Source organism: Zingiber officinale, chromosome 5B (assembly GCF_018446385.1).
Source record: "Zingiber officinale cultivar Zhangliang chromosome 5B, Zo_v1.1, whole genome shotgun sequence".
NCBI lineage: Eukaryota > Viridiplantae > Streptophyta > Magnoliopsida > Zingiberales > Zingiberaceae > Zingiber > Zingiber officinale.
Genome location: NC_055995.1, coordinates 87,619,102 through 87,691,190, shown reverse-complemented (window position 1 = coordinate 87,691,190; position 72,089 = coordinate 87,619,102). Strand labels below are relative to the sequence as shown.

The window sequence follows — 72,089 nt, the reverse complement described above, 5'->3', positions numbered from 1 at the left end:
GATTGACCGGACACTTGGTAGGGAGTCTTAGCAGGTCAAGAGAGTGACCAGATGCTAAGCATGAGATACCAATAGGTCAAGGTTGACCGGATATTGGTTTGGAAGACTTGGAACTTGGTTTGGGCAAAACTCAAGCTCCGGATCGATCAGTGGATCGATCCAGATTCTGTATTTGATCGGTCCGGTGACCGATCGATAACGATCGCTGGCTTCGAGGTTCTTGATCGGCCCGCACCGTAAAGCAATGTAAGGTAAAGAGAAAGGAGGGATCGGTGCGTGGACCGATCCATACCCCGATCGGTCCACGCACCGATCAGAGACGATCGAGAACTTGGGCGAGTTCTCGTGAAGAGTGCTGATCGATGCGGGACCGATCAGCACAGTCCCGATCGGTCCCCAAGCGATCGAGAGATCTGGACCGATCGGGCTTGACGATCGGTCCGCCATGCGTAGCAACGGCTAGTTCTCTGCTCTTCTTCGCAGATAAAAGAGGGCTACAGGACTTGAGACTCTCTCTCAAGCTACTTCTTCTTCCCTCGGAAGTTCTCTCTCTGCTTCTTCTTCCTCCTGAGCTTTGTTGAGCTCTTGGGTGCTAAAGCTTCTGTGAGCTTCTTCCTGTTGTTGGTTTTCTAGCTAGGCTTGGATCCGAGAAGTTGCTGCTTCACTGCTGACTTCAAGAAGGCAAGCAAGTGTTGTTTACATTTGTTCTTGTTTTCTTGTTCCTATTTGTACTCCTATTGCTGTTGCAAAGATTGTGGTGAGGTTTCTCCACCCACAAGGAGTATCTATTAGCCGGGTTTCCGGGGACTCATCCACCGACGGATTGGTAGGCTTCGTCCACCTTACGGACACGCCGAGGAGTAGGAGTTCATCTCCGAACCTCGTTATATGGTTTGTCTTTCTTCTCCTGTTTTCTTTCTACGTTGTATTTCCGCTGCACTAACCTAATCGTAGGAAGAAACGAGAAAGATTGGGGTCGGCTATTCACACCTCCCTCTCTAGCCGTACAAAGGATCCTAACACTTGGATACCTTGTACGCATCTACCATTGATGCCCACAAAGTATTCCTAGGGAAGGCGTTGAGTGCATACCTTATTACATCTCTGTTCTCCACTTTCTGTCCTATTGCGTGGAGTCCATTCAGCAGATCTTGAATTCTAGCATGAAGCTGGCTTGCTATCTCTCCTTCCTGCATTTTGATGTTATATAATTTATTGAAAAGCAGATCTCGCTTACTTACCTTAGTTTCTGATGTGCCCTCATGTAATTCGATTAGCTTTTCCCATAGCTCCTTTGCACTTGAGAATGGTCCTACTCTGTTGAGTTCCTCCTTTGTCAGACCACACCGGAGTATGCATGTTGTCTTTGCGTTCGCCTCTACTTTCTTTATTAAGGATGCGTCATAGTTCTGGTATGATACTAATTTGCCTGAGCCATCAAGTGGGAGTTCGAGACCTGTCTTGGTGATCATCCAGACTTTGAACTGGGTTTGCAGGTATGCCTCCATCCGACCCTTCCAGTACTTGAAATCGTCTCCGGTGAAGAGCGGTGGTCGAGCGGTGCTATAACCTTCTTGAAGTGTCATTTTAGGACCTACACAAAAAAAAATCTTTTCCAAGACTGGGTCTTGAATTAGTAGTGCGGGATGTATAAAAAACGAACTTAAGTGGTGTTGCACCAACTTCAAGCAGAAATCGATTCGAGTGAGAAATAGATCAGAATATAGTAATTATACTGATTCCGGTCGACTCCGAAAAAATTAAAAATACCATGAAAAATTTCTTAATTGGTGGTTGCACCAAATCGAAGCTACCCCACTCTGATACCAATTGCTGGATCGAGAAGCGATAAAGAGAGGGGTGGGAGGGGTGAATAGCGCTCGTGACTATTTCGTTCGATAAAAGAAATGTTTTAAGAGTAAGGCAGCTGAAATAAGTAAAGCAACCACACAGAGGACACCAGGGGTTTACTTGGTTTGGAGCCTGTGAGCCTGTGGCGACTCCTACTCCAAGGCTCGCGATCGAAGATCGCTTTCGGTGGGCAATCACTATCAATCCAAAAAACTTTTACAATTGAGGATTACAGAAGAATTGAAGAAACGGGATCGTCAGTTGTCGGAGTAGCAGTGCGTGGTGGAAGCGTTCAGAGAGCGTTCAAAAGCACCAGTAGTTTTGTTCGAGATCGATGTAAGGCTACTTCCCGAGGCTCCCTTTTATATGCTATGCAAGACTAATCCAAATCCCTAAGTCTCGGGATTAGGTTTGACCCGAGGCAGATCGGTCGACCGATCCCTGCGTTCGATCAACCGATCAGGCGATCTCCTCCTCATCCGATCCGCCCGATCCGCTCGCTCCGCTTCGATCCGGTCAAGTCTTATCCCGCCCTTCGGTCGACTGATCCTGCCGTTCGGTCGATCGATCTGCTTCTCTGACCCGATCAACCTGGCCTGATCCAATCGTTGCTGATCCTTGGTTCGGTAGACCGATCCCAAGGTTCGGTAGACCGATCCCAAGGTTCGGTAGACCGATCCCAAGGTTCCGTCGACCGATCCCAAGGTTCGGTCAACCGATCCCGGTCAGTTCTAGCCCTGCACAAAACTATTAGTTTCCTGCACAACAGAGTTAGACCAAAACAGAATATATATGAAGCTTAAGTTCGATAGTCTTCGGACTGTCTGGTTCTGACTTCGGATTTTTGACCGAAAACCCTAGGTCGAACCGACACCTACAGTTCCCTCTTCCGAGGAACGCGTCCTCACCTACTCCCCTCAGGAGAGATTACTTGATGTCAATCCGGTCCTCCAAACTGACTAGACTTTCTGCTTAGGTTTACCACCCCCTAGGACCTAGGGTTACCGCCCCCTAGGGTTTTTCTCCACCTAGGATTACCACCCCCTAGGACCTAAGGTTACCCCCCCTTAGGATTTCTCCTCCACCTAGGGTTACCACCCCCTAGAACCTAAGGTTACCGCCCCTTAGGATTTTTCACCACCTAGGGTTATCACCCCTAGGGTTTTCAACCTGCCTAACCGCAGTTAGGACTTTTCTGAAAACTTATTCACACACATTAGATCACAAACTAACTTAACTTGAACCCTTTGACATAATCAAAACACTGGTTCGATCGTCGGATGCCTCCCGCACCAACATGGATCCCCTTTTATATAGCGCCATGGCTAGCGACGTGCATGCTCCTCGAGGCGTGGGCAGGTTCTCCAATTTGGCCTATGAAAGGACTTGTCAAGAAAGTGACTCTGACATCATACCTTAATAGGGCATGCATTGTTGGTTGCCACCCAGAATATCGTACTAGTTCCCCTGTACAAAAATTTTGTACAAGTCCTAAACCTTTCCTAACAACCTATTGTGTTCTTTAGAAATTAAATTTGGAATCACAAACAGAACTTAACATTATTGATTCCAAATTTAACTTATTTGTTCTTAGAGGTTTAGACTTGGATCGCAAACGATGCTTAACATTATTAATCCAAATCCACCTATGTTACAAATTTGATTAAATATTTATTTCAGAGATCGGCTTCCAGGTTAAACATGGCGAGGTACTAGGCATTCTTGGGTATGGGATCATCCACCACTTCCTAGACAAAGCCTTTCAATGAAATTCAATATTTAATCTTCTTATAGTAACCCTAGGTTTAACCATTAAGAACAATCGAATCATAAGATCAAAAAACAAAAGAAACACAAAATCGAAACATAAATTCGATAGCCTAGAATCGTTAGCCTCTTGTGTTTGGTATTTCAAGATCTAAACAAAAGAATAAACTAGTTATGATGCAGAAACTAATAACTAGTTATACCTTTTGTAACTTATAGACCTCACGATCTTCTATCGTATTCCTCTTCTTATCTCGGACGTCGTGTGGTCGACGATCTACTGAGACGAGAATCCACCCAAGCCTCCTTCTTCTCCTTGCAAGTTTCGGCCACCAACAATCTCCTTGAGATGAAGAACTTCGGCCACCAACCAAGCTCCAAGGGATGCTAAGAAACAAAGCCTCCTTTCTCTACTTCTTCTCCAAGCTAAATTCGGCCACCAAAATCTCCCCAAGAATTGATGTCGCCAGCCACTAAAGAAGAAGAAAAGGAGGAGAGGAAGGATGAGGGCTAGCCACCACCAAGGAAGAGAGGAGAGGAATAATAGATGTGTTGTTGTAAGGTGAGGCACCTCTACCCTCTCTTTTATATTCCTTGGTCTTGGCAAATAAGGAAAGTTTTAAATATAATTAAAACTTCCTTATTTTCCTTGCCAATAGCTAATAAGGAAAATTTAATTAAAATTTCCTCTTAATCCATCTTGTGGTTGACCCTACAAGTCCTCCAAACAAGGAAAGTTTTAAACACAAAATTAAAACTTCCTAATTTGTATTCAGAATTTTTAAAATAAAAATTTCTCTTTTAAAATTCCCTTCATGGTTGGTTATAAAAGGAAACTATTATAAATTAAAATCTCTCTATTAAAACATGTGGATGATTACAAAAAAGAAAGTTTTCTTCAAAATTAAAATCTTCCTTTTAACTACAAATAAGGAAAGATATCAAACCTTTCTTTTAATCCTTTGTAGAAACTATAAAAGGGAAAATTTAATTTTAAAACTCTCTTTTAAATCATGGCTTCCACATAAGGAAAGATTTTAAAATTAAAATCTCTTTTATTTTTATTGTGGTCGGCCACCTACTTGGGCTCCAAGTTAGGGCCGACCACCACTTGAACCCATCTCTCCTTGGTTTGGCCGACCCTAGCTTGGGCTCCAAGCTAGGCTTGGCCGGCCACCTTAAGGTGGGTAAGAAGTTGGGTTTAGGTGGGTATAAGACTTTATAAATAAGAGACTACGACAGAGACCGAGAGGAGGAATTGGCTTTGGTCTCCCGATGAACTTGAGCTTTCCGTGTTTGCCCCGAACACCCAACTTGAGTTCATCAATAATAACTCATACCACTAAAGAGTTATTATTGAACTACCGCACCGATCCCATATTACTATATGGGCTCCTTCTTATCATGAGTGTGTTATTCTCCCTGTATTTAAGATATCGAATGTCCACTAATTAAATGAGTTACTGACAACTCACTTAATTAATATCTAACTTCAAGAGTAGTACCACTCAACCTTATTGTCATGTCGGACTAAGTCCACATGCAGGGTTTACATGACAATCCTTATGAACTCCTCTTTGGGGCATCATCAACCTAGATTGTAGGACACAGTTTCCTTCTATAATCAACAATACACACTATAAATAATATTATTTCCCAACTTATCGGACCTATTGATTTATCGAACTAAATCTCACCCACTGATAAATTAAAGAAATAAATACTAAATATATTCACTTATTATTATATCAGGATTAAGAGCGCACACTTCCATAATAACAAAGGTATTGTTCTTTTATGCAGTCGGTATAAAAAAAACTACCTTAAATGGTCATGCTCAATACACTCAGAGTGTACTAGTGTAATTTTATAGTCAAGATAAACTAATACCAAATTACACTACGACTATTCCAATAATTTGTTCCTATCCATCTTAGTCGTGAGCTACTATTTATAATTTATAAGAAACTGATAACATGATCTTCTGTGTGTGACACCACACACCATGTTGTCTGTAATATAAATTAATTGAACAACTACACTTAGCATATAAATGTAAACATTTGACCAATGTGATTCTTTATTTCAAAGTAAATGTTTACAAAAAGCTGGGCTTTTAGTATACACTATAATATGCATAGCCCTGACAAGACAGTAGAAGCTTCTGTTGTATGGTTTGTCTGTTGATCATGTCTTGTGTCAGCGACACTATCTCCCAGAAGGATATTAAGAGATACATCAATGATCGCTCTGCTCAGTCGAGCAGGGTAGCCGCTCGACTGGGAACTCCTCCACTCGGTTAGACTCGACTGCTCTTCCTTGCGATGACTCAACTCGATAGCTTGTTTTCGCCCGACCGGACTAATGCTTTGGTCGTCCCAACATTCCTCTGCTCCGTGATGAGCGCCTGATGATCTTGGCTGTACGAACATTATATTTGGACCAGTCCTTTGTCGGTCAAGTGATTCATGTCTCTACGATTGTCTATGACGGCAAACTGTTGGCTCCGGTGTGGTCATAGTTGCTTTACGACTGTTGGAGCTGTCGTGGATTGCTGTTGGAAAGGATGCAAACTGAAATCGTTGAGGTTAGTGTTTAACACTATCTCCGTAAAATGATATTGCTCTGTTACAGGTGCTAATAGATAGTAACAATTCGTTTCCAAGATACAACGATGTTGTCTCGGAGTAGCAGCACTACAAAATTCGAGACAGTGAACCTTCTCATAGGCTTTTTGGATTCTGAATGCAGAAGGAATGAAGCTACTCTTAGATGCTTGGATGGGTTGATTGAATGAGTGAGTTTTTCCAACATTTGGGGGGTTCTTCTTATACCAAGTGAAGAGGTGAGGTACCCTTTGGTGAGGACTCATCTGGACCATTTAATCCAGAGGAGTGCATCCATTCAAATTGCACTTGATCTGGGCCTTTAGATTTGAAAAAGGTTGTAACCCTTTCATATAGCCTATGATCTTAGCCGTTAGATCCAAGAGTTGTATCTTTCCAAATCCCTTCTAATCTTAGCCTCCAGATTAATCCTTTCAATCTAACGCTTCAGATTAGATCTCGTCACCAGTAGCTCGCAGGTGCGAGCACCTGCTCGCCCATGGGAAGAGAGCACCTTGTGCTTTTTGTGTTAACTCCAACAACACATCAACATATATAAGGAAACAATCTCTCCTTGTTCTTTTAGATGTGGGAATATTCCCCATCTACTAATTTTGGGCTTCACTTTAAACAATTAATTTCTCATTCATCTGTAATCAGTTTTGAGCAAATCAATAGTCTAGATTTATCTACACGAAACGTAGATTTCGAATTTGAAGTTAATTCTAACTTTCATCGAATGATGGCAGCTCATTTTTCTATTCGAAAAATTGTATTCCAACAATTCCCCATATGAATGGAAATTTATGTATGTATGCATGCTGACACCTTTTCAATAGTCCAATCGATAAGTCAATGCATCGGGAGAGGTAGCTTGTGGCTTTGAATCTTCTGTAGTGGAATGTCATTGAGCATACTAGGCTGCGCAGTGAACGTGATGTCTTGAATTACTCAGCTATTTGTGTATACTAAGATAATAACAGCCACACAGAGACTTATCTCACCTACTTTTTGGTTCTCATGGTTGGTTCCATTTTGGCCATGGACACTATCTTGGATTCATGAGTGTTTCATTGAAGCGACCTGTCTTCACACTCACATAGGTGACACTTCTATCAAGAGCATCCTACCATAATCTACCTTATAAAGGTATAGAAGTCATTAAAATCATAAGCTTAACTTCACTGCATGTGGTAGGACAGCACAAGTTCATCCTAGGATTGGGATAGAGATAATATATCTCGTGTGCTGTAACACAACTTCTGTAACTTTATTGTCCCATTGAACTAAGATCTTGGGATCTCCAGTCAACAAGGTTGGGTTACCGTTACAGTCATTTTAGTTGTAGATTTTTAATCTCATTCCTCTCGATGAGCAGTATACTTGATCTCGACTTAGCCCCTTCGTAAGAGAATCTGCCAAAGTATCTTTGGACTTGACATAGTTGATTGCAATCACTCCGTTCGAGATTAATTTTCTAATGGTATTATTGTTGGAACCCCAAGGTGTTTTGATGTGATCAACCAAGTTAAGTTAGGTCCTGTTTTGTCTAACCCTTGTGTCTAAGTGTGCAGGAGCTTAGGAACACAGGAAGTCGAGCGGAAGGCGCGGCTAACGAGAAGGACGGCACGGGGAGAGAGCCGACGGGCTCGGTGCATCCGAGGGATGAGGTGACCCCGAAAGAGTACACCGGTGGACGAGAAGAACGTACGTGACGTTCGAGGGATGAGAAACTGGGAAGGAAGGTTGTTCGAGGAGAAGGCCGGAACTTGGGTTCGGGTGAGCCCTATTCCGAATGGCCGAGATCACCCAAGTTAGCGGAGCCGGAGTTGAAGACCCGGACCGAGACGAGCTGAACCGAAGCAGAGATACTGGACAGAAAAAGTCAACTAGAGTTGACTTTTGGGTCCGGGGCGCCGGACCCCTCCTGGGCGCCCGGAACGTACTGGGGCGCCCGAACCGAAGACTTTGACCAGATTGAGTTTTGACTCGATTTAAACGTTGGGGGATAAAATTTTATCCCCCCAAGGGCGCCCGGACCCTTTAGGGCGCCCCGAACAGTGCTATAAATATGGCACTGATCTGCACAGTCTTTTCAATGAACTTGTAATCCATTTTCTCTGTGCTCTTCTATTCTTTTGTGCTGTCAACGCTGTAAAGAGGCTACTCCGCCTAGATGAGATCGTCAGATATTGATCTATCCTTTCCTTGGATTAGCAATCCCCTGATTGCAAACCAAGTAAACCCTCTGCGTCTGTTTTAGATTCTATTTAGTTAGTCTCTTCTATTTTAATTACAAGTTTTATTATCTAGTTAAAAATCTGAGAAAGGGTGTTTTATTTTTCAGGGCAATTCACCCCTCCCCTCTTGTCGGCCTCCAAAGGGACCAACAAGTGGTATCAGAGCAAGGCGCTTTAGGAGGACTAACCGTCGATCGAAGCAACGAGATGGCCTGACCAAGCATTGTTCCACCAAAATTCGAGGGAGACTTCGCACACTGGAAGCGTCGTATGGAGATATTCCTGAAAACTAATTTCAAAATTCGGTTAATAATAAAGTATGGTTTTATAGCTCCGACGAATCAGAATGGAGAAGAAAAAGAAGAGAGCCAGTGGACAAAGAAGGAGCAGAGTGATTCCGTAGCGAACAACCGTGCGGGATATCACCTGCTGAGCGTGTTGCCTCCTCAAGAAGCAACCGCATCGGATGCTATTCGTCGGCCAAAGAACTCTGGGAGAAGTTCCTGGAACTCCACGAAGGAACATCCGAAGCCAAGTTAGCAAGAAGAGATACCCTTCGGAACAGACTAACGAACATCCGTCTGGAAAAAGGTGAGAAGGTAGCTGTAACGACCACCCTTCTTTACTGACCTCTAAGGATGGATGCTACTTAACTATAACTTTACTTAAGTAATGTTGCTTATGCTAATAAAAACAAAGCTTTTTAAAAAGAACATTTCGGACTGCCATGCAAAACTAATCCACTGTTCTTACTGTAAACCCCCTTCATGTCATGCAATTTAAACATTTCTATATGTGATTACATGCTGAGGAACGGAAAGAACTCCTTATAAAAAAAACTAAACTCAAACAGTAAACTAACATACCTAGAAATTGTCATAGACAGGGTTATAGAGAAACTAATCCTCAGTATGCTACATTTTTCTTCCAGGTACACAAATCACCTTCTTAGCATACAATTTAAGACACCATAACAACAATTCTGATAGGAGTATTTCCAACAACACGGCATAAACAAGTCTAACATGCACTTTACTCATTTCAAAGCTTGAAAGCAATTGCAACACATTTATGAACAAATGCAGGTTATGGATGTATCATGCAATTCTATTTGGTACAGCAACTGAGCATGCAAACCTTTCTGAATTTAAATAGCAGTGTATCCCAACACAAATAATGCTACGACATTGATAAAAAGATACATACATGGCAGTTCAAATGAAAGAAATTTCAGAAATAACTAAACTCCAATAGTGCAAGGAGTAACAATACTGCACCTAATTTTTAACATGCAACCAAAACAATCAAGTGGCATACCACAGTTTAGCTATACAGGCATATTATTTACTGCAATTGAATCTATCACTACAGCAGGAAAAATTAAGATGATCATGCGGCAGATTTTCATTGAAGCAAAAATCACTTCACAAAACTTGAAAACTAAGCCAGAATAAGGAAAAAGGAACATGTTCTCAGCTTAACAGTTATTCCAACTAAATGATAGGAAGATAACGAAATTAGTAATACAAGGAAACTACTCTACAGCAACTTCCAATTATTTGTTCTAACACTTAAAAGAAGCAATCTAAAACAATCCTTAGCAATGTAAAATAAATTCTACTCTAACAGTAACATAAACACCAGCAAATATGATTTCTAAACTCTTCTAGTAAGGTCCCAAGCTTCCATATCAGCCACCACACACACACCATCGACGTCTCCTTGTCGCCTTCCTCTATAACACTTTAGCTTTTCCTTTACTTTTATCTATATCTGCAGTAGGAGGAAAGTAGTATCTATAAGCTAAAAGCTTAGTAAGTGCTATCTACTCACAAAAACTCGATAAGAAATGCATGTGCATAAAGGAAAGCAGGAAATACATGCTCCACATGAAAATAACAACTAAAACTAAATCATGCATCTCTAAAAGGAACAACAGATTTAACTTGCTAAAATTTGCAACTTAGATAAAAGAACTTGTTCCATTTGTTCCCCAACTTATACTCTTATACTTTAAAATAATATTCAACTTTTCTTGGGACCGGCATTGTACCACTTTGCGCGCATTCTTAGTAAGAATCGAGGTAGCAAATCCCGAAACTACTAAGATACTTCTAGGCCTTGTGCCTAGGGGCATCTTGGAGCCCATCCCTTGGACCTTGTGTCCGGTACATGCCCTTTAAAAGTAAAATACTTTTTTTTTCCTATCTTTAAATACTTCTTATAATAAAATGCCTTGGCATTTATTTAAGCACTCAGTGTGCTTTGATTCTAAATCCTGGAATTCAGGATCAAATCGTGACTTTATTCTTGCTTTACTTATACTTCTCTCATATATACATTATATAAGAGATTCTAAAACCATTTGCCACTGATATAAACCAGTACATATGCAAAACCAAACTCCACAGTAATTAAAAAAAAAACTATACCACTGGTATGTATCGGTATATGCTCAAAACAGAACTCAACAGCCAATAAAAACTACATGGTCATAGGGAATAAATTTAGTCAGGCTCACGGCAGCAGAAATTTCCAAATAACAAGCTTGTAAAACTAATTTATTGTTGAATCTTAACAATCTTTTAGGCATGTTGTAACTTGAAGGAAATATACTACTTAGACATGCATCAAATGTAGGGTAAATACATCTAAGTAGGCATGCTGTAACAATCAAGGGAGACCATCAAAATTCTGTCCGTGCACTAAAAAACAACAAAGGATTGGAACCAAAGCTTAAACTAAATTGCTAGAGCAAAGGTCAAAATCCAAAACCATATGCTAGAATGAAAGCTGCTATTGTTCAACAAAATGCAAAACAAAACCCCGAGAGCTACTCCTACCGCAGGTGAGAAGCACTTACATCGGGTTCTTGGACTTACAACCGAAGGGAAATGCTCTAGGGTTTCGGTGGAGCTTCGATTCTACCGGTTCCTTGTATTTCCCGAGTTCTCCTTGTCGGAATGGTCACCCACGGGTGAAAACCGGCCGGAAAAACCCTTCGCCGACGCCGGAGGAAGGAAACCCTAGCCTTGGCTGCGGCGCCGTCGCACGCAAGGAGAAGAGGAAGAGAAATTTCGAGAGAAAATTTTAGGTTTTCCTCTCTTAACTTAACCTCTTTTTATAACCTAGGGTTATTTTATTAAATACTATACCTTAAATATAATCCGTTCTTTCCTTAATTAACAGCAGCCGCTGGCACAGTTGGTTGGCTGCGTTTTGCTTAAGGCGCAGCTCACGGGTTCGAGTCTCGGCTGTAACCATTTTTCTTCCTATTTATTCCCTAATCATTAACTACTGCTTAACTAGAATATTTCCTCTTCTTTAATAAGGAACGCCCGCTAGCACAGTTGGTTGGGCCGGTTTTGCTTGGTCACTCCGACCCGAGGTCGTGGGTTCGAATCTCACCTTCAACATTTTTTTAAAACTTCTTTCTTTTTGTAACCCTACTAAACGACCTCCAAAAATTACGTAAAAATACTCTAAAAATTCTTAAAAATCTCTAGAATATTTTAAAAGTATTTCCAAATATTTTTATGGACTTTTAGAACTTGAAATAGAGAAAATTGGGTTGTTACAATTCCTCATACCTTATAAAAAGTTCGTCCTCGAACTTAGAATAGTTCTGGATATTTCTGTCTCATACTGTCCTCCCGCTCCCAAGTGACTTCCTCGTGCTTCTGGTTCTTCCAGACGACCTTCACTAGTGGTACTTCTTTGACTGCTCTGTCCACTATCTGTGTAGGTCTACTCTCATAACTAAGATCCTCTTGGATCTGCACTGACTGAGGCTCAATCACTTGGCTAGGGTCTTGGAGGCACTTCTTTAACATGGAGACATGAAACACATTGTGTATTGCTGACATGTCTTGTGGTAAATTCAGCTTGTAAGCTACTTTCCCAATCCTTTCTGTGATCAGGTAAGGTCCTACATAACGAGGACTTAATTTGCCTTTCTTACCAAATCTCATCACTCCCTTCATAGGAGCGACCTTGAGAAAGACTGAATCCCCTACTTGAAATTCAAGTGGCCTACGGCGTGTGTCAGCATAACACTTCTGTCTACTCTGGGTAGTCTCAATTCTCTGTCTGATCTTCTGGATAGCCTGAGTAGTCTCATCTATCAGCTCTGTCTGAATGCCCAGCTCTACTTCCATTTCTTTTCTTTCACCTGTTTCTTGCCAGCAAATGGGTGATCTGCACTTTCTGCCATACAACGCCTCATATGGTGCCATCTTGATGGTAGCCTGATAGCTATTGTTGTAGGCAAACTCAGCTAAGCACAGATACTTGCACCAACTGCCTTTAAAATCTAGTGCACAAGCCCTGAGCATATCTTCTAGGATCTGATTTACTCGCTATGTCTGTCCATCGGTCTGAGGATGGAAGGCTGTGCTAAACTTGAGTTTGGTGCCTAGTACAGTCTGAACACACTCCCAAAAGTGAGAGGTGAAGCGCCCATCTCTATCATACACAATAGATTTGGGAACTCCATGAAGTCTGATCACTTCCTTAACATATAACTATGTCAACTACTCTATAGAGTGGGACACCTTGATGGCTAGAAAATGGGTAGACTTGGTCAATCTATCCACTATTACCCATATTGCATCATATCCATTCGTAGTTCTTGGGAGACTTGTTATGAAGTCCATGGATATGTCTTCCCACTTCCACTCTGGTATAGGAAGAGGCTGTAGAACTCCTCCTGGTCTCTGGTGTTCTGCTTTGAACCTCTGACATGTCGGACAGGTACTGACATATTTAGCTACATCTCTTTTGAGTCCAGACTACCAGAACCTCTGTTGCACGTCTTGGTACATCTTGGTAGAACCAGGATGCATGGAGTACGGTGTATTATGGGCTTCTTCTAGAATCTTCTTTCTCAGCTCTTCATCATTGGGAACACAAAGGCGACTTCCCTGATAAAGAATTCCACTGTCTGATACTCGAAATTCTGAATTTCCTTCTTCTTGTATCCCTTGCTTGATCTTTTGGATATCTGGATCTTCACTTTGCTTCTTCTGTATATCCTCAAGCAGGGTTGACTCTAGAGTCAATGCAGAGAGTTGCCCATAAATAATTTCAAGTCCGAAATCTGACAACTCCTTCTGTAGTGGCAGGGCTAATGATGACAAAGACATCAGGGATGCACTGGATTTTCTGCTTAATGCATCTGCCACCTTGTTAGCTTTACCTGGGTGGTAGAGGATTTCACAGTCATAATCTTTGACCAACTCTAACCACCTGCGCTGTCTCATGTTTAAGTCCTTCTGAGTGAAGAAGTACTTAAGACTCTGATGGTCTGTGAAGATTCTGCACTGGACTCCATACAGGTAATGTCGCCAGAGTTTCAGTGCAAAGACCACAGCTGTCAGCTCAAGATCATGAGTGGGATAGTTCTTCTCGTAGTCTTTGAGTTGCCTGGAAGCATAAGCTATAACTTTTCCTTCTTGCATGAGTACAGCTCCTAGGCCCATCTTGGAAGCATCACTGTAGATGTCAAAACTCTTGTCACTCTCTGGAACTGTCAGAATGGGAGCACTGGTCAGTCTCTTCTTTAGCTCTTGAAAACTCTGCTCACATTTATCTGACCATTCAAACTTCTTGTTCTTCCTGGTGAGGGTTGTAAGTGGAGAGGCTATTCGGGAAAAGTCTTCCACGAATTTCCTGTAGTACCTAGCTAAACCAAGGAAGCTTCTGATCTCCCTGGCATTCTTGGGTCTCTTCCAGTTGCTGACCGCTTCTACTTTGGCTGGATCCACTTGAATGCCTTCTTTAGAAACGATGTGACCTAGAAACGCCACCTGCTCCAACCAGAACTTGCACTTTGAGAATTTAGCATAGAGCTGCTTTTGCCACTACAAGAAAAAAGCTAAACAACAACGCTTTTTTGGCGTTGTCGTATGTACTTAAAAAGTGATGTTGTAGATGGTGTTGTAGAAAGTCATATCAAAGACAACGCTTTAAAAGCGTTGTGGTTGGTCACAAAGACAACGCTTTTTAAGCGTTGTCTTTTCGTTCTTAAAAAGCGTTGTTATAGATGCTGTTGTAAAAATGCACATATCAAAGACAACGCTTTAAAAGCGTTGTGGTTGGTCACAAAGACAACGCTTTTTAAGCGTTGTCTATTCGTTCTTAAAAAGCGTTGTTAAAGATGCTGTTGTAAAAATGCACATATCAAAGACAACGCTTTAAAAGCGTTGTGGTTGGTCTCAAAGACATTGTTTATTAAGCGTTGTCTTTTATTACTTAAAAGTTGTCTTTAATTTTAAAAATAGTGTTTTTCTTAATTAAATAGCAAAATTATAAAAGATACTCAAAATTTACATATAATTGAATACCCACAACCACAATCATTTTTATAATAAGACTATTTAACAAATAAATACAACTTTATATAATACAAACAAAATGTATACATATTGATCCACAAATTAAATTTGTATCATACAAGTTATCCTTAACTTCATGACAATAATTTTTCAAACACACAAGTTTTACAAAACCTCATCATTGACTAATCTGTTGTTGGTGTCCATCGCATGGAATTGCTTCTTTAAGTCCAAGAATCTCTTCTTCCGAAAGGCTTTCAGCTATCACTCTTAGAGCCATCTTCTTCAACTTGTCATCAACACACCTGGGGTTGTAGGCAATCAAGAAATTTTGTATGAAAACTTTCATACATGTAAATCTCGTACTAAATAATATGTCAATGTTATATATACATGTAATTCATACCGTAAGTGTGTTTATATCGTAACTGACAAGTTTTCTTTAGGGCCAACTTCTACTCAAGCTCTTTAAACACTGCATCAAAATAAAAAAATTGGCATTAGTTCTGTGCTAAATGAAAATCATATTTAGAGGAAAAAGCGGGAGTGCGGTAGATGGATATATTAACCAAGCATATTAATGTTTGACCTGTCTTTACAAGTTCTAAGCATATATATTAACCAAGCATATAACCTAAGAGGAATAAGTTACAAAATGCTACTTGATGTTTGACCTGTCTTTATTGGATTTTGCGGCCCCGGTCTTCTTGTAGCCAGGCACAATGTAATACTTGATGTTGACTCTACCTTTGCAGTTGTTTCGGCTTGAGGAGTGGCAAAGAATGGTGGAGTAGAGGATGGATTTCAGGTATTCATCCGTGCCATCGAGGAAATGACTCCAGTAGGTGACTAGCATGTTGACCAAGGCATGCTTGGAGAAGATGACTTGTTTCAGAAGCTTTTTAGATCAAAGATACGAAGTGCATTGTTATAAAACTAGATGCACGAACACTTGCTTATACGGTTCTTGAAATAAAATACATTCATAATCGTCACTAGCCCAAGCTCAATAAGGAAAATTCACGGTAAATGTGCATAGTATACCTCAGATACTGCAGATGATAGGGAAGGCCAAGACAGTTTGACGCAAATATTAAGATTGCCCAAGCCAATCCATGGTACTAATCCCGACAGCTCCTCCAAATCGCACCGACTTGATTGTGTCCACCCATCCTTGTTCATCACTTGGAACCTTTGAAATGAAAGTTGCATTGGGTACATGGAAAAACAACAAAAGGGAGGATAAATGATAGCCACCAACCTAATTGTTCACAAATATCTGTATAAGTTATTAAGGGTGTTCATAGAAGTTGATCCTTTAGCCGTGTCTATTAGATGGTCAAATCTAGGCGCCAACTCAAAAATGTTGGCGTCCAAGTGTTAGTGTTCAACTACTTCTGATTTTCTTCATCTTTGAATTGTTAAATACATAGGGTATTTATAGGGAATACTCAAGATGTATCTAAATAAATACATGAACCAATATTAAATGACATACATTCATCATCCGAAGAGTCATTCATGAATCCTCCAATATTCATGCTCCAGATGACCATACATTAGATTATAAGTCCAATTAATTTGATTGCAAGGTTGTAAACAGTCCTTGAGGGCTATTGATAGTGATTCCAGTACGTACTGGAAAATAATGGAACAAACCTATGAAACAACTATCAAGGGATTCACTTCAACTTTCCTAAACCAAAGAAGAAACAGATGGATTACAAAAGAAAACAATTTGCACCATCAAACTGAAACTTATAATAAGCCTTAATAAATTAATGAAAAAAGAATTGTTTAGAAGTTCACTGAGAAACATATGAAAATACAACAAATGCAACTGCAAAAAAAAAAATAAAAAACTAGTATCCAATTAACTTTTTTTTATACTTTCAGATCAAAAGGTCAAATTTATATACTTTGGTTCATGTTCAAGCAAGAGGATAACAATCTCATCGACAGTTAGTATTCCCTTTTAATATAGAACACTAAAAAGAAGGAATATCAATGATGAAACAAACCTGAAAATGAGAGCTACTGAGGCAGCGAGCAATCTGCTTGAACAAGGTAATCATGCAGCGTTGGAACTCTGTCGTGAGCATCAAAGACCAAATATTACCAAATATTAAGATCACTGACAAACCAAATAATACCTTATTTTTAACAGCTATCTAGAGGATTTGGCTTTTTGACTTGAAGCTGGTTCAAAGAAGACAAATCAAATATACAAATACTAAGATGAAAGCATAATGAAGTAGTTAACTTTTTCTACTTTACCTGATAATAAGATCTACAGCTTCTTGCTCAGTATTTTGCTGCACGAGTAATTATTAGAAAAACAAACCCAATAGTGGAACAAAAGCTAGATAAAGAAACTAGATAATTTACACCGACAGAACTTTACAGAATAACATATAATATAGTGCTTTGTACTTGCATATTAATCCAGAAAACATCCTTTCACCTAAGTGACAATTTTTCCAAAACATCATCATTCACAAAACATCATCATTCACTAAAAATTTTCACAAGTTTTTAAACTTCAGTGACAACTTTTCTTTGGGGTCAACTGCTCAAGGTCGATCTGGTAACTATGCACTGCATCAAAAAAATTGGCATTAACTATGATTCCACCTAAAAAAACCACCCTTCCATGAACTTAAACCTAAATAGAATTATGGCAAATATCATTCCATACCTATTCATAAATATGATCTTGTATGCACTCCACCAACTCGGACCGAACCTCATCAATTTGTTCACGAGAGTACCCTATTTTTGTGAACTGTGAGCATACACAATTTATGTTAATGGAAAAAATAATCAACACTGATCACTTTGCAATTTTAAATAGTTTATGTCAAATAATTTGAGATAAGCTAAATAATGTTACTATTGATTGCAGCGAATCTCTCTCAATAGTCTCAACTTCTTCAATAATTTCTCTCATAAATCGCATCACAAAAACACCACATTGTTTCGCATCCGGTTGTTGAGGAGCCTATATATAGTAATTAGAGTCAAATTGTTAATGAAAATTATACACATTACAATATATGTTAAACAAAAGTACACATACCTTAACTACTTCCCACTTAACATTTTTCCTACCTTTCCTTCCCTTGGTTGAATTAAACAATTTTAAGGCCCTTCATACGTTAAGAATATTTGTTAAATAAGATTTTTATTATAATAAATATTTACTAAAAGAAATCTGAACTCACATTTCCATTACGTATTTTGAATCATCATCGCGAATGCGGTAACTTAGGAATCCAGCAGTAAATAGCATCCTTGTAAGGTTCAATAACACTAAGATTCCAATGGAAACTAGGCAAATACATAGGATTAGATCATAAAATTGAATAAATTATCGAAAGGAAGCAATTGAAAGTGATGTTTTACTTCTTGCTTACCCGACATTACATGGCACTAACACTAGTTGATCTGTTGATGCACTTGTCAGCTTATCTGCTAAAAGAGTTGCCCTTTGATTCAGGGTTTCGAGCTTAACTGATTTGTCTTGTGCCGCTTTTGCCGATATGGGAGTTTGTGAGGATTCATAAATCTGAATTTCTTTGTCTTGGTATCTTTCACCATCTTTTATACAGACACCTATCATTGCAAAGAAAAAATATTTAGATACTAAATAATAAAATTTAGATACAAAACACTCATAATAAGTTGGAAAAATAATGATCACTCATAACACTAAGTTATGGCTGATGATAGTAACATCCATACATGAGAACTTACTATGAATCTTGCATATTAAACATACCGAAATGTATACATGCAAATTCTTTTATTTCTTGAGGACAAGCACATTTAAGATACTTAAAATATACAAGAAAAAGATATGAGCAAAGTACTTCCTGTCTAGAAGAACAAATGGCAGAAGGCAAACATTAAGGGTAGGTTGAAAATGAATGAGCTATATTTATGTAAAGTGTACCACATCAATTGATATTAGTAAACCTCTCAATAGAAATGATGAACTATTAACTTAATGAGAATAACATGGTATGAGAAAATTACTAGAAGTTGAATTTTTCAAGAGTAAACTTGTTCACACAACAATATTAGTAAACTTCTTGCAGTTCAAATCAGGGATTTTCTGTCTTGCTAGATATTAGAATTTCCCAACAAACATAAAGCAATGCAGTAATTTCCCAGCATAAGTAAAGCAATGCAGTTGCAACTGAGAAAATAATATTTAGATACTAAATAATAAAATTTAGATACAAAATAATCATGTGGATTAAAAAATAATGATCACTCATAATAAGTTGGTGAAATTGTAACAATAAACCATAATAAGTTGCTAAAATTGGGAAGCAAACATGTGATGAAAAAGTTGCTGAAATTGCTTAAATAAACTTACTTACCATATGTAGGCAACGATCAAATTTCCTGAAATTGACTCCAAATGATACAAAGAATTGATGTCCTCAAGGTCAAGAAAAAGTTCACAATCTTCATCAAACACTTCATTATCTAAGCACATTGATATACATTTTCCTCCATCTAGAGCATGCTTATTGTAACAATATAACATATGTAATGCTCTTGGGACACTTGTTGACAAAGTAGGTTTTGATTTTTTTCGTTCAAACTTCTTCCTTCTAGGCTTCTAATAATTTCAAATATAAACAAGTTAGATAGCTAGGTTGAATAATAATAAAGTGGCAATATAATTAGAAATATAATAATAAAGTGACAATATAATTAGAAATATAATATCTCATATACCTCATCTTGCTTCACAATCTGCTGTTCAGGCCAAGCCACAACAGTTCCTATGGCATCACCAATTACTTCACATTCACTTGGAATTGGATATGGCAAAGGAGCGGATTTGTCCACTGCTTGATCAATGGAGACTCGAATGCAATTCTTGGGAAATGGAATACCATGAAGCATTTTTTCCATGCCATTGAAACAAACAATTGTACCATATGCAACAATATTTGAGCAAGATTCCAAGGTCAATGCAACTGATTGACCCTAAAATATTAAAAAAACATGTTGATTATATTTAGTTTATAATGCTATAATAATAATGAATATCACTATAACTTGTATTTTACCTGTAAAACTTCGTCTTTACCCACAATCTGACGTCATCTTCTTCAATATTCTTCTGATGAAACTTCACCGAGCAACTGCCTTTGTCATCAATTGAATTGTCCCATGCACCCCTTTTATGCATTAATGCTTCAAGTTTTTGGATGCGTACATCTTGTTCTAAAATTTGCATCTTCGTCTCCTTCAGCTCCCTTTTATGCTTAGCGATTATATCTAGGGTAACATCATATTTCTTCCTTGTTCTACCAACATTGAAATAGATTGTTGGGTTGATATGACCTCCGATACCCCGGACACGCCTAGAATATTCCTGAGTTTCAAGTGCCTTGGTAAGAATATCCTCTTTTGCTCCTTCGCATTGCAGCTTACCCTCCCTCTTTTGCTGTATATATTCATCCTGTAATGCAACATTAAAAAGAATTATCAGTACTTTACCAAGGATAATTACCAAGGATATGCAATATTGGTTTAAAAAATACTGATGTCCAGGCCGGTTCTTCCCGTGATAGCTCAAGTCAAGTGCTTAGTAAGTCATATTGAACAAATATGAAGTTGACTTTGAAATATTTTTTCCTTTTTTGGCATTCAATCATATATTTACTTCTGCACAGTTCTAAAAAAGGCACATATTTGATTGAGCAATTGACTACAAGTTTAATAAAATGACAAAATTTTAATAAATTTTCACTACACAAACCCATAAAGAGAGGACCACCACATAATTGAAGCTAATTGTCTGGAGTTGCAGGAAAGAATAATCAAAAGTAAAGTTGTTCCCAACCTCTCAAGTTCCGATTCATGAATCTTATGCTTTAATTCAAACTAAAACAGCACAAAGAGAATGCTCAAGGAGACAAGGAGCTTTATTTGTCACCAATCAAGTGGGAAAACATAATAGAAGCTTCAGAGCAGTGGTCTGGGGAACAACTTTACTGGCCCTTGGGTTACTGAAGCTTACAAATTGCTTACTGCCAAGAACGTTTCAAACTTGGTTGATTTATCTGCATCTGTTCTATAGAAACTCTAGCTATCACCGCTAAGTTCTCAATGCATTCACCATTAATTGATTGCAGCAAAAGGAAACCACTGCATGTAATAGACTTTTCGACTTGATCTCTTCTCCAAGTAAGAACATTTCAAACCTAGATACCTAGTAAATCCACATCTGTTCTATATAAACCCGTCACCTCTAAGCTCTCAATGCATTCATTCACCATTTACTTCCTCAATACATGCTCTAGTACTGAGAATTCAAGCTATGCAAGGAATGGTTGTTAAACTCCTCATTGCACTGCTTGCCTTGGCTTCCTCACGCAAAGGGTATGCATGCATGCAACTTTACTCTCGAAAACTAGAAGATATATTAAAGTCATTATCAGAAGAACATGAAAATTTACTTACAATCTTGTGTACTAGTGTGTCCACCAAATCTTCACCTTCAAACTCTCCTCCTTTGTTGGCGCGTCCTTTCTTCCACATAATAGCTCTATTGATGTCATTATCATCACATAATTCAGTCCCCTACAACAAAGAAAAATCAAATAACAAATGTGAAATAATTTAATGTGAATCAATTAGAGGGTTCTTAGAGGAAATATATTTTAAAAATACTTACAATTTCTTCAGCAAAGCGTGCATACCCTTTGCGTGAGAGTCGATGAGGATATCTATTTTTTTTCCTTCGCTCTTTTTGTTGATCACTGAGTTTCTAGTTATTTCAAACAGGCGACATATCAAATTTGAATAATACATAATGAATTATGATCGAATAGTTTCAAAAGAAAAAATTTAGAATCTTACAATGAAATCTTCAGAAATGCGACTAATGACAAACGCACGCCAATCTTCTCTTGTAATTTCAAAGCCAACAGGTGGCTCATTCAACTCCTCAGGTTTGTCACACCTGCTTAAAATAAATTTTTGGGTGAGATGGGTCTTGTATTGCCTCCACTTACTGTTTGCAGACCTCAAACATCCCTTTTTCCACTTTGAGTCAACATTATAAATCAATTGTACATCAAATAAGTGGAAAACATTAATAAGATTAATTAAGACAAACATAAAATATATCTATCATTAGTAGTGAAATATTATAATTGTTAAAACATGCTAACTTGCTTACATTGACTGATTCCCATATTAATTCTTTGACAGCAATTGGGACTTGCTTCCATGTCTTGTATTTAATATTAACCTTTTGCCGAGCCAAGACACCAATGTAACTTTGCATGGCTACAGCAGCTGGTCCTATCGGTTGTCCAAAATTATTGAATGACACCTCATTTCTAATACCTTGCATTCTTTGCTTTGTAATCTTATCCAACTGTGTGCGACCTCTAGAAGTTCTTGAGGAGATAGTGTCTTTGGAATCCAACACTTTATCACCCTCGCAACTCTCTTCACGGGCAGCTGTAATGACTTCTTTACCCTTGTCCAACTTTGCAAGTTGCCCTATTCTCTTACTCTTTCTAGTAGAATCCATTGATCTATAACAACTTAGACTGATCAACATAAGTTTAGTTAGAAACATGCATAAACTCACAGCAAGATGATATATTTACACCAACAAATTCACAACAGTATGAAAAAAAATAAAAGATAAAAGCAGAAACTTGCAGCAACATCACAACATATCTGATTCGAATTAAAGTGAGGAATATAACATATTAATATTGTCCACAAATTCATCCTCATAGGTAAATTGTTTACACTTATATTCAAAAGCAAAAATTCAGCAATTAAATATTGTCAATCCAACTTCCATCACAGTCTTCACGAATACATGGTGGTTCATTATCATCTTCTCCGTCAATATCCATTGATGGTAACCCCCTACTAAAACATTGATAGTGGATAGCAGTGTCCTCTAACTCTTCGCCCTTTAGGTATTCAAAGTAGTCTCTGTTTGGTGTTGCAAGTACAACACTCCATAAAGGATCTTCAGGATCTTCAATGTAAAATACTTGCTTTGCTTGGCTTGCCAGGATAAAAGCGTCAGATTTGAATCCAAGTCTATTGAGGTTTACCAATGTGAAACCAAGATCATCTACTTTAATGCCGTTATTATGCTCCACCCAATTACATTTAAACATTGGAAGTTGAAATTTATGGTAATCAACTACCCATATTTCTTCTATAACTCCATAAAAAACCATATCTGACACAATAGGATTTTTATCCTTTGCACTTGCAACTTGCATTGTCTTTGCAACTAAGCTGACTCCGGAGTTTTGAACAACTCGTATAGCATCACGCTCTTTTGTAGCATAAGTAACCCCATCAATCAAATAGCTAGAGTATTTTAGTACTTGCTTGTTAGGCCCATGAGCTATCCACATCAATCTTTCTGAAACTTGATGAGTGGAATGGTCAACTACATCAGCAACCTAAATTTTTTATGCAATAAATTTTTAATTATGCATAAATATGAAAATGAATGTATGCCAATATGTAATACTAAAGAAACTTACACGATCACGCAACCAAGTAATAAACGTTCGATTATGCTCATCTTGTAACCACTTCTTGGACTTAGCCTTACGAGGAAATCTTGCATTCAAATACGTCATGTGTTCCCTAATCAAATTATTTGGTATAAATAAACCAACAAAATGTAAGCAAACCACATTAAAATATTAATAAGTTAGATACATTACTCGATATAGAGATCAATCTCAGCATCATTTGCCAATACATAACGATGTGCTTGCGTTAACTCATCGTGAGTAGTGGAGTAGACTACTGCACCTGATAAAGGCTTAGTAAGTTCTATTTGTCGATGACTTGATGGGATCCCAATTGTGTGCACACTAGACAGATAGTCTGAGCAAAATTCAACAGCCTCTTCAGCAATATAAGATTCAGCCATACACCCTTCAGGTCGATTGCGATTTCGCACATAACCTTTCAAAATCTTCATGTATCTTTCAAATGGATACATATACCTATACCAAACCGGTCCACACAGTTTCACCTCCCGCACAAGATGAACACTTAAATGAATCATTATATCAAAAAATGAAGGGGACATACTTTTCAAGTAAACACAATATTGTCACAATCTCTCTTTGCATATCATCCATCCTTGAAACATCTATCACTTTATTACATAACACATTGAAGAAGAAACACAAGCGAGTGATAGTGTCTCTAACATGTTTGGGCAAAACACCACGTATCGCCACAGGAAGCAATTGTTGCATTAAAGCGTGGTAGTCGTGTGACTTAAGGCCAATAAGTTTTAAGTCCTTCAACGACACGAGGTTTTTAACATTAGATGAATAACATGATGGAAGTTGTATTCCAAACAAAGAATTCAAAATTTTCCTTTTCTCATCCTTACTAAGTGTATAACAGGCTGCTGGCAAAAATGTTTTCTTCTCCCCCATCCTTGGTGCCAAATCTGTCCTAACATTCATTTCCAAAAGGTCTAATCTCGCTGCTACTCCATCCTTTGTTTTTCCTGGAATATCAAGTAACGTTCCGATAAGACTTTCACAAATATTCTTTTCAATGTGCATCACATCAAGAACATGTCGAATGTATAGATGTTTCCAATACTGAAGTTCAAAGAAAATTGATTTTTTTTTCCAGAATGATTTTACATCATCATTCGACTGAGACTTTCTACTCATTTTTCCCCAATGACAATTAATTCTTTCAACTCTTTCAAAAACTTCATCGCCACTTAATGGTTTTGGAGCAGGGTTAAATTCTTGGTTCCCATTAAATGCCTTCCGTTGCCTTCGATAAGGATGAGTTGCAGGTAGAAACCTTCTATGACCTGTATAAGACATTTTCCTACTATGCTTCAACCTTGTTGAATAGGTATCTTCACCACAAATAGGACATGCATGATATCCTTTCACAATGCATCCTGACATGTTCCCATATGCAGGAAAATCATTGATCGTCCATAATAAGATAGCCCTAAGCATAAAAGTTTCTTGGCGATATGCATCATATGCTTCGACACCTATATCCCATAAGCATTTTAAGTCATCAATTAGAGGTGCTAAGTAAACATCAATATCATTTCCTGGCTGTTTGGGACCAGAAATTAACAATGTGAGCATCATAAATTTTCTCTTCATACACAACCATGGAGGAAGATTATAAGTAATCATTAAAACTGGCCAACAACTATATGCAGAACTCATTAAACCATGAGGATTCATCCCATCAGCTGATATAGCCAATCTGAGATTTCTTGCCTCAATACCAAAATCTGGCCATTTGCGATCAACTATTTTCCAAGAAGGTGTATCAGCTGGATGGCGTAAATATCCATCACAAAGTCTTTTTTCGGCATGCCAAGTCAACTCCTTAGATATCTCTTTATTCCGAAACATTCTTTGAAATCTTGGAATAGGGGGGAAGTACCACAAAACCTTGGCAGGAATTCCTTCATTTATCATATTTTTTTTTCCCAACTTCCACCTTGACATCCCGCAAGTAGGGCAATTAGTTAAATCCTCATACTCCTTCCGGTATAAGATACAATCATTAGGACAAGCGTGAATTTTTACATAATCCATCCCTAATGCAGATAAGCTTTTCTTTGCATCATACAGAGATAAAGGCAATTTATTGTCATCTGGAAGTATTTCTCCTAACAAACTGAGTAGGTCAATGAAACTTTTATCACTCCAACTATATTTGGCCTTCAAGTTGAATAATTTCACAATTGCAGATAACCTTGTAAATTTAGTGCATCCCGGATATAAAGGTGTCTCGGCATCTTCAAGAAGCTTATTGAATTGGGTTGGATTCTCAAAGCATAACTATCATATGCATCATGAACCATATTTATTGGTTCCTCACGAACATATTCATTTGGCCCTACTTGGTCACTTTCATTTTGTGAAATCCCTATCGTAGATCTTTCGCCGTGCCATATCCATGTATGATATGTCATATCTATACCGTTACAATACAGATGTGCCCTGATAGTTTGTATATTTTTCTTCTTTAGATTGCCACATTTTGCACATGGGCAAGATATTCCCATATTCGGATCATTAGTGTTTTCCATTGCAAATTGCAAGAAAGACTCAACTCCATTCTCATATTCACGTGATAGTCTATCCTTTGACATCCAATCTTTGTCCATTCTTTATAACTAATCAATCAACAATGAGCTAATACCTAAAAATATTAACACAAACAATAGTGTGAAACTATAACAAAATATTTAAACAATTAATCAAAATTGTATTTCTACCTGAAAATTTTTGACCATACAGGTTTCTCATCAAAATGCAATCCCAATAGCAAATTTCTCACTTGGGGAGATAACCTAGTTATCTATATTATCCATATGTACATGTTTGTTAGAGTCTACGTATAGGTAGTTAGGTACTTTTGCCTTGGTATAAATTGTAGAGTCATATAATATTGGAGCATTCACCAAAACATATTCTCTATTGAAACATGTTAACCTTTAGTTGAAAAATGAAACCATTCCAGGAAAATGCTTGAATTATAACTTATAATAAGCAACTTTGTTTCTTTAGCACTTGAGAATCAGCAACTTCCTCAAAGGGACATCAACATAAGCAACTCAATGCAATAGTGCATGATGTATTAAATCATACTTAAGCCATTAAGCTCTTAGAAGGCAAGTGACATAAATATAACAATAGTAGTTGATATAAATTCAACAAACTGAGTAGGCACAAGTCACTGCCCAGAATTAAGATGAGATAATGCAGAACACAAGTTTTAGATACAATAAAAATGAGAGATATTCTCTGCGCATTAAGGGTACACAATAAAAATAATAGTAGAATAACACTAGAGATTGATTAATTTCAAGCTGCACATTATACCTGACGACAAAGAAAGGCTGGAATGTGAATAATATCTGCAACTTGGCCAACAGCTTCACACTGAATTTGAGAAAAAAGGATAGCATGTTATATGCTTCATGCTATTTTTAAGGATTAATACCTACTGCCAAAGTCTATAGCTAAACGTTTAAAAATTCCAGATTAAATCATGAGAAAATACAATCAGGGGAGGGGGAAAATTGATGCAGTATGAATCCGAAAAAATGGCTAGTTCGGAAAATAATCAAAAATAAACAAAATCTTATTCTAGAGGGATGGAAGAAATTTTACCTTTCTTTCTTCCGTTCCTCCTACTCTCGAATCTGCTCTGCGAGGAAGGAACTAAGATCGAAGGGTTCAGAGGAGTTGAGGAGCCGTGAGAAGATTAGGAAGGGTAAGCTGACTTTGATTGAGGAGATGGGGAAATGCGAGATTAGGGATCTCGACTTGGAGGAGTTGGGCCGGCGTGAGGAGTTTGGGTCGAGATTAGGGTTCAAAGGAGATCACGCGGCAAGGAGAGGAGAAGGCGCTCGTGGAGAGGAGTGGAGAGGAGAAGGAGCTCGTGGAGAGGAGAAGGCACTCGTGGAGAGGAGAAGGAGAGGAGAAGGCACTCGTGGAGAGGAGTGGAGAGGAGAACTCGTGGAGAGGAGTGGTGAGGAGAAGGCGCGCGCGCGTTGAGGGTTTAGAGTTTAGCAACGCGAGGGCTGCGAATTTATTTTAAGTGAGTTTAGGGGAAACATACACAACACTTTAAAAAACGTTTTTTAAAAAAATGTTGTCTTTGACCATAAACAACAACACTAAAGACAACACTTCATTAAAAACCGTTGTCTTTAGTAAAAAGTAAATACCATAGACAACGCTTTTCACTAAAAGCGTTGTAAAACAAAGAACGACAACGTTTTTATTAAAAAGCGTTGTCTATTGGGTGTTGTTGAATGCAAAAATTCTTGTAGTGTGCTGAAGGGTCTGCAGGACTATTCTCAAGTGCGTGTCATGCTCCTATGAAGTTCTGGAATAGACTAGAATGTCGTCGATGAACACAATGACAAACTTGTCAAGGTATTCTCTGAACACTCTATAATAAAATGCCTTGGCATTTATTTAAGCACTCAGTGTGCTTTGATTCTAAATCCTGGAATTCAGGATCAAATCGTGACTTTATTCTTGCTTTACTTGTACTTCTCTCATATATACATTATATAAGAGATTCTAAAACCATTTGCCACTGATATAAACCAGTACATATGCAAAACCAAACTCCACAGTAATTAAAAAAAACTATACCACTGGTATGTATCGGTATATGCTCAAAACAGAACTCAACAGCCAATAAAAACTACATGGTCATAGGGAATAAATTTAGTCAGGCTCACGGCAGCAGAAATTTCCAAATAACAAGCTTGTAAAACTAATTTATTGTTGAATCTTAACAATCTTTTAGGCATGCTGTAACTTGAAGGAAATATACTACTTAGACATGCATCAAATGTAGGGTAAATACATCTAAGTAGGCATGCTGTAACAATCAAGGGAGACCATCAAAATTCTGTCCGTGCACTAAAAAACAACAAAGGATTGGAACCAAAGCTTAAACTAAATTGCTAGAGCAAAGGTCAAAATCCAAAACCATATGCTAGAATGAAAGCTGCTATTGTTCAACAAAATGCAAAACAAAACCCCGAGAGCTACTCCTACCGCAGGTGAGAAGCACTTACATCGGGTTCTTGGACTTACAACCGAAGGGAAATGCTCTAGGGTTTCGGTGGAGCTTCGATTCTACCGGTTCCTTGTATTTCCCGAGTTCTCCTTGTCGGAATGGTCACCCACGGGTGAAAACCGGCCGGAAAAACCCTTCGCCGACGCCGGAGGAAGGAAACCCTAGCCTTGGCTGCGGTTTCGCCCGAGAGAAGGAACGGCGCCGCGTGCGTGAGGAGAAGAGAAATTTCGAGAGAAAATTTTAGGTTTTCCTCTCTTAACTTAACCTCTTTTTATAACCTAGGGTTATTTTATTAAATACTATACCTTAAATATAATCCGTTCTTTTCTTAATTAACAACAGCCGCTGGCACAGTTGGTTGGCTGCGTTTTGCTTAAGGCGCAGCTCACGGGTTCGAGTCTCGGCTGCAACCATTTTTCTTCCTATTTATTCCCTAATCATTAACTACTGCTTAACTAGAATATTTCCTCTTCTTTAACAAGGAGCGCCCGCTAGCACAGTTGGTTGGGCCGGTTTTGCTTGGTCACTCCGACCTGAGGTCGTGGGTTCGAATCTCACCTTCAACATTTTTTTAAAACTTCTTTCTTTTTGTAACCCTACTAAACGACCTCCAAAAATTACGTAAAAATACTCTAAAAATTCTTAAAAATCTCTAGAATATTTTAAAAGTATTTCCAAATATTTTTATGGACCTTTAGAACTTGAAATAGAGAAAATTGGGTCGTTACAGTAGCCGATCTACATGCGAAAGTAAAGGAATTGATTACTGGTAGGGGTGTGCATTCGGTTAACTCGGTTAATTTGATATTAATTTTGTATAAATTCTTTTTATTGTTATTTTAAACAAATTTAGTTAATTCGGTGTTAACTGAAATAACTAATTCGGTTAATTCAATTTTAGTAAAACTTTGATTTGATTCGGTTAGCCAACACTAAATCGGTTTTCAATTAATTCGGTTAATTTATGGACCGAATTAACCGAATGCTCACCCCTAATTACTGCTCTCGAGAATCTCAGTGAAACGATAACAAACCGGGACACCATACGCTACGCACTCAATGTGTTTCCCAGAACTCCAGAATGGACATCAATCGCCGACGCCTACTATATTTCAAAAGACCTAGAGGTAAGTACTTTAGAAGAATTGTTCTCTACTCTTGAATTACATGAAACTAGGTGTGTAGGGACAACAAAGGAATCAAGCTAGATGATCGCACTAAACGCAACCAAGAAGGATGAACCCGAGTCAGATTCAGAAGAGGATCAGGAATCATATATGGTAAGAAATTTTAAAAAGTTTTTTAGATCTAATAAATTTAAAGAAATGCAGAACAAAAAGAATCCAAGAAATAGAAGAAGGATGCGTTACTACCAGTGTCAAAGGGAAGGACACTTAAAAGAAGACTGCCCATAACTAAAGAAGGACAAAGTCAAGATACCCAAGAAGCACAAGAATCTAAAAGCAACTTGGGACGATAGTTCATCATCTGAGTCCGAGGTTCAAGAATATGTCGGGATAGCACTGATGGCAAGCTATGAAGGGCAAAGTACATTAGAACCCAACATCGATGAAGGGGGAGAGACGTCAAATGAATGCAGCGAAGCAGGGGGAGAATCAGGCTTCAAGTCTGATATGGTAAGTGAGGTATGCCTCTTACCTCCTGATCAGCTTTACTTTGGTATTAAGGCTATGGCAAAATCCATGTATAAATTAGAAAATAAAAATACCAAATTAAAAAATGAAATTTTAGAAACAAAAAGATTTTGGCAAAATCATGTCTAATAGAGGATTTTGATAAATTGAAACTTGAAAATGAAAAATTAAAAGAAGAAATACAAAGATTGAGAAAGTCTAACGGTTCAAATATTTCTGGTTTTAAAAATTATAGAGGACTAAACTGGTACTATAGGTTTCACCAATGTCAAATTAGAAAAATATCAAAAGCCTATGTACCTAGGAAATACTTGATTAGCCTTGTAGGTAGGAACCTCTATTGGGTTCCGAAAACATGTTTAACTTGAATTTAAAAATTAAACTTAGCATTTTCAGCGAGAAAGTTAAACAGATAGTTTCTTTATGAGGTTTTGTCTAAAGAAGTGGTTGTTGCTCTAATAACCAAGAAGGTCTAGTGCCTCGCCACTACCTGGAAGCCAAAATATTGAAATCAAATGTTTAATTAACTTTCTGGAAAAAGTATTAAAATTAGAATTAAATAATGCTTAAAAGTTTGTAACATTTATTTTGAAAATTTTGTATAACTTAGAAAATGTTTCTGTTGCAAATTTAAAAAAAAATAGAAAATTATTTTTGGAAATTAGAAATTTTTTTCCTATGTTTTTAACTTAGAAACTTTGAAAGTTACTTATTCCATTGCATAAAAAATATTTTTGAGTTTTTGCTTAGAATTTTTTTTTTTAAATTTTGTAACTTAAATTGAATTTTTTTTAAAACTTAAAAATTATGTTTTCAAAGACTTTGAAAATTATTTCTTAGAAATTTTCTAACTTAAATTTTTAACACTTAAATTTTTTTTTAAGTTAGAATTTACCTTAGACTTGTTAAAAAGAATCCCAATTTTTTATATGATCAAAGGGGGAGAAGTATGTTAAGTCTAGGGGGTGGTATAAAATAAACTGAAAATCTATTTTGGACTTATTTGCAAAATCAATTATTTTTATTGCATTTATTTACCCTATCTTAACTTGGGTTGCTCACATCAAAAAGGGGGAGATTGTTGGAACCCCAAGGTGTTTTGATGTGATCAAACAAGTTAAGTTAGGTCCTGTTTTGTCTAACCCTTGTGTCTAAGTGTGCAGGAGCTTAGGAACACAGGAAGTCGAGCGGAAGACGCGGTTAACGAGAAGGACGGCACGGGGAGAGAGTCGACGGGCTCGGTACGTCCGAGGGACAAGGTGACCGCGGAAGAGTACACCGGTGGACGAGAAGAACGTACGTGACGTTCCAGGGACGAGAAACCGGGAAGGAAGGCTGCTCGAGGAGAAGGCCGAAACTTGGATTCGAATGAGCCCTATTCCGAATGGCCGAGATCACCCAAGCTAGCGGAGCCGGAGTTGAAGACCCGGACCGAGACGAGCTAAACCGAAGCAGAGCTACAGGACGAAAAAAGGCAACCAGAGTTGACTTTTGGGTCTGGGGTGCCCGGAGCTGACCGGGGTGCCCGGACCCCTCCTGGGCGCCCGGAACGTACCGGGGCGCTAGACCGAAGATTTTGACCAGATCGAGTTTTGACTCGATCTAAACATTGGGGGATAAAATTTTATCCCCCCAAGGGCACCCGGACCCTTCAGGGCGCCCCGAACAGTGCTATAAATATGGCACTGATCTGCACAGTCTTTTCAATGAACTTGTAATCCATTTTCTCTGTGCTCTTCTATTCTTTTGTGTTGTCAACGTTGTAAAGAGGCTACTCCGCCCAGAGGAGATCGTCAGATATTGAGCTATACTTTTTTTGGACTAGCAATCCCCTGATTGCAAACCAAGTAAACCCTCTACGTCTGTTTTAGATTCTGTTTAGTTAGTTTCTTCTATTTTAATTACAAGTTTTATTATCTAGTTAAAAATCTGAGAAAGGGTGTTTTATTTTTCAGGGAAATTCACCCCTCCCCTCTTGCCGGCCTCTAAAGGGACAAACAATTATGTCTATGACGTATATGTCGTGACTTACCATTATACATACTACTCTATGCCCTTCCAATTGTCGTTTGACTATCATAGTGTATAAGTACTGCGGGCATAGGCTTTGTCCAGCTCGGAATATCTTCTAAGAAATTTCGTAGTCATTCAGCTTCTTCAGCTGCTTTATCTAGTGCTATAAACTCGAATTCCATAGTTGACCGAGCAATGCACGTCTGCTTAGTGGATTTCCAAGATGTCGCTCCTCCACCGATTATGAATACATACCCACTAGTGGATTTGGAATCTTTTGTATCTGATATCCAATTAGCATCACAATATCCCTCTAAGACAGCGGTATACTTTCCGTAATGTAATCCGTAGTTCATAGTATATTTCAAATATCTAAGAACTCGAATCAGTGTTTTCCAATGGGTGTCATTTGGATTACTTGTAAAACGACTCAGCTTGTTGACAGTACAGGCAATATTCGGACGTGTGTAGTTTGTGAGATACATCAAGCTACCTATTATCCAAGAATATTCCAATTGCGATATGGGCTCACCATGGTTTTTTGCTAAGTGTTGACTTAGATTCATAGGTGTTTTCACTGCAGAGAGATCATACGCGTTGAACCTTTTCAACACTGACTCTACATAATGGAATTGTGTCAAAACTATCCCATCAGATGTCCTGAGAATTTTAATTCCCAATATAACATCTGCTAGACCCATATCTTTCATATCGAAATTCTTGGTCAACATTTTCTTTGTACTCATGATTACCTCATGATTACTGTCTATTATAAGCATGTCGTCTACGTATAGACAGACCATTACATGACCTTCAGGTGTGTTTTTGACATAAATGCATTTGTCACATTCATTTATTTTGAATTTGTTTGACAGCATTATTTTGTCAAATTTTTCATGCCATTATTTAGGTGCTTGTTTAAGTCCGCACAACGACTTAACAAGTCAACACACCTTTTCCTCTTTTCCTGGAGCTATGTGTTGGTGCTACTCGAAATTCCATTATGTTTCCCCTGTACAAAAATTTGTACAAGCACAGAACTTTTCCTAGAAACTCATGTACTTTTCAGAAGTTAAACTTGGATTGCAAATGAAACTTAACATTATTAATCCAAGTTCAACCCATGTGTTCATTAGAAGTTAAACCATATTACAGAAGTTGATTAAATATCTATTTCAAGGATTGGCTTCCAGGTCGTTGGCGAGGCACTCAGCGTTCTTGGGTATGGGATCATCCACCACTTCCTAGTCAAAGTCTTTCAAAGAAATTGAATATTTAAACTTCTTACAGTAAACCCTAGGTTAAACTACAGAGACCTCAATCAAAGCACAAGATCGCTAGCCTCTTGTGTTGGTACTTCAGGATCCATACAAAGGAAAAATAAACTAGTATACAGCGGAAACAATTAATTAGTTATACCTTTCTTTATAGCTTAAAGACCTCTTGATCTTCTACTGTATTTCTCTCCTCCTCTTGGATGTTGTGTGGGCAACGATCTACCAAGACGCAAAAACCACCAAAGTTCTTCTTTCTTCAAAGGCTTTCGGCCACCAAGGGATCAAAGCTAGGAACACCACCTCTTGTTCTTCTTTCTTCCTTGCAACCCGCCGGCCACAAGATGGTTGAAGCCTCTTGATGCCGCCGGCCTTAGGTGAGAAAGCAAGGGGAGAATAAGAATATGAGGGGGCCAGCCAAAAGGAGAATAGAGAAGGAATAGAAATAGTGTAGATGATTATTTCCTCTAAGGCACCATCTATCCGCTTTTATAATCCTTGGTAATGGCTAAAAAGGAAAGATTTTAACAATAATTAAAATATCTCTTTTAAATTTCCTATTGTGGATGACTACAAAAGGAAAATTTTAAAATTAAAAATCCTGTTTTTAAACATTGTATATGGCTATAAAAAAAAGATTTTTAAAATTAAAACTTTTCTTTTAAATCATGGTTACAAAAAAGGAAAATTTTAACAAAAATAAAATCTCTCTTTTAAACTATTGTAGATGGCTACAAAAGGAAAGATTTTTTAATTTAAAGCTCTCTTTTAAAACCATGTGGATGACTTCAAAAAATGAAAGTTTTTAAAATTTAAAATCTCTCTTTTAAAACATTGTAGATGGCTACAAAAAGAAAGATTTAAAAAATTAAAAACTCAATTTTAAACCCATCTTGGTCGGCCCCTTGCTTGGGCACCAAGCAAGGATGTGGCCGACCATAAGGATGACTTGGGTGGATGCGAGGCTTTATACATAGATGCTACAACAGGGACCTAGAGGAGGAATTGGTTTTGGCCTCCTGATGAACTTGAGCTTCCCGTGTTCGACCCGAACACTCAACTCAAGTTCATCAATAATAACTCATACCACTAAAGAGTTATTATTGAACTACCACACCAATCCCATATTACATTATGGGCTCCTTCTTATCATGAGTGTGTTAATCTCCCTGTGTTTAAGATATCGAATGTCCATTAATTAAATGAGTTACTGACAACTCACTTAATTAACATCTAGCTCCAAGAGTAGTATCACTCAACTTCATTGTCATGTCAGAACTAAGTCCACCTGCAGGGTTTACATGACAATCCTTATGAGCTCCTCAAGGGGGCATCATTATCCTAATAAATAGGACACAGTTTCCTTCTATAATCAACAACACACCATATAATAATATTATTTCTCAACTTATCAGGCCTATTGATTTAACGAATAAATCTCACCCTTTGATAAATTAAATAAATAAATACTAAGTACATGTGCTTGTTATTATATCGAGATTAAGAGTACGCATATCCATAATAACAGAGATTCTGTTTTTTTTTATGCAGTCAATATAAAAGGAACAACCTCAAATGGTCCTGCTCTATACACACATAGTGTACTAGTGTAATTTTATAATCAAGATAAATTAGTACCAAATTACACTACAATGATTCTAATGGTTTGTCCCAATCCATCTTGGTTGTGAGCTTCTATTTATAATTTATAAGGAACTGATAACATGATCTTCTGTGTGACACCACACACTATATTATCTACAATATAAATTAAATGGACAACTGCATTTAACTAAATGCAGACATTTGACCAATTTGATTCTCGTTTCAAAATAAATGTTTATACAAAAGCTAGGCTTTTAGTATACATTCTAACACTACGAACCCATCGGGTTGCTCCATATAGATTTCTTCTTCCAACTCACCACTTAAGAACGCTATCTTAACATCCATTGGGTGTATTTCAAGGTCATACATGTTGGGACCGATGTGCCCGCTAGAGGGAGGGGGTGAATAGCGTCTCATCGCGCGCTCATCGGTTGCATCTTGATGATGATATGCAGCGGAAATAAAATACAAGACTCACACAACGCTAACAAGTAGATTTACTTGGTATCCACCTCAAGAAAAGGTGACTAATCCAAGGATCCACACACGACACACTCCTCCACTATGAAAACCCTCCTTCTCGGTCACAGCCGAAGGCGAAGAAAACTTGTACAAATTCTCACACACACAAACAACTCACACAAGAAGAAAATACAAGATATAACTGAAATACACTCTTCTTCTTGCTTATTTGTTGCTTGTTGTTGCCTCTTGAAACTTGGGAATGCACCCCAAGCGCCTTCAAGAACTAGCGGTGAAGATCGGAAGAAGCTCGCGTGAAAATCGTTGAAGATCGCAGGAAGAAGAACAAAAGTTCTGCGGAGAAAACGCTCCGCAACGGCTATATCCTGTGCTCCCAATCGATTGAAATCAACCCCAATCGATTGTCACATCAGCTCTGCATAATCCCATCCATCCATCACCTGCATCCTGCACAATGGTCGAATCCCAATCGATCGGCCAATTGATTGGGACAATCTGAATCGATCCACCGATCGATTCAGATGCTTTCTGTGTTCTCGCGATCACGCGAGAACTCCCAGCTCCAATCGATCGACCGATCGATTGGAGATTCCCAATCGATTGGGAAGGCCTCTGTGCTCGCGACTCATGCTCCCAATCGATCGACCAATCGATTGGGCCATACCTTCCTTCGCAGCACACTCCAATCGATCGGCTGATCGATTAGACCCTGGTTCAATCGATTGCCCAGTCGATTGACTAGCCTAGACTTGACTCAATCTCAAGTCCAAAGTCTCCAACCCAACTCCTGGTCAACCGTGACCTGTTGGATCTCCATGCCTAGCATTTGGCCACACCCGACCAACCTCGAACTAGCCTTCTAGCCTCCTCCATCAGCCTTGCATCCCTCGGATATCTCCCCATCCTTCACGCCTTGCCTCCAGGAGCTTCCTTCGGCCTCATCCTAGTTGTCGGGTCTTCCTTGCCAAGTCATACCAGGACTTACGTTGCCAAGTCATACCAGGACTTACCTTGCCAAGACCACATGCTTGGACTTCCACCCTTTGCCAAGATCACACTTGCACTTTCCAATAGCCTGGCTCCTCACCAGGACTTTCTCCTTTGCAAGATCACACTTGGACTTTCCAACTGCCTAGCTCCTCACCAGGACTTTCTGTTGGGGCAATTTCCTTTGGTCAAGTTTGACCAGTTTGACTAAGCTTGAGTTGAGTCAAGCTTGAGTCGAGATTTGAGTTTTGATGTTTAACAATATAAGGTGTTTGACAATATAAGGAGTTTAATAATATAAGGAGATTGACAATATAAGGAGATTGCTGGAGCAATCGTCCGGTTATGGAGATGGTCAAAGGGTTGACCAGGTTGATAAGAAGATAAGTCAAGTAGGTCAGGGATGATAGGAGACTTGACTGGATAAGTCCTAACTGGAGGTTAGGCGTCTGGAAGTCCTAACTGGAAGTTAGGTAGTGGGAAAGTTCAAGTGTGATCTTGGCAAAGGAGAAAGTCCTGGTGAGGAGCCAGGCAATTGGAAAGTCCAAGTGTGATATTGGCAAAGGAGAAAGTCCTGGTGAGGAGCCAGGCAATTGGAAAGTCCAAGTGTGATCTTGGCAAAGGAGAAAGTCCTGGTGAGGAGCCAGACAATTGGAAAGTCCAAGTGTGATATTGGAAAAGGTTGTAAGTCCAAGCATGTGGTCTTGGCAAGGTAAGTCCTAGTGTGACTTCGTAAGGAGAACTCGACAACTAGAATGAGGCCGAAGGAGCTCTTGAAGGCAAGGCGTAAAGGATGGGGAGATATCCGAGGGACACAAGGCTGATGGAGGAGGCTAGAAGGCTAGTTCTGTTAGAGTGTATACTGAAAGCCTAGCTTATGTAAACATTTATTTGTTGAAATAAAAGAATCACATTGATCAAAATCTGCATTTATTTGTTAAATGTAATTGTTCAATTAATTTATATAGTAGACAACATGGAGTGTGGTGTCACACTTAGAAGATCATGTTGTCAGTTCTCTATAAATTATAAACAAGTTGCTCACGACTAAAATGGAAAGGAACAAACCATCAGAATAGTCGTAGTGTAATTAAGTATTAGTTTATCTTGACTAATAAATTACACTGATACATTTTAAGTGTATTGAGTAAGATCATTTAGGTAAGTTCTTTTTGTACTGACTTAGTAAAAGAACTAGACCTTAGTTATTATGGAAGTGTGTGCTCTTAATCCTAATATAATAACAAGCACATATATTTAATATTTATTTCTTTGACTTATCAAAGGGTGAGGTTTAGCTTGATAAATTAATATGCCCGATAAGTTGAGAAATGATATTACTTATAGTGTGTGTTGTTGATTATAGAAGGAATCTGTGTCCCAGTTATCTAGGTTGAGAATGTCCCCAAGAGGAGCTCATAAGGATTGCCATGTTAAACCCTGCAGGTGGGCCTAGTCCGACATGACAATGAAGTTGAGTGGTACTACTCTTGGAGCTAGATATTAATTAAGTGAGTTGTCAGTAACTTACTTAATTAGTGGACATTCGTAATCTTAAACACAGGGAGACTAACACACTCATGATAAGAAGGAGCCCATAATATAATTTTGGATTGGTGCGGTAGTGCGGTAATAACTCTCTAGTGGAATGAGTTATTATCGATGAACTTGAGTTGTGTGTTCGGGGCGAACACGGGATACTCAAGCTCATCGGAAGGCCAAAACCAATTTCTCCTCTAGATCCCTGTCGTAGCCTCATTAAAGCCTCAAGTCCATCCAAAGAAAGGCCCGTCTTGGTGTCCAAGAAGCGGGCCGGCCCATTGCTTGGTGACCAAGCAATGGCCGGCCACATCTCCTCTTAATAGGGCCGGCCCTATTGCTTGGTGACCAAGCATGTAGGGGTCGACCACAATTATTTCAAATAAGATGGGTGTTTTGAATTTTTAAAATCTTCTCTTTGTAGAAAACTATAAGTTTTAAAAGAGAGATTTTAATTTTTAAAATCATCCTTATTTGAATTAGGCCACATGTTTTAATAGAGAGTTTTAAAAGTTTTAAAACTTTCCTTTTTTAACCATCCTCATGGTTTAAGAAAAAAAGGGAGATAAGTTTTAAAATTAAAATTTTCTATCATCATGTTAAAAAAGGAAATTTTGTTAGAGAAGTTTTAAATTTTAAAACATGGTTTTAATTTTTAGAACTTTCCTTTTTTAACTCTAGGAAAGAGAGCATGTAAAATTTTATAAGAGCTTTTTCTTCTTGTAAAATTTTATTAAAAAAATTATTTTTCTTTCCTAAATATGGTGGTCGGCCACCTTGCTTGGTGCCCAAGCAAGGGGCCGACCAAAACACAATCCTAAACCAAATAGGATTGATCACAACCATTGATTGGTGATTGATTCAATCAAGAGGAAAGAAAAGGAAAAATAAAAAGGAAAAAGGAAAAACTCTTGGATGATTTTATTTTTGTAAAAGGTTTTTCCTTATTTACCTTGGGCAAGTAATATAAAAGAAGGGGTGAGGGGGCTTCATAAAAGACAATTCTTATTCTCTTGCTTGGAGATCATCAAGTGGTCGGCCCTCCCTTTCTTCTCTCTTTTCCCTTTTGTTCTCTTCTCCTTGGTGGTCTTGGTGGTCGGATTTTAGAAGAAGAGGAGGAAGCTTTTGGGTGGTGTTCATCTTGGAGGATCGTCATCCACACGACGTCCAAGGCGAAGCGAGGAATACGGCAGAAGATCTCGAGGTCATTAGCTTACAAAGAAAAGGTATAACTAGTAGTTTTCTTTCGCATCATACTAGTTATTTTCTTTGTAAGAATTCTAAATACAAGAGGCAATTAGATCTAGTTTTTCGAAATAGTTTTTCGAGTTTGTGTTTTCTTCTTTTTCAAATTTGTGATTCGATTGTTCTTTTTGGTTAACCTAGAGTTATTTAAGGAAATAAATATTAGTTTTTCTTAAAAGGCTTTGCCTAGGCGGTGGTGGTTGCTCTCATATCCAAGAAGGCCATGTGCCTCGCCATGCAGTCCTGGAAGCCAATTTTGGAAATTAATATTTATGAAATTAATAACTTAGGTAGATTTGAATCAATAGTGTTAAGTTCCACTTGCGATGCAAATCTAAACCATTAAGAACAGATAAGTTAAATTTGGAATCAATGATATTAAGTTCTGTCTGCGATTCCTAATTTAACTTCTAAAGAACACAATAGGTTATTTAAGGAAAGGTTCGACACTTGTAAAAAATTTTGTACAATGGAACCGGTACATTTTCCTAGGACTAACCAACAAGTTCGAGGTTGGTCGGGTGTGGCCAAATACTAGGTATGGAGACCCAACAGGTCACGGTTGACCAGGAGTTGGGTTGGAGATTTTGGACTTGAGTTTGAGTCAAGTTCAGGCTGGTCAATCGATCGGACGATCGATTGAACCAGGGTTCAATCGATCAGTGGATCAATTGGAGTGTACTGCGAAGGAAGGAATGACCCAATCGATTGGTCGATCGATTGGGACCATAATTCGTGAGCACATAGGTCTTTCCAATAGATCAGGCGATCTATTGGGAGCTACCGATAGATTGGGCAGGGGAGTTCTCGCGCGATCGCGATAACATAGAAAGCTTCTGAATCGATCCACTAATCGATTCAGATGTTCCCAATCGATCGGTTGATCAATTGGGATTCGACCGTTGGGCAGGATGCAGGTGATGGATGGCTACGATGGAGCGGTGCTGACGTGGCAATCGATTAGGGATGGATTGGGTCGATTGGGAGTACTGTTTAAAGCCTTGGCGGAGCGTTTTCTCCACAGAACTTTGCGTTCTTCTCCTGCGGTTTTTCTGCGATTTTCACCAACGATCTCCTCCTAGATTCTTGCCAGTTCTTGAGGGCTCTTGGAGTGCATCTCCAAGATTCAAGAGGCCACAACAACAAGCAACAAGTGAGCAAAAAGAAGGGTGTATTTCAGTTGTATTCTTGTATTTTCTTCTTGTGTGAGTGTTGTAGTGTTGTGTGTGTTTGTACGAGGTTTCTCCGCCTCCGGCTGCGACCGAGAAGGAGTATTTCATAGTGGAGGAGTGAGTCGGTGTGTGTATCCTTGGATTAGTCACCTCTTCTTGAGGTGAATACCAAGTAAATGTGTGAGTTTTGTCTTTGTATTCCGCTACATATCATCAAGACGAAGCAAGTTCAAGCGCGCGACGGACCGCTATTCACCCCCCCCCCCCCCTCTAGCGGGCACAAAGGTCCCAACACTTTCCACTTGCCTGGCTCCTCACCAGGACTTTCCAATTGCCTGACTCCTCACCAGGACTTTCTCTTGCCTAGCTCCTCACTAGACTTTCCCATTGTCTGGCTCCTCACCAGGAATTTCTTCTGCCTAGCTCCTCACTAGGACTTTCCAAATGACTAACATCCAGTTAGGACTTTCCCAGTCAAGCCTCCTGTCAACCTTAACCTGCTTGACTTGTATTCTTATCAACCTGGTCAACCCTTTGACCATCTCCATAATCAGACGATTGCTCCAACAATCTCCTTATATTATCACAAATCCCGACTCAAGCTTGACTCAATTTAAGCTTAGTCAAACTTGACCTAGGGAAATTGCCCCAACAAGACAGTGCTGCGATGGTTATCAGCACTCGTATAGATGTACTCCTTGTCACCGATGAGTAGATATCAAAGTAGTCAAGGCCTTCCTTTTGCTTGTACCCGTTGGCTACAAGTCTGGCCTTATACTTGTCAATTGATCCATCAGCTTTATACTTGTATTTTAGTATCCACTTACAACCTAATGGTTTGGTACCAGAAGGAAGGTCTACTAGTTCCCAAGTATGGTTATTCATGATGGACTCGATTTCACTATTAATAACTTCTTTCCACATTGGGGCGTTGGGACTAGAGAGAGCTTTGCTTAATGTTCCTGGGTCCATTTCTGACATAAAGGTCATGAAGTATGGCCCGAACGATTTCTCAACTCTAGCATGTTTGCTCCGACGTGGCTCTTCGCTTTGATTGTCAATAGTCCTTTTATGACAACTAAGTTCAAAAACATCATTTTCGTTAGAACTCTCGTTGTCATTACTTGGAATGTTTTCCCTCTTATTTGGGAATACATTTTCAAAGAATATCGCATTTCGAGATTCTATAATTGTTCCTACATGAATATCAGGAATGTCTGATTTGTGAACTATGAATCGATATGCGCTACTGTTATGGGCATATCAAACAAATATCGTATCGAACGTTTTACGTTTGATCTTTACTTGCTTTGGCTTGGGTACTTGGACCTTTGCTAAGTACCCCCACACTTTCAGGTATTTGTAAGATGGGTCGGGGCCTTTCCATAGTTCATATGGTGTTTTATCATTTTTCTTATGAGGGATTTTGTTGAGAATGTGGTTTGCCGATAATATAGCTTCCCCCCACAAGTTCTGAGATAAGCCTGAATTTATCAACAAGGCATTCATCATTTCCTTTAGTGTTCAATTTTTACGTTCGGCAACACCATTTGATTGAGGCGAGTAAGGAGTCGTTGTTTGATGGATAACGCCAGATTCTGAACAAAACTCATCAAACGGTGCACCATATTCTCCACTTCTATCGCTACAAATTATTTTAATTCGTTTACCAAGTTGATTTTCAACTTCTGTTTTATAGGTTCTGAATGCTTCTAAGGCTTCATCTTTATTTCTTACAAGAAAGACATAATAGAACCTTGTGCAGTTATCGATAAAAGTAACAAAATACTTTTTACCTCCTCTAGTTTGCACGAATTTTAAGTCACATAGATCACTATGTATTGACTCTAGAGGAGTTGTTGACCTTTCCACTGAATGAAAAGGTAGTCTTGTAACGACCCAAATTTCCTCAATTAGAGTCCTAAAAGTAATTTAAAAATATTTAAAAATGCTATAGAAATATTCTAAGGATTTTTAGAAATTTTTAGAGTATTTTTATGTAATTTTTGGAGGTCGTTTGATATTTTTACTAAACGAAGGAAGTTTCGACAAAAAAATGTCCAAGCCGAGAATTGAACCCACGACCTTTGACTCGGTCAAAACCCAGCTGACCAGGTGGGCAAACAGATTTTTCTGTTTAGAAAAGGTAGCGAATTTATTTAAGATAGTTAACAGAATATTATAAAAGGGATAAGATGATCTTGGATTTGTTTGTTTAGAAAAGGTAGCGAATTTATTTAAGATAATTAACAGAATATTATAAAAGGGATAAGTTGATGTTATTCCTTTTGGTTGTGAAAATATATGTTCCAGCCGCCTGTGGCTGAGTATAGTTTGTTTGTATTGTTGATTTGGTCACCGGTACAGGGGAGACTCTGTCGAAATTTTTCGGTAGGGTTTCCATGTGATTTTTAATCATACCGGTTAAGTAGAGTTAGTAGTTAAGTAACGGTCATCCTTAGAGAGTAGTAGTAGTAAGAAGGGTGGTCGTTACAAGTCTCGTCTTTTTTGCTTCCACACACACTTCACATTTGTGTGTTTCCTCAACATTGACGTTTGGTAATAAATTTAACTTGACGAGATGTTTCAGAGTTTTATTATTGACATGCCCAAGTCGATCATGGCATAAAGTAAAACACTCAACAACATAGCTGGAAACTTTTATTTTATTATCATCAAATTCACGGTGTACAGTCATTACAATCATTTTGAACAGACTCTGTTCTAAGTACCCGTTACCTACGAAGACACCATTTTTCGTAAGTACAAAGTTGTTAGACTGGAACATTAGTCTGAAACCGGCTTTAACAAGTGTTGATCCAGAAACTAGGTTCTTTCTGATGTCGGGAACATGGAGCACATGTTAGCTCCTTCCCAGACATCATTTTCAGAACTACTTTCCCAAGTCCGATGATCGGGGGTGTCTTGGAATTGCCCATATAGAGCTTTCTTCCACTTATCGGAGTATACTTGGAGAACATCACTTTATCAAAACAGATATGATGTGTCGCTCCAGTATCGATCCACCACTGCTTGGGGTTATCCACCACCATGTTGGCTTCAAATGCGACCGCAGTGAGATCCAGTTCCATGTCGTCAGAAGTTGCGACCTGGTTCGCAGCATCTTTCCGACTCTTGGTTGGTTTCTTTAGGCATCTGCAGTCTTTGGATATACAAGGAGAGTCTCATCTTCTTTTGCTTGTGCTTCAGGTAATTTTTGAAATCCTTCCATGATGGAGGAAGTTTCTCAATTACCGCGGCTACTTTGAACGACTCGTTCAGCTTCATGCCTTCGACATCCAGATCATACAGTATCAGTTGCAAGTCTTGGACTTGAGATGTCACGCTCTTGGAATCCACCATCTTGAAATCCAGAAATCGGCCGACAATGAATTTCTTCAACCCGACGCTTTCGGTTTTGTATTTCTTTTCAAGTGACTCCCATAGAGATTTTGTGGTCTCTATTGAACAATACACGTTATACAATGTGTTGTCCAATGCGTTGAGAACGTAGTTGCAGCACAGGAAATCTCCGTGCAACCATGCATCACATGCAGCCTTACTATCAGAATTACCTTCCGTAACGACTGGCAGGTCTTCATGCAAAATCGTACGAGGTTTAACGTTATTAGGTAGAACAACATCTTCTGCTGTCATCTTTTGAAATCGGCTCCATTGAACTTTTCCAGCTTCTCTTCGAGTGGAAGAGCGGTTGGAATATCGTTGATCGTAGCCATCTCAGTTTGCACAATATCATTTTACGCTTGCGCGGCTCCGTTGAACTTTTCCAGCTTCTCTTCGAGTGGAAGAGCGGTTGGAATATCGTTGATCGTAGCCATCTCAGTTTACACAATATCGTTTTACGCTTGCGCGGCTCCGTTGAACTTTTCCAGCTTCTCTTCGAGTGGAAGAGCGGTTGGAATATCGTTGATCGTAGCCATCTCAGTTTGCACAATATCGTTTTACGCTTGCGAACTGTTGGCTCCGGTGTGGTCGTAGTTACTTTACGACTATTGGAGCTGTCAAGGATGCAAACTGAAATCGTTACAAACTTCGAGACCGACGAACCTTCTCGTAGGTTTTTTGCACTCTGAATGCAGAAGGAATGAAGCTACTCTTAGATGCTTGGATGAGTTGATTGAATGAGTGAGTTTTTCCAACATCTGGGGGGACCTTGTGCTTCGAGACCGGCGAACCTTCTCTTAGATGCTCGCCCATGGGAAGAGAGCACCTTGTGCTTTTTATATTAACTCCAATAACACATCAACATATATAAGGAGACAATCTCTCCTTGTTCTTTTAGATGTGAGACTATTCCCCATCTACTAATTTTGAGCTTCACTTTAAACAATTAATTTCTCATTCATCCGTAATCGGTTTTAAGCAAATCAATAGTCTAGATTTATCTACGCAAAACGTATATTTCAAATTTGAAGTCAATTTTGACTTTCATCAACTGATGACACCTTGTTTTTTCATTCGAAAAATTGTATTCCAATAATTCATGCTCGATCGACCACTACAGGAGAGTTCTGCTCAACCCCTTTTAGTGAGTCCGTTAATTCTCTAATGTTAACTTCTTTAATTTTGACTTTTACGTCGACTATTATCTTTATCCTTTGACCCATGAGTAGGCCCCTTTCGTCATTTCATCATTTATGAATTGAATTTTTTTATTAGGATGAGATCGACTCATTAATGGTCTTGCCTAATTGATTAATCTTGTCTAGTTTAATTATTAGTTGAACTTAAATGAACCTACTTGTCTTTAATATGGACAAAACTTAGTTTAACACTACGCCATTATTTAATCATTTAATTAGTATTGCACTTTCAATTGCCACGGCAAAATTCTTCACTAGTGCGAAAAGTCAGACAGGATTCAGGGTTATTCTTAACAACCAAAAAGGCACCGCCACGTGGGGTAGTTGAGGAGGAAGTACAGCTCACTAAGCGTAAATCAGACGACGATGACAGCTGTAATCCAAATGCGATCTACCAATGCCATCATCTTAATTATTGAAACATTTTCAAATTAACTCCCAGACTTTATATCTTTTTTATAGCCGTCCTCTAGATTTTAAAATATAACATTTTCTTTCTCCCTCTGACTGAGGGTAAGTAAACTTTGTTAATGAGACAATATAGAAAATTATGAGGATAACTTGCTATTTTTCAAAGTTTAGGGGTAAACTAATAAATCATAAATAAGTGGAGCTTGCTCTGGTTGATGTTTGATTTATTATTGATGGTGGTGAGATTTTCATACTAATTAAAATGTGCATATTTTGTGAGAAATAGTCTCCCGAAGCACATGCATATTAAACTGTTACCTATCCGAATACAACCCATCAAAGTACTCAAAATCATTATTAAAGAAGATAAAGAATAAAAAGACTGTTCAATTTGATAACAAACATCAATTTAATAACTAGCAAAGAATCTCTCCCTAATGGCTTTAGGAAAAAGGGGGCTGTCCTGGATCATGATGACATGGTATGATATTCACATTGTTATTTAAACTTTCTGATTTACACTGATAAGTGATAGAAAAATTTTATAGGATCGATCAATCAAATTAATTGAAATTATAATTTTTAGGAAAAAAGTGTTAAATTTAAATTTTAGCACTCTAACTAAAATAATGTAACACATCGCGCACCAGAAGGGGGGGCCCTGCCGCACGCACGTACGCACGCTTACCCATTGCTTTCGTCTCTCTCAGTTTGCCAGCCTGTCTCAGTTCTTCTTCTTCTTCATTTCGACCAACTAAACAACAACTGCGTTCGATAAATCAAATCAACGCACAAGCTCCGCTACCTCGCCATCGCCGCCATGGACCCATGCCCCTTTGTCCGGGTCCTGGTCGGCAACCTCGCTCTCAGGATCCCCTTCGCTGCCCCTCCCGCTGGCGGAGGCGTCCACAATTCCTCCTTTCCTTGCTTCGCCAAGATCCGCCTCGACAAGTCCCCCCACCAGAACGCCGCCGTCCCTCTCGTCACCCCAGAGGATCTCTCCGCCGCCGCGCCATCCCCCTCCCTCTCCGCTCGCTTCAACCTCTCGCAGGTCGACCTCGACCGCATCTCTGGCAAATCCTCGGTCTTCGCCGCAGCTAGGGGACGCGCGAGGCTGAAGGTCGCGGTTTACACCGGACGCCAGGGTGCGACGTGCGGAGTCACCTCCGGACGGCTCCTCGGAGAGATCACGGTGACACTGGACCTGAAGGGCGTGATCGCGGAGGGCGGCGGCGGCAGGGCCGTTGTGTTCCACAGCGGATGGGTAGAGTTGGGGGCGAAGAAGAAGAAGAAAGTCTCCTCATCGTTGCCGCAGCTGTATCTCACGGTGAGGGCGGAGCCGGATCCGCGGTTCGTGTTTGAGTTCGACGGGGAGCCGGAATGCAGCCCCCAGGTGTTCCAGGTGCAGGGGCAAATGAGACAGCCCGTCTTCACTTGCAAGTTCTGCTGCCGCAGTGCCGGCGACCGCAATTTGAGCCTCAGGTTCTGCCCTAGTCCTTCTCATATCATCCCTTCTTACTTACTCGATGTAAACTGGAATTTTGTTCCTTTCATACTACATTACCTTTTAAAACGTTACATATATATATATATCTACATTACCTTGTTGTTTTCTTCTCTTTCCTCCTCCAAATCGAATTACTTGCTAGGGTTCTTGACAAAATATCTATTTCGCCCGTTTTGAGGAAGCATTCTTCTTACGTGATTTGTGTTTCAGTTCGATGCATCACGAACCAGGGAGCTCTAGAAATTGGCTTTCGTCGTTCGGATCTGAGAGGGAGAGGACGGGGAAGGAGAGGAAAGGGTGGTCGGTAACAGTTCATGACCTTTCCGGTTCCCCCGTGGCCCTCGCCTCCATGGTGACCCCCTTCGTCGCCTCCACAGGCACTGACAGGGTCAGCCGATCCAACCCCGGCGCATGGCTCGTGCTCCGGCCTGGCGATGGCACTTGGAAGCCCTGGGGGCGCCTCGAGGCCTGGCGTGAGCGCGACGGAGGCCTTGGCTACCGCTTCGAGCTCCTCGCCGACGCCGCCATGGGCGCTGGCATCAACCTCGCCGAGTCTACCCTGAGCTCCGCCAAGGGTGGAACGTTCACCATCGACCTCACCGGCGCTGCCGGCTCGCCTCTAAGCAGGTCCCTCAGCCGATCGACCTCTCCGGGTTGCAGTCCTAGAGGCAGCGGCGACTTCGGCTACTCTCTGTGGCCCTTCTCCAGCTACCGCGGCTTCGTGATGTCCTCGACAGTTGCCGGGGAGGGGCGCAGCGGCCGCCCCACTGTCGAGGTCGGCGTGCAGCACGTCGGCTGCTCCGAGGACGCCGCCGCCTTCGTGGCACTGGCGGCCGCCGTCGACCTTAGCGTCGACGCCTGCCGTCTCTTCAGCCACAAGCTCAGGAAGGAGCTCATCGCGCCGGACTCGCTGCGTTGACTGCAATCCATCGATCCAACCAAATTCTCAGCTGTTTGCCTCTTGTATAGAACTGTTTCTTTAGGCAAAATTCTCCATTTTTACTTCAATCGCGTGTGCTATGCTTGTTAATATACTTTGAACAGTCTTCTAGTTATATTTTTACTACGCTAGAAGCACAAAACAAACGACCACAGAAAAAACCATAAATGTGTTCAATGTAGTAGTTTGTAACTCGTAGTGTGTTGCGATGCTTGTGTGAACTTTTGTTGAGTGCTCTGAGAAAGAACAATGATTACAGTTGAATGAAGATGAAAGTGATTATGGAGCTCTTGATATTTAATCCAGAGTTTGCGTGATAATTTTCAGTATGCAACTCTGTGTTCATATCTTCTTTCAGTATGCAACTCTCTGAAACTGAGTAATGTTTTAGTGTTATGTGTTTCTTTATCATACTTGTGTAATTGTGTTGAAGGCAGGAAGGCAGGCAGGCAGGCAATAGAAAAGGAAGGTATGTGTAAGAGTTTCAATGCATTAGGTGTGATTGAGCCACTCCACAGGATCCCAAGGACTTGGGGCCGCTGCAACCCCACCCTAACCAGTGAAAGGAATAGAGAAAGCATTCAAAGGCATTGGTTTTGTAGTTGGGTAATTGCTGTCATCGCAGCTCAGACTCTCCATGCCGTGGGCCACCCTACAGGCCTACACAAAGGAGGAGCTGAGTTTTAGGGTTTGAAAACAAAGAAATTATTTAATGTTTTCATTTTAATTTAGAAAAAGATACTTCTAAAGATCTAACTTCATTTTTTAAAAAAAAATTCTAAGCGCTCATTAATGTTAACTGCCATTCTTCTCTAAATTGACTGGTTAGTAAAGAGAGGATACTTCTAAGTTTCTATTTAATAATTCATTTGTTAACCTTTTAATTTATTTTTAATCTACCTCCATTCCATTCATATTGATATATTTTTTTATATCAGCAAATTATCGAACCATGTAAATAAAGGTTCAGAATATCCAAATTATCTAAATTTTAAAATTATTAAATCATGTACTCATGATGTATTAATTTATCAATCGATTAGGAATAATTCTGTAGTTCTAAATCTTAAAATTTGATCCGTGCTTAAGAAATTACTGATCTCAATATAGTGGATTAAATTGATATTTGATGGCATGAATATATCAAAAGAACTAGACGAACATATAAAATATTATTTCATATCATTTCAAGTTCTTTAGATCCATAAGCCGGTTCTAGTTCATCTGGCTCTTATGTTATGCCCTGATGCCCTCAAACAACAATTTAACATACTATATTGATAGCTGTGATTTTTTTAACATGAATATGTCCGAAAATCTTATTTGTGTTCAAAAATATAATTGTTCAAATTGATGTTTGAGGGAATGATAGGAGAACTAGACGAATACATAAAATCTAGTTCCAGATCATTCCGAGTTCTCTAGGTCCATAAGTCAATTTTGGCTGAAACGGATCAAAATCGATTGATAAACCTAGAGAGTTCGAAATGATATGAAATCAAGTTTTATGTGTTCGTCTAATTTCCTAATTATATTTATGCCCTCATACATCAATTTGAGACACTATTATGAGCGGTGATTTTTTGAACACGAATATATTTAAAAAATCTAATTCGTGTTTAAAAAGTCACCGCTCTTAATATAGTATATTAAATTAATTTTTAAAGGTATGAATATAATCAGGAGAACTATATGAATATATAGAACATGATTGCATATCATTCTGAACTCTCTAAGTCTATCAGTTAATTATCAAAATCGACTTATGGACTTAGAGAGCTCGGAATTACTTGAAACAAGGTCTATATGTTCATCTAGTTCTCCTAATTATATTCACGCTTTTAAACGTCATATTGATATGTCATATTGAAAGCAGTAATGTTTTTTAACACAAATGTATTCAAAAAATCTTATTTGTATTTTAAAACTCTTAATATAATATGTCAAATTGATGTTTGAGAGTATGAATGTAATTAGGAGAACTAGACGAACACATATAATCGAGTTTCATGTCATTCCGCCGAAATCAGTTGATGGATCTAGAGAACTCGAAATGACATGAAACTATGTCCTATGTATTTATCTAGTTTTTTTTTACTATATCTATGTTCTTAAATATTAATTTGACACATTATATTGAAAGTATCGATTTTTTAAATATAAATAAAGTTTTTTAATCAATTGCTACTGTGGCAATCAATTCGGGACCTTGTGTCCCAGTAAATGCAAAGTGGCAAAATGAATATGGAATAGTTGATTTGGTAATTTTAAACTGAGATACGAACGGTTCGTTAATTTACCATTTTTATATTTTTCATTAGCATATTATTGTATTATTCACCATCATCTAAAATACTAGAAACTTTGAATGAAAAATAATTCTTCCTAATTATCTTTGTCATGCTTAACAAATGTGATCGATTGATTAAATATAAGGACAAAAGTAGAGTATGAATTAAATAGGGGTATGTATGTTTTTTTTATAGTTTTAGTTTTATATGGAAAATTAATGAGATATTAAAAAAAATGTTTTTTCTTATTTGTATGTTTCATTTGTTATCCTCCCAGAGGCCTAGGCGATGGTAGAATACTAAAACATAAAGTGTTAGGATACTAAAACTATTAGGGTAAATGAATTAAATATTTATGAATAAGTTTAATGTTTAATTTAATAAGAATTTATTTATATTTATTTGATACATTCAAGATCAATAAATAAATAAATTTGAATAATTTGTTAAAATAAATAAATAAGCTTGAACACATGTGCTCAATTTGTTAATATTCGTAAATAATGTTCATGAACATATTTATGAACAACGTTTGTTAATATGTTCGTGAACCATGTTTATCAATAAAATTCTTATTAATATGTTAAATAAACGAAAATAAAATTTCAGAATGAATAAACAAGTTGTATTAACAATTTCAATGACCAACCAAACAAGTTTAAAATGTAAAAATTTCAAACAATCAAATAAACTTGAATTGAGAGTTCAATCACATTTAAATAAACCAAAATCAAACTCATAAAAAATGAATCAAGCTAAGTTTGAATAATCATTTCAACGACTTGATTCATTTTAGACTTGACTCAATTTAACTCAGTTATTTTATCAAACAAACTTGAATATCATAAAATTTAACTCGATTTAACAAGTTTATAGTCCTAACTAAAACATCTATACCACTCAACAACTACGATGGAACGAAAATGGTGTCCTGTTAAACAAAGACACTGAATTGATAATGATTGATTTTGCTTTCGATTCTTATACACAACAATTAAAGTACAGTGTTAATAATAAGTGCAGTGTGTGAAAGCTACTACTATATACACAGGAAGGATAAATAAATAAATAAGATAAACACAACATTTTCTAATTATCCATATATAAACTGTGGTATGAAAATTTTATTTCTACTATGTACGCTATAATGCCCATTAATTCATCTTTTAAATGATAAAAAAGATAAGCCTCCATAGTAACTATAAACCTAGAACTTCTCGCACTAAGTGCTACAGATCACTTGAGGAAAAAGGCCTTGACTAAATTTCTCCCTAATTGAATCAACTCTTGATTTAGACTCTTCTTTGCATCAAGAGACTTTTAGGATTAATACCTTGTACTAAAGCAAAACACCAAGACATTGTTTTCTAATGACATACTTTGGTCTTCTAGGACAAACTTCCATCATTTCTACATACCTTACCTTCTAGCAAACTATTACAATCCAATATAAAGAAAAAGCTTTTAAATGCTCTCTAAAAGTAAGCACACTTTTAATTTCTAATCCTCTTCCTATGTAGCAGCACAACAAGTTATGAGAGGGCTGAGCACAACATAGACCTAGCTAGCAGTTAAGCATGGTATGCCAGTCTCGCAAGCCCAATTTTAAAAATGTTAAAATTTATCCATTTGCCTAAGTTCCCATCTATTATCCAACTACCCAATTTTCCATCCAAGAAACTAATCTTATATTCTACAACTGTATTATGCAACATTTGTAAACAAATGAAAAAACATCAATATTAATGGCAACTGATCTTACAGGTTTGCTATTTGTTGTAATGAAAGGAGATGGCACTGTAAAATTCCTTTATGCATTTCTGGCTATTCATCCATAATCTATATCGACACTCAAGAACAGGTGCGGACTAAAGCAAATTAAAAAGATTGATATAATCTTGTGTACTAACCAGTATACTCAGACAATCAAGAAGCTATTGCCCTTAATTTCCTTTGCCAGATTCCTGATCCGCAGTGAGAAGAGCCAACTATTTGGGCTTTCTGCAGGGAGCTGGCAGTAGGCAGAAACACAGTTGCTCGTGCATTTGTTCCATTCTTCCAGTTTCTTCATGTTCCTTAGCCATCTCGATCAAGTCCTGTGAGCAGGCAAAATCATTAGAAACAGTCATCAAATAGGTCAACAATATCATTTAGCATTTGAGTTAATGATCTGCTAAAGGCATGCAAAAAAATATAATACAAATACAAACCTGCGCTAGGAGATTAGTGAACAGTGGATGAAACCGCTGCCTGCAGTACGCATTAAAAAGCATGGTTAAGATCAACAAGGGAAATCATGAACCCTGAAGGAACAGTCGATTCCTTGAGGCCAAAGACACCGAGATCAATTATTTGTGCCATTACAAACGAAAAAACTGTTGTGCTGTGGACAATAGGTCACATTCCCCTGCCAGTTTCGTATCTTGCACTGTAAATATTCATGATCTGCCAATAGAAAGATCAATTTAAACAATTACATTTGTTTCTGAATATAAAATATATTACTCAAAAGCTGAAAAACGACAATACTTTTGCTTTGCCTGAAGCTGAAAACTAGACAATAATATCATTTTCTTTGACATCATAAGTTGTTTAAATTTTATGAACAGCATGTACAAAAAATTATACAATATTTTGTCGTCAATGAATATCTCAACAGACAACTGGAGCAAAATCTGCTACGGCATGTGCATAACTAACTAAAGGTGCTCGATCCAATCTTTCCTTCAAAGAATATCAGATGTGAAAGAAATAAAACAAAAGTCATACTGTAAAACACAGTTTCCTCAGGCATAAACACCACTTGTGAATCTGTTGTTCTAGAATTTTGTGAATCTAAAGCATGATACTTGCCTTGTTGCAATACACAGCATATCCAAGGAGAAAGAAAACCAGCAACATATAGTTAATTTAAATAATTTCGCATGACAGATGGACTATATTTTAACCATTGCCAGTAGTTTGGATCTAGTCGTACAGGTTATACCTATAGTCTACTTTTTATTCCATAAATAATTTTATGTTTTCTTGCCTATACTAATGCCATTACTAAGATACACGAAGGAGACTGATTTGGAATCATTTCAAAGTATACAATAATTGCATGGCAGAAGAAATCAGGATTCCATGGCACTTCAAACAATAATTGCAAAAATGAAGCAGCAGCAATGGGTTCTACTTCCCAATTGCGTATCACCTTTTTTTTTCAGTCGAAGAATGATCAAGGATCATTTTCTTGTTACTCTCATATTGACTGCAAAACTACTGGAAAGAATTTCATGTTCCTCCACGTACGAAGACTACAACTGGAAATTTTAAGTATAAATCTCTTATCATGAGCACAAGGGTTGAAGTGCACCAACTTCCTATAAACTTTTCCTGCACTGCTCTGGAAGAAGGAAAATGTAAGTTTTTAATTAGCAAAGAAGACCATGAAAGAAAGATTGCAGATATAAAAGGAGCAGCATCTACACATGCACTCATAAAGAGATAAAGACATTAACCCAGATGTTTTGACTGTAAACTACAACCATACAAGATGTTGTCAATTTTAAGAGAGTGAAAATGACAAAGAAGGCAACCCATAGAACTATGTCTACTAATAATGCAAGAGACAAACAAAGTGAGAGTAAACATCAATTTTACATATAAAGACGGTCAAAGAATCTCTAACAGTTTCTGACTTAAGTTCACTATTGCGACCAGAAGTAAAAAAGAAAAAAAAAAAACAAAGGTCTGGCAGGCATGGTGACTAATGAGTGTCCTTCCATCCATATTGAGTTTGAAAAATTGATTAGGGTAGAACAATTCGTTAGGTCCATCAAAAGCAGTAGATGCGATAAGATTGCGTACCATTATTTTTTGGACTTTCCAACCCAATGCATTATTTGATATGGAAGGTAGTAACTCGGGTGAAAATAATTTTGACAGTATCACTTAGTGGCTCTTAAGTTGATCTTGGAATTCCACGAACAAGCACAGTAAATTGGCTAGAATTGGGAAATGACCGAGTAATATGAAACTGACTCAATTTAGAAATGACTTTGTACTCCTGCATATCGAGTATTCCCAAGAGTCAATATAGAATTGCATAATGACCTTCTACTTTGAAAGAAAGTTGATAGCAGAAAATCAACTCAATAAAATTAACTTCTTACAAAGTAGAGAAGAATACAAGCTGAAATTGATGTGATATGGAGGGCAAGACAAAGCCTGCAAACAAATTGCTCAAACAAAAATTGTTAGCTCTGGAGGCAACAAGTTTTGAGTCCTCTCGTTGATAACAAAACAATCAGCCTCCAACAATTTCAAGACAAATATGGCTATAGTTCATACATAGTGAATTTAATCCCAGAGTTGTTGATCAATATTATTTACCAGAAAACAGTGGCCGTAATGAACACAACTGCATCCAATCCCCCAGCTGATAGGATCACCTCTTCCCTTCATTGCCAAGCTTTCGAAATCCAATTTGGCCAAGGAACAAATCTCTCCAGACTGTAAGAATCCCGAGGCCGCCGTGGTCCTCCTTGAGCCTCCGCCCAAAGTAGACATTGATATTTCCTAGCCGCTTAATAAGACCCTTAGATGTCAGAAGAACAGAAAGTTTCATCACTGCCTCGTATCAGCATGCATCCGCACCCATTGAACAATCATTACTTCCTAGCATGGCACCTGCAAAAATTCCAACCTTTCAGAAACAAAATTGCTATTCTTACTCACGATCACTGGCAAAGATCGATCGTTTTGCAAGATTCATTTTCATGGACGCCAAAAGCAAAAGCAAACAACTTTTGTCCAAGAAAACAAGGAAAAGGAACAATCCACCTGCCTGAGTTGGGAAATGGCTGATGAGAAACCGACAAGAAGGAGGGATCTTTCTCCCCGAAACGAATAGAAACCCCAAAAAGGGCATTTCCCTATGGAAAAAGTTGCGATCGTAATACGAAATACCTGAGTGAAGCGAGCAAACCCCGCGTCGGCAAGCGAGCTTCGAGAACGACGGCGAAGATCGAAGTGCGGAACAAGGAGCCATCGACGGAGAAAGGGAAACACGCACAGCGGAAACGATCGAACTGTGAGCGTGAAGAGGATTCGCAGAAAGAGGAACCAGAAAGGCGGGATTCGGTACTCGAATGGGGACGCGCGGCGCATGTTCACTGGTGAGCTGACGCCCCGGCGGCAAAAGACCACTGGGAAGCAATCGATCGCTTGTGCAACCCAAGCCACATGAATTAGAATTGGAAATATAAGAATAAGAAGATGTAGTTTAAATGTAAAACTTGACATGATAAAGTAATATAAAAGTATGGCAAAGAAGCTGAAATTTTTTGTTATAATAATAAGAAATTAGGCGATGAGGACCTTTATTTTATATACGAATCTAATATATTATCAGTCAATAAATCATAACGGATTAAGTCAATAAATCATGACGGATTAAGTTAAATTCTATATACTAAATTTATATCAAATAATTTACTAATAATTTAAAATTTAATAATCTTAAGTTAATCATTTAATGAGTTTCGGTATTACAAATTTCTTAAATCATATGTAAACTCATCTTAAGAGATATTAAGATATTACAAGTCTCTTAAATCACATATAAATATATCTTAAGAAATATTAAATTGAACATGTCTCGCATACGTTCACCACCCCCACCCTGTCATTCATAGTCCATCTTTATTCTAAATAAATCACGAGTTAAATTTATAATACATCGCCAAGTGATTGGAAGATTTGATCTTGTCTGTGCAGGTAGTACCCGAATGCGACTCAAGTTGGATGATCTCACTTGTTGGTACAGGAAGCACCAAATGATCGAATATAAGTTTTGATTATGGTAAATTGTTCTAACATGTTTGATTGAGTGTACAAGAAAGTTCTAAATGATCATAGGCAAAGTGAAAATCCTAATTAAGGCTAAATAAAGAAAGTCCTAGTAGATACTAGGTAGGTGGAAAGTCCTAGCTGCGGTTAGACAATGAAGTTCTAGTCCGGGGAACTGGGCAAAGTCTTGGTAGGTCGAGGGCGTCGGGCAAAATCCTAAGGTTAGGGACACTAGGTGAAACTCCTAGTGGTCGCGGACACCAGACGGAAGATTGAACGGGTCAAGGTTTGGGGATCCAGCGGAAAGTCCTAAGGTCTCGGATGCTAAGCAAAAGTCCAGACGATCTGGAGTGTTGGTGCAATATCCCTTTGGTCAAGGTTGACCAAGTTGACTAAGCTTGAGCTGGCTCAAGCTTGAGTCTTGATGTTTGGGTTTCGATGTTTGATAATACATGGAGATTGCAAGTACAATCGTCCAATTGGAGAGATTGTTGGAGCAATTCCTCTCTGGTCAAGGTTTGACTAGGTTGATGTGAAGAAGAGTCAAGTAGGTCAAGGTTGACTGGATATTTGACTGGAAACCCTGGTAAGTGAAGGCAGGCAGATTGAAAGTCCTGGTGAGTGAAGCCAGACAGATTGAAAGACCTAGTGAGTGAAACTAGGCAGTTGAAAATCCTGGTGAGTAAAGTCAGGTGAAAAACCTAGTAAGTGAAGCTAGGCAGTTAGAAAACTCTAGTGAGTGAAGCTAGGCAGTTAGAAATCCTGTTGAGTGAAGTCAGGTGAAAGATCTAGTGAGTGAAGCTAGGCAATTGGGAAATCCTAGTGAGTGAAGTCAGGTGAAAGTCATGGTGAGTGAAGCCAGGTAGATAGAAGTCCTGGTGAGTGAAGCCGGGCAGTGGAAAGACTTGGTGAGTGAAGCCAAAAGCACGTGGAAATCTAGGTGGGTCAAGGTTGACCGGACACCTGGTGTTGGAAAGTCTAAGTAGGTCAAAGGGTTGACCGGATACTTGACACAAGGAAATCCAGATGGGTCAAGGATGACCGGACATCTGGTGGTCGGTAAGTCCAAGTGGGTCATGGAGGATCGGACGCTTGGCACGAGATGATAAGTCCAAGTGGGTCAAAGTTGACCAGACACTTGACACGAGGAGAAAAATCCAAGTGGGTCAAAGGGTTGACTAAACACTTGGTGAAAAGTCCCAGTAGGTCAAGGTTGACCAGATGTTAGGTAGAGGGAGTCCCTACATGTCACAGTTGATCGGATGTTGGGTTTGAGAACCTTGGACTTGAGTTTATGCAAGTCAAGGTTGGGACAATCGATCGACTGATTAATTGACCAAAGCCCAATCGATCAGTCGATCGATTGGGAGAGTGCTGCGACAAGCAGCGGTCCAATCGATCGGTCGATCGATTAGGAGCAATTGTCACAAGCACAGAGAGTTGTCTAATCAATCAGCCAATCGATTGGGGCCAGTTTTCTCGTGCGATCGCGAGAAGCACAGAAGAAGGTTGAATCGATCAACCGATCGATTCAACCTCCCCAATCGATCGGGCGATCAATTGAGATTCTACCATTGCACAGGATGCAGGCGATGCGGCTACGATGGCAGGGATGTGACATGGCAATCGATTGGATCGAAGCCCAATCGATTGGGAGCCATAGGAGCGCATAGTATATAGCCGTTACGAGCGTTTTTCTCAACAGCTTTCACGCGCGATTCTTCCCGATTCTTTACGAAATTTCTTCACTGCTCACAGCCAATTCTTGGAGGCTCTTGGGGATAAGTGCTGGTGCACTTCCAAGGTTCAAGAGGCAACAACAAGCGACAAGTAAGCAAGAAGAGAGGGTTTTTCATTTGTATTCATTGAATTTTTCTTCTTGTGTTGAGTTGTTGTATGTGTGAGTGTTGTACGAGGTTTCTCCACCTCCAGTAGTTACCGAGAATGAGTGTTTTTATTAGTGAAGTGAGTGTCATGTGTGGATCCTTGGATTAGTCACCTCTTCTTGAGGTGGATACCAAGTAAATCTACTTGTTAACGTTGTGAGTGTGTTTTCTTGTTCCTTATTCCGCTGCACATCATCGAAGAAGCACATCACCGAAGCGCGACGAGTTATTCACCCTCGCCCCCCTCCCCCCTCTAGCATAAATTGACCCTAACATGGAGGATCCGTTTGGTAAAAGGTAAACTCTCATGAGAGAAATAGTTAGAGCCGAACAGTCCGAAGGCTATCAAAATTATTCTACTTTATATACTGTTGTCTAGACTAACTCTTTTTTACAGGAAAACAAAGGCTGAAAAAAATGGTCCAAGCACCTGGAGAGCTCCGGGCGCTTGAACTCCGGGCGCCTGGGACCAGATCGACCAGGCATCCTCAGGCAATGAGTTGGCGCGCTCCTGTTGGTCGACCTACGTCACAGTCCAAGCGCTTGGGGATGGTTCAGACGCCCGGAGATGGATGAAATTTCATAGATTTGGTTTCACCGAGAGTACGTCACGTCAACCCTATGGGGCGCTTAGAGGAGGTTCCAGACACTCGAAGTGGGCTATAAAAGAAGGGTTCGACTAGCACCTTCAACACATCATTTCAAAAATCTTTTGCTCTTGTGCGCTGCTCCGAAAAGGTCTCTATGACACCCGAAAGCTGTTCTGACGATGACTACTCTCAAGACCCACTTCTAAGTCGTCAGTATTGTTTACGTTTCAAATTATTTGTACTTAAATTGATATTGTATTTGTAATCTTTCCGATTGATTAGTGATTGCCCATTGAAAATCACTCAATGAGTGCAGACCTTGGAATATGAGTCGTCATAAGCTTTGAACCAAGTAAAACTTGGTCATGTTAGCATTGTTTCACTTTCCTTCTTTTTCTTTCCGCTGCACTTACTTTTTACACGACTGATTTTTGAAAATATGAAAAAGTCACGAGTGTTATTCACCCCTTCCTTCTAGCACTTTTATGCTATGTGTTACTCTAGAGTGTGGATGAGGAAAAGAAAGGAATCAACGATCCAAAGTTATCATTGGAGGAAGAGAAAAGAAAAGGTGAATAAATCTTTTCTTTTGCACACTTGTTTACCTTGATAGAGGAAGGAGAATACTTGTGATATAATTTTGTAAATAAAAAAGGATGCATGCGTCATTTTTTTGTTACATAGTGTAATTTTGTGAGTTAAAAAGGCTTCATGCGTCATTTTTTTTTGTATATGGTGTAATTTTGTGAATGCAAAAGGGGTACATGCGTCATTTTTTTCCCATCCGTTGCTTTCCGTCCAATTTTGAGGTAATCGATTTTGACTCCAAAATTATCCGCTGATGGATTGCGTTACTTTTCCTTCGGAAAATTTTAATGAAGTAAACGACGAAAACTTTTCCACCGTGGAAACTTTTCCTTAATTTTACTTTTCACTCTCCCAAATAAACAGAGCATTAATCCTACATCACTGACCCTCGGATGGATCCCCTAAACCTCTCTAAGTCATGTTGGGACACTGCCTATACAGACATTGTCAAATTTTCCCCAAGTGACTAGGGGCATGAATCCATCTAAAATTGAGCACCCTGTTTTGCATCGGAGCCATGTAACAACGGGCATATTGATTGTTTGATGGATGCAATTGATGCATTTGGACCACAAAATTACATCCATTCAAATTCGCACACACTTTCTTCTCCCTCTACCTCTCTGTCTCTCTCACGTAAATTCTGTGAAAATATTAACATTCAGCCATTCAACATTAACATTCATGAAGAAGCAGCAGCAGCAGCAGCGTTGGATTGAATTTTGTCATGTGAAAGGGAGGAGACACCTTTAGCACAAATAGTTAATGGCGTGCATACTAATTAACAATCAGTGGCAAGTTTATTAGTACCGACCGAATCAAATTCACACTTGTCGGTGCTCATCAACTTTCCATTATTGAAGAAGATCAAGCAATCAAGCTAAAAACAGAACAAAAATGCATCGTGAGCTCGTGCTAAGTTTATCAGACTTTTTATTTATTTTCTACTATATTTTTTTATACTACATTTTGTATTGGTTTTTATAGTATAAATTCAAAATAAGAATTTTTTTCTCCCTTTCAAAGAATTATACAAGTTAATTTTTGATAATTATCGTTATGATGTCTGCATTTTTGGTTTAAAAAAATGCACAATAACAGAAAAATAGTTTTTTGTTTGTTTGTTTTTCGTTATTAAAATGTTGTATTATTGCACCGATGTCGTTTCTGCATCTCCTTCCTCCAGCTGGAAGCATCTCTTCTTCCTCCCCCGTTGTTTTCCTTCTCTTCTCATCGTGATAAATTTATCTCAGTAATCATGACGAAACCATAAAAATCCTTCCAATTTGATCTTATCCTATTCTATTACCCTCTCTATTGATTTATTGCTTGTTTTCTCCTCTTTTCACTTTTCCTCTTCTGGTGGGCTCTGTCGTTCCCGGCCCCTTCTTATTGCAGGGAAGGAAAGCGGCGAGTTCGCCAGATTACGAGCTGTGATCGGAGGAGAGAGAAGCTGCGAGGTGACTTTGAGAGGAAGGTGCACCATTTGGGGTGGCCTTCTCCCTCTTTCTAATTTTGAGGTAAAAAGCGGTCCTTTCTTGTTTTTGTCTCGCCGGAGGAAGTCGCATTGTCTTCGGCGTTGTGTCCCTGCGCTGATTTTTCGGATACGTGGAGGAAATACGTTCCTGACGCCGGATATATTGGAAAGGCGCGATCTTGGTCGCCTGCGGTAGACGGCCGAGGCAATGGCGCCATCGTTTGGGTGGTGGGACAAGGAGGCCCACCGGGGGACGCCGGTGGTCGTCAAGATGGAGAATCCCAACTGGTCCATAGCCGAGATATCGTCCCCCGACGACGATGAGTACGATGCTGGCGGGGGACGTGCTTCGCGGAAGAAGAACGCGAAACAGATCACGTGGGTCCTCCTCCTCAAAGCGCACCGCGCCGCGGGGTGCCTCACCTCCCTCGCTTCTGCCGCCGTCAGCCTCGCGTCCGCCGTCCGCCGCCGCGTGGCATCCGGGAGGACGGACTCCGATGCCGCTGCCACCGCCGCTTCGTCCTCTCCGGCCGAAGAGAGCCCTCTCCTGCGCTCCAGGTTCTACTCCTTCATCAAGATCTTCCTCTGGATGTCCATCCTCCTGCTGTGCTTCGAGGCCGCCGCCTACCTCAAAGGCTGGCATTTGAGCGCTGCCGCCTCGCAGATGCCTCGGATGGTTCTTCCGACCTCCTTTACCGTCCGGGTGCTCCTGGAGTCGCTCTACACCGGGTGGGTCAGCTTCCGGGTGGAGTACATCGCTCCAGCGCTCCAATTCCTCGCCGACGCCTGCGTCATCCTCTTCCTCATCCAGAGCGCCGATCGCCTCATCCTCTGCGTCGGCTGCTTCTTGATCCGCCTCAAAGGGATCAAGCCTATCCCCAAGCGCCCCATCGGAGCCTCCTCCGACGATGTCGAATCCGGGGGCGAGGACTACCCCAGGGTGCTAGTCCAGATACCATTGTGCAATGAAAAAGAAGTAAGTTTTCGCAAAAAGATTCGATTTTGGTAATTTGGGTTCCATTAGAGTTTCAACACAAGCTAAAAGTTGCCATTTTGCTCGAGACTCTGCAGGTGTATCAGCAATCTATAGCTGCAGTGTGTAATTTAGACTGGCCGAGGCCCAACATTATGGTTCAGGTTTTGGATGACTCCGATGATCCCACAACTCAAGCATTGATCAAGGAGGAAGTGGAGAACTGGCAGCAGAAAGGAGCTCCGATCGTGTATCTGCACAGGGAGCTTAGGGTGGGTTACAAGGCAGGTAACCTGAAATCAGCCATGAATTGTAGCTATGTCAAGGACTATGAGTTTGTTGCCATTTTCGACGCCGACTTCCAACCCATGCCTGACTTCCTAAAGCGGACTGTGCCTCATTTCACGGTGTGCTTCCAATTTTACATTCCTTCGGCTTTAGGCTTATCGAAACGAATGTTTGTTTATTCATTCCATTGGGAAACCAGGACAATGAGGATTTGGGATTAGTTCAGGCGAGATGGTCTTTTGTTAACAAAGACGAGAATTTGCTCACGCGGTTGCAGAACATCAACATGTGCTTCCACTTTGAAGTGGAGCAACAGGTAAACGGGGCATTCATCAACTTCTTCGGGTTTAATGGCACCGCCGGAGTTTGGAGGATCAGGGCATTAGAAGACGCAGGAGGATGGCTTGAGAGGACCACTGTCGAGGACATGGACATCGCAGTTCGGGCTCATCTCAAAGGGTGGAGGTTTATCTTCCTTAATGATGTGGAGGTATGACGTTTAGTGTTTCTGCAGCTATTTCCTAAATTTACAGATTTCTCTCAAAGATCTTTAACTTAATTTCCCTTACTTAAATTCCTTGTTCAGTGCCAATGTGAGTTGCCAGAATCATATGAAGCTTACAGAAAGCAGCAACATCGTTGGCATTCAGGTCCTATGCAATTATTTAGGCTATGCTTGCCGAACATTATCAGATCGGAGGTATCGTTCATGGAAAATATAGCACTGGATGTTATTTTTGCTTTGGATATATTTTCAATATAATCTAGCTAGCTTCTTTTCTGACTGAATTTAATTTGCTGCAATGCATCTAAGCATTAATTTTAATTGCAGATTGGATTCTGGAAGAAGTCCAACTTGATATTTCTCTTCTTCCTACTTCGGAAGCTCATATTGCCATTCTATTCCTTCACTCTGTTCTGCATCATCCTCCCCCTAACAATGTTTGTTCCAGAAGCCGAACTCCCAGCATGGGTCGTCTGCTATGTCCCTGCAACAATGTCAGTCCTCAACATCCTACCGGCTCCGAGATCCTTCCCTTTTATTGTCCCTTATCTTCTCTTTGAGAACACCATGTCGGTGACGAAGTTCAACGCGATGATCTCCGGCCTCTTCCAGCTTGGCAGTGCTTATGAGTGGGTCGTCACCAAAAAGTCCGGCCGGTCTTCAGAGAACGATCTCGTGTCTATGACAAAGGCGCCTGAGGAAACTCAAGACTCCTCTGTGCCTGACCTTGAGACCATCGCAAATCCTGATCCCGGACCAAAAAAGAAGTCCAACAAGCATAACAGGATTTACCAAAAGGAGCTAGCGCTTGCCTTCCTTCTCTTAACTGCTTCGGCTCGAAGCTTGCTGTCGGCCCATGGTATCCATTTCTACTTCCTTCTCTTCCAGGGGATTTCATTCCTACTGGTGGGTCTTGATCTGATCGGTGAGCAAATCGACTGAACTGTCCGAGGTACCCAAAGAAATTTCGTATTACCGATATTAGCTAGCTCGTCGAGAAGGGAGTGCAGCCCTGGCGACGTCTTTCTACAGAGATTCAGGTAAAAACTTCCTCATCGTGGAGGCGTAGATAGTCTCAGTGTTCGTCGACCTGTCGAATGGCTCATTCTTTTATGTGCCATTCTTTTGCAAGGAAAATTCGATGCTCAGAAAGGCTAGGGAATAAACTTATATAGTTGTGCTTCCTACCGTGAATATAATTCCCGAAGAAGAAGAAGAAGAAGAGCTAGCATTTGCGCCGATGAGAACCCGTGACAACGGCGAGTTACATTAACAGTCTATCAAGTTTAGTCAATTGCCAGCGATGAAAAAACTATACTAATTGTATTCTTATATGCGATGTCATGGTGCCACGATTGTATTTTTCAGCAATTGAAACTCGGTTTAAATCTTGTTAGTTCGAATGAAGAGAATGTAAACATGGTGGCATCATGGAGTGCATGACTGTTATATTTATTTACCTCATTCCTTCTGTGTTATACCCACCCTGTTTCAGTTAGTTTCTCTGTGCCTTTGATCACATGACATGCACAGAGCACAGCGACGACCATAAATTGATTCTGTAGTTGGTGAAGGGTCAGGAAGAGACCCTAAATGGAAGCTCAAAGAAAGTCACTAGTACTCTTTCAAGTAATTGATCCTTTCCTCATCTTGTTTTACTTTTACCCGTCTGTAAACATGTTAAATGACCCGATATATGAGAAGAGTGATTATAAGTCGTGTGAGATGGCAGCTCGCAGCTATTCCTGTGCGTTCTAAATTTTAGGGATGAGAAGAACTTAAGATTAGATTTAATTAGTCGGAGCATAGTTATATTATGGAGAGGACTTTTAGGTAAAAAATTATGAAAAAATTAATCTTGGTGATGAAGAAGAATATAGTTATTTATCTTTCATTTATTTATTTTTATTTTTCATTTATTTCACAAATTCATGAATACTTTCACACTTTCTTGTTCAACCCGAATCGTTTGGCGAGGTACCAGTCGCGGAGCCAAAGCGGCGAGTAAGCGAGCACGGTAAACAGGCCGGCCATGTGGCCGAAGACGATCTCCCTCGGAGGCCGAGGACGCAGCACCCGGGCCGCCACGTGCCGCGCGAACACGGCCGTGTTGGTGGCGGCCGCCCCCTGCGACGCGGCGGCCCTCTCCGCGATCGCCTCCTGGAACCCCGCGTAGATCCGCCACCGCGCGCGCTCCTCCGCTAGACGCTCCGCGTTGGCCCTGCCCAGCCCCGACAGCACCGCCCCGGGCACCACCTTGATCACGTGCACCCCGAAGGGGCGGAGCTCCATCCGGAGTGTGTCCGTCATCGCGTGGACCGCCGCTTTGGACGCGCAGTACGCCCCCGCCCACGGCGTGGCGGCGGCCGCAGTCACGCTCCCCACGTTCACGATCCGCCCGCTCCGCTGCGCCACCATGATGGGTGCCACCGCCTGCACCAACCGGAGCTGACCCAGCGCGTTCACCTCCCACGCGCGCCGGACCGACTCGAGGCTGAGCTCCACCAGCGGCCCTGTGGCGCCGATGCCGGCGTTGTTGACGAGGACGTCGACGCGTCCGCAGGCGGAGAGGACGCGGGACGTGGCGGCAGCGACGCTGGCGTCGGAGGAGACATCGAGCTCGAGTGGCTCGACAGAGCCGACCGGAAAGCCAGCGAGGTCAGGAAGGCGGCTGGGGATGTCAGAGGCGAACACATGACAGCCAAGGGCGGCGAAAGCCTTGCAATACTCGTATCCAATTCCGCCCTTTCCGCTGCCTGTGACGAGCACTACTATTTTATCCATGGTCGATTCTCAATTCAATTCAATTCAATTTAATTCATAAGCAAGAATATTGCGTTACAATCTATATAAGAAAAGAGATCAGAGAGATTGTGTTGTGAACTCCGCCGGCTAATGGATTTAGTAAACAAGTATAAGAGCATCAGCAATGGATATGCTCTCTATTTTAGTGTTGGAGAATGCAGTTGCTGGCGGCATCAATTTGGATAAATCTATACCTATCATATTTAATTAATTTCTTCTAACAAAGTTATTATTCAGCTGTCAAGAATTCAAAGCATATTTAAAGACTTCACCAAATATCTACTATTCCATTTATGAACTTGAACACTTCAATAATTGAAAAAAGAAACTATAAGAAGAAAAGTCAAAATGCCGATGAACAAATGCAAATTATCCAAGCAAACCAACAGAAAGAGAGTGAGAGAGAGCTTTAGAGCATAACTTTGGATTTATACAGCGTTGTAATAGCTACATAATTGTAGCTACTATAATATTTTTATTTGTGGTCATACTATATTATAGTAGTTACGATTTTATACTTACTATAATATTCTGGTCTAAGAACATTGTAATAACCACATAATAGAAATTGCTACAAAGTGGTAGGTAATTGCTACAATGTTCTGGTCTAATTACATTGTAGCAGCTATGATTTCATAGCTGCTGTAATACTCTTAGACCAGCATATTGTAGCAGCTACGATACTTTAGCTACTACAACATGCTTATGTCAGACCAACATGTTGTAGTAACTATAAAATCATAAATACTACAATGTTCTTAGACCAACACATTGTAGCAACTACGAAATCATAGCTGCTTCAACGTGCTTAGATCAGTACGTTGCAATATTTACGAAATCATAGTTGCTACAATGTGCTTAGACAAGCGCCAACATGTTAATCTCATTTTATTATTCAAAACTAACATTATAATGTATCACTAAGATATTAAGTATTTGTTTATAGGATTAAATAGTGTCTAGTGCTTCAACTTCCCTCAAAAGCTCTGCTTCTCATGCATATAGTAAAAAATTACAATGAAAAAGTAACATCACCCAGTTTAAGTCTTTCATATTATCACTAGAACCAAATGAGTGATAAATGAAGTTGATAAGTAGAAGCTCATGTCATGTGTCCTAGACATATTGTAAAATGCAAACATCAAAGGTCTTGTACAAAATATTTTTGACAATTGAGACTATCATGCTAAGTATTTCATCTTTCTAGAAGAGAAGAAAAGCACCTAGACCTAACAAAATTAAGTGAATAGCAATCTTTCCATATATAACCAAAGAATGGAAAAGACTCTTCAAGAGTCTCGGGCCCAAAAAGTGCATGATAAATACCACCAAAGCCTAAGACTATAGAGGAAATTAAGTGAAGTACTTCAGATACAAAGTATGGAAAGGTGTTTCTAACACCCCCGAGTAGCTAGGTGTGAAAGTAAAATCAATCCTTGCTCATACATGGGTTTCTCTGGTATGAAATGAGAAATTTCAAATAGGTTCATTGCTCCGGCCCAAAATACAATTAATCCACATGAGATTCATAAGAAAAAATATTGCACTAATTCTAGGACTTCCAGATCATGGTGATGATGTCCCTTTGCATTTGAATGTGGCCTCCACCCCACTCTACCTTTAACATTTTATAGATTGGGATTGTTTAAAGAATAAAGTAAAAAATAAGCCGATCAACATCAACAAACAACCAGAACCATCTTCTGATATTTTGTTTTGTCAACTTATTATTTGTATTTTTTTTATATGTGTGTTATTTATTACTACTAGTAGTATATATAGACTACCAGTAAATTCACTACTTGATGGTGTAGATGACTTTAAAATTTTAGATAGATATAATTGGTATAAGGTTGTATATGACTGTATCACCCCCACAAATGGAGGGCATTGATGTGATGCACTCATTGAGGTCCAAGCCATCGGGTGCTGAAAGGATTTGTACACCTACTTACTATAAGTTGTTGAATTTTACTATAATTTCATTGATTCAAAATTTATAATCATACATATTGTATGTAGATTTGGATGTGTGAACATGTTAAAATCATATAGTCATACAAGAACTTTTCCCTTTCAAGAATATGTCAATGGAACCGGACAATTTCACATGTATCTACAATAAAGATCATGATTGCCCAATTGCCTTCATAAAAAATAATAGCAACTTTGGTTCCATCAAATTTAGAGAAAAATCTTCTATCAATTAATTTCCTAGAAGATGTGGAAGAGCAAATTAATGATCAAATTGCATAGAACTTTGTCAATATATCTTTTCTTAAGCAAGCAGAGGATGTTCAGGAGCAATTTGAATGTCAATATTACAAAGTAAAATATGATCAACTTGTTGAGGTGTGAACTTTGGTTATTGAGTTGAACAAGGATATTGAATAGAAGGATACAAAAATAAGGGAACTCTAAGATTTACTGGATATGAGTGCCATTAATGATAACATTAGTAGTGTTGAGAATGTAGGACCGTAAATATGCTAGGGGGGTGAATACTGTTCGACGAAAATCACAAGTTAAAACGAGTTACGCAGTAAAAAAGGAAACAAAAAAAAATAATGCTAACAATGTCAAGTTTTACTTGGTTTGGAGCCTATGACGACTCCTACTCCAAGGCCTGTGATTGTCGACTGCTTTCGTTAGACAATCACTATCAGTTCGTAAATGAATTACAAAGATTGAGTACAAGAAATAAAAATAAAATTGTTACCCACAAATAGAAAGAAAATTAAAGAAGTCTTCATTCTTCGAATTTCGGAGCAGCCTTTCGGTGTCGTCGGAGTCTTTTCAAAGTAGCACTTGAATATGAAAGTTGTAGCAAATGTTCTTTCAAAGATGCTGGTTGAGGGCCCTTATATAGGCCCATTATAGGTGTCTGGAACTCCTCCGGATGCCTGGACCGTTGCTGATATGACGATCTCTCGTCGAAACTTCATCCATGAAGTTTATCCAGTTCCGGCGCCCGCACCCCCTCCAGGCGCCTGGATCATAACTTTTATGGTCGGGATGCTTGAACCAGCTCTGAGCGCCTGGACCACCCGGGTGCCTACGACACTCGCTCGAGTGTACCTAGTTCGGGCGCCCAAATCCATTCTGGGGGCCCGGACTCCCTTTTTTTAACCACCTTTTTCCTAAAAAAGGGTTAATTCAAGCAAATAAAAATATATTTATCTTGCAAAATAAAGTTAAGACAATTACGATAAGAGTAGTAATAATTAGATCTTATCTTCTTGAGACCAAGATCTAGTCAAGGTCTCAGCTTAAGTTTTCCAAATGGACCGACGCCTATAGTTCCCTCAACCGGAAACGTGTTCTCACTGATCTTTCCTCCAGTTGCTTATCTCTTACTTATAAATTGTAGTCGCTTGACTTGCCTTTGACCCACTAGGTCTTTCCTATAAGGAACTAGGATGCTAAACACGTCAAAGCGCAGCGGAAAACATCTAGTTCCTTTCCAGAAGATCCATGCGAAAGGAAACCATATACTAAGTACTAATTTTTATACATGAGAAAGTTATACCTTTGTTGCGTGCCCTTCGCAATCCCGACAGCAACGTTTCTTTAGATACGGATCTTAGCGCGATCAAGTGGCCACGCCTCTATGGTATCCACACGAACAAGTCTCGTTTGTCTCACAAACTCACCAAGTGCAGAATGAAACAACCAAAGGTTGTGCTAGCAACCCTTCTTGGAAGTTTCAACCAAGTGGAAGAGAGGAGGAGGAAGAAGAGCTAGAGCACCAAAAACTCATCATGAAAATGAATCCAAAAACCCCTTTTTATAGATTCATGAAGTTGCCTCATGCCTTAATGTCAATTGTCTTGATTGACATTAATATTTGTCTTTATCCAATGAATCCAATGCATGTGCAATTCAAATGGTTCACTCTTCATCCATGAATTCAATGCATCCAATGCATGCAATGCATGAGCAATTCAAATTGTTCACTTTTCATCCAATGCATCCAATGTATGAGTAACTCAAGTTGTACACTCCTCTTTCTTCATGAATTCAAATTTCATGAAATCATATAATGAGTCCAACTCATTATTTATTAATTAATTCATGAAATCATATAATGAGTCCAACTCATTAATCATCAAATAATTCATGAAATCATATAATGAGTCCAACTCATTAATCATTAATCCAATTGATTCAATGAGTCTAACTTGAATTAGACTCAATCCAATAGTTAGATTTAATTGAGTCTTACTCAATGAGTCCAATTTGAATTAGACTTAATCCAATGATTCATCATATGAATCCATCTCCATTGACTTGTTCTTTGTGTGTGACCCAATAGGTTCTCGTAACGTTGGCAATATATCCAAATCAACATTTAAATACATAAGCAATTAGTGACATCTAGCAAGGCATCATTGCTACCCAAGTGACGAGAATATCGAGATCCGACTTAACCTTTCCGTGGCTATTATTTTGTATGACTCAATCCTTCTATCCTCGATATCTAGATTGATCAATGAGGTATGGACTGTGTCATCCTCTTATCAATCTTTATGTTTCTTGATCTCTAAGTAGACACACTCAATTAAATAAGCTCAATATCGCATATTAACTCATTTAAGCATGATCATGTATTCTTGTGTCCTACTAATCAAGGGGCTCATAGATATCACTTCCGTCATATGGAAGGGATAGATCTCATCTACATCACTCACATCCGTCCGCATAATTTATTACATACCCAGTGATCGACTTTATAGTCCACCCTGTTACGGGTGACATTTGACAATACCAAAGTATACAACTCCTTATGTAGGGAACTGTAGTGACTTCAGGTCTAAGGACTATTCATATCAATAGTCACATGAGAATGTTTATGACACTCATACAACGATCCATGAAACATTCTCATGGTAGGTCATTCAGTACATATTTTATAATATATACTCATGTGTCAACCTGATTTCTCATATCTATGACTTGTGAGATCAAGTCATCCGTTGACCTACATGCTAGTCTTAATGCATTAATATTGTCCTTGTATATTAATGCTTGACTAGGAATAGTTTAGAGTAGTGCTCTATGTATATTTACAATATCTCACTATCAATTCGACCAATTGATATGTTGTAGATTAGAACCTCCTACTCTAGGACATTATTATGCTTATTTATTCAGCACTAAATTGAAGTAAATATAATAACCAACTTTGCCTTTATTAATAATGAAATATGATACAAAAGGAGCCCTTTACAATCATATCATAATTGGTATTATGGCTAATACTAACATTCCCGCCAGTTGTGTAACGACCCAATTTTCCCTATTTCAAGTTCTAAAAGTCCATAAAAAATATTTGGAAATGCTTTTAAATATTCTAGAGATTTTTAGGAATTTTTAGAGTATTTTTATGTAATTTTTGGAGTTCGTTTGGTATTTTTACCCAGAGGAAGAAGTTCTTAAAAATAAAATAAAATAAAAGAAAAATAAGTTTGTAGAAGTTGGGGTTCGAACCCACAACTTCGGACCTAAGCAAAACCGAGCCAACCAGCTGAGCTACACGGTTTTGTTAACCTTATATGGTGAGAATTAAGTTTATAGCATAGTTAATGATTAGTGAATAAATAGGAAGAAAAATGGTTGCAGCCGAGACTCGAACCCGTGAGCTGCGCCTTAAGCAAAACACAGCCAACCAACTGTGCCAACGGCTGTTGTTAATTAAGGAAAGAACGGATTATATTTAAGGTATAGTATTTAATAAAATAACCCAAGGTTATAAAGGGTTAAGTGTTTTCCCGAATCCGAAAACCTATTCCTTTCTCCCTCTCGTGTGCTCGCGACGGCGCTGTTCTCCTTCTCGGGCGGAATCGTGGCAGCGAGCGATCACCCTCCAGTAGCCGGCGAAGGCCTTCTTCCGGCGAACCCTTGCGGATCCGAGCTCCTCTCGTCGAGGAGAACTCGAAGGCGCGAAGAAGATTGAGATCTTCACTTCTCCGCAAGCCCTAGAGGTCGTCCCGATGGGTTGTAAGTCCAAGCAAATCACGGTGAGTTGCTTCTCACCTGCAGTAGGAGTTGCTCCGGATTTTCGGATTTCGTTTACTTGCTTCCGGATCTTGTTGTGCCGAGTAGAAGAATATGCTAGGTTTTTTCTTCCTTGCCTTGATGAGATTCCTTGTTTCGAAATTTCTGCTGTGAGTTCGGTAGGTTTGTGAAGGTTGCTGCCATATTCCGAATTTATTAGATTGGGTGTGGACAGGTTTCAGTTGGGAATTTCGTGTAGCACTTTGATTTAAATAGCTTGCGTAGCATGAAGTATGGTTATCCTTGCTATTAGGCAATATACACGAGATGATATAGATTTCCTTTTTAGCATGTAGTTTCGGATTTGTGCTGTTAAATTGGCATGAACAGCTCGGGTTTGAGTTGTTGTGCAGTTCGGGTTGTGCACAAGGAATGTGCTGTGCAGTTCGGTTTGGGTGTGTTTGATTGGTCTTGGAGATTTAGAAATCCTCACAATGAGGTGAAGTTCTTCTTTTAAAGTGAGACCAAGGTCTTTAGTATAGAGTTGGTTTCGGTTTTGTAATGCAGGTGATTTCCTGGACAGATTCGTAGCAGATGGAAAAAAATGGATTTTTCATTGGGTTCTATTCTAGTTTTCTACCATATACGCTAGTCCCTAGATTAGTTCTTGCAAGCATTAGTAGACAATCTAAGTTCTGCATTTTATTATAGTTTCCTTCCTTGCTTCCAGGTCATGTTGTACAGGATCGAGGTTGATTCAATTAGTTTTCTTTTGCCCTATTTGGTAGCATGATTAGTAAGATTAGATTAGCTTTCTTTTGCTCTTATCACAGCATGTTTAGAAAGCTCAAAGTTGCATTCTTTTGCCTAGTTTACAGCATGTTTAGAGAGCTCAAAGTTGCATTCTTTTGCCTAGTTTACAGCATGTTTAGAGAGCTCAAAGTTACATTTTTTTGTCCTATTCTACAGCATGTTTAGA

General features: G+C 39.3%; 3 protein-coding genes and 1 long non-coding RNA gene across 5 annotated transcripts; 2 read left to right on the top strand and 2 right to left on the bottom strand.

Moving 5' to 3' along the window:
• Positions 1–46,147: 46,147 nt before the first annotated feature.
• Positions 46,148–48,176, top strand: LOC121984852. The gene is made up of 2 exons (XM_042538001.1): positions 46,148–46,910; positions 47,146–48,176. Exons 1-2 carry the CDS (start codon positions 46,249–46,251, stop codon positions 47,852–47,854), a joined length of 1,371 nt encoding a protein of 456 aa, XP_042393935.1. The 5' UTR covers positions 46,148–46,248; the 3' UTR covers positions 47,855–48,176.
• Positions 48,177–51,271: 3,095 nt separating this feature from the next.
• On the bottom strand, positions 51,272–55,411 carry LOC121984851. The gene is made up of 7 exons (XR_006113009.1): positions 55,120–55,411; positions 54,544–54,840; positions 54,324–54,378; positions 54,019–54,217; positions 53,363–53,554; positions 52,377–52,611; positions 51,272–52,262 (listed from the first exon to the last, which is right to left on the bottom strand). It is a non-coding gene; the product is annotated as an uncharacterized LOC121984851 (long non-coding RNA).
• Positions 55,412–60,292: 4,881 nt separating this feature from the next.
• LOC121984850 (probable xyloglucan glycosyltransferase 9) lies at positions 60,293–63,532 on the top strand. Of its 2 annotated transcripts, XR_006113008.1 has the most exons (6): positions 60,295–61,518; positions 61,614–61,922; positions 62,003–62,293; positions 62,390–62,503; positions 62,636–63,348; positions 63,441–63,532. XR_006113008.1 is itself a non-coding variant. In XM_042538000.1 (5 exons), exons 1-5 carry the CDS (start codon positions 60,751–60,753, stop codon positions 63,248–63,250), a joined length of 2,097 nt encoding a protein of 698 aa, XP_042393934.1. In that variant the 5' UTR covers positions 60,293–60,750; the 3' UTR covers positions 63,251–63,532. The 2 variants fall into 2 exon arrangements, 1 of the variants encoding a protein (XP_042393934.1); XM_042538000.1 differs by having other exon boundaries at positions 60,293–61,518; positions 62,636–63,532.
• A 653-nt stretch (positions 63,533–64,185) lies between these two features.
• On the bottom strand, positions 64,186–65,092 carry LOC121986815 (short-chain dehydrogenase ptmH-like). Its single transcript, XM_042540752.1, has one exon. It carries the CDS (start codon positions 65,090–65,092, stop codon positions 64,250–64,252), a length of 843 nt encoding a protein of 280 aa, XP_042396686.1. The 3' UTR covers positions 64,186–64,249.
• Positions 65,093–72,089: the final 6,997 nt, after the last annotated feature.

What these genes read in the sequence shown, in the direction of transcription:
- LOC121984852 (XM_042538001.1), top strand. Translation starts at nt 46,249, where the DNA reads ATGGACCCATGCCCCTTTGTCCGGGTCCTGGTCGGCAACCTCGCTCTC. An exon ending in GACCGCAATTTGAGCCTCAG is followed by an intron (nt 46,911 to 47,145) that starts GTTCTGCCCTAG and finishes TTTGTGTTTCAG; the next exon opens with TTCGATGCATCACGAACCAG.
- LOC121984850 (XM_042538000.1), top strand. Translation starts at nt 60,751, where the DNA reads ATGGCGCCATCGTTTGGGTGGTGGGACAAGGAGGCCCACCGGGGGACG. An exon ending in GGACTGTGCCTCATTTCACG is followed by an intron (nt 61,923 to 62,002) that starts GTGTGCTTCCAA and finishes TTGGGAAACCAG; the next exon opens with GACAATGAGGATTTGGGATT. An exon ending in CGAACATTATCAGATCGGAG is followed by an intron (nt 62,504 to 62,635) that starts GTATCGTTCATG and finishes TTTTAATTGCAG; the next exon opens with ATTGGATTCTGGAAGAAGTC.
- LOC121986815 (XM_042540752.1), bottom strand. Translation starts at nt 65,092, where the DNA reads ATGGATAAAATAGTAGTGCTCGTCACAGGCAGCGGAAAGGGCGGAATT.